Below are 72,089 nucleotides of genomic sequence, written 5' to 3'. Positions count from 1 at the left end.
GAAATGTGTAAACAATGGCACAAGAGGATTTTTTTAGGTAGCCACACTTGATAGTTGGCAGCATCCAAAAATTCGAAACTATTGTTTTTAATGAAGATGCACCACTCGGCCACTTCCAGCACTGCACAATTTTTCTAAGTGCCACGGCACAGCACAGGATTTTGCTATCATTGCATCATAATAAATCAATAACCAGACCATAGAAATCAATGGTAGATGACGTGGCTTGGAATTTACATTGATGAGAAATTAAGATAAACAGACAATATGGCAATTGTCTGTTACCTCTGCTAACATTACTAGCCAAGTCCTAACTTTTTAGCTTGAAAACAGCAAGTTTGTGAAGAGTAAGATAACTGATACCCAATGTGATAAATTCACTAAATGATGTTTGAAGTTTATTAAGTCTGTAGAATGTGAAATGAGTTTTAGCTCTATGTTCATCAGCACTGCAAAGCATTCTATGTGGTATAGCATTGCTTTGTACTATGTGGTCTCTGGTATGCGGTGACCATAGCCATGTAAATATATGTCCTTTGTGATGTTTAACTGGTAATGCAGTCTTCCACACTGTTTAATCCAGAACCAAGTTTCAAACGCAGAACATATGGAGTATCCAAATAACAAGTTACGTTCCCTATGCCCAACGCTGGGGCATACTGTACACTTCTGACTCTCTGACAGATGTGTCTTAATTACAGTTGCTACAATATGATTGGACAGTCTGTATTTAGGGAAAAGGGTGTTATTCACCTGACCTATTCTCAGTCTGCACACAAATGCATTCTTTCATCAGCAACTTTTGCTACACTTTCAGAATTAAAGGTACAAAACCGTCACTGGGGCAGTACCCCTTTAGTCATTGGGGTGATACCCTCAAGGCTACATCTCAGTACCTTTAGTCAGGGAACATAATTGTACCATAATAATTTTCTTTCTTTTATTGACTCCACACACCCCGTCTATATATCCTGCTGCAGGCTATATAAGGAAACTAGCCTGTTTTGAATCTATTGGTTTGTGATGTCACCAAAACCAACATATTTTCATGGCCTATTCAGCCTACAGAAGTTTAGTCCCATCCATTCACAGTGAAGTTATAAGGAGTGTTTTAGCCCACACTGGTTTTTGAAAGAGGCATAATACAAGGCAGCCAATCAGAACAGAGGTAATTTACATATATCAACCTTAAAGGCACAGTAACAGAAACAACTCCCAATTCTAAGAGAGGTTGGAAAATGGTACCGTGAAAATGATTTATGACTGTTTTTTATATATATAAAATAACACAAAAGTTGTAAGTGAACCTCAGGGAAAAATAAAACATAAGAAAAATGTAATATAAGGGCCTTTTAAATCATGATTCATGTCCTCCATAACCTTAGACATTGTACTCGTAATGATATGCAAGAGCGCTGCTGAGTCCGGATCAGGAGTTACAGGAGGAATGTGGGCCACTAATTGTGTTTAGTGAGTGAGGCAATGATGGACAATGTGTTAGCATGTGTTTGTGGCACTTCATGCCAGGAACATCTGTCATTAATATAGCATGGGCGAGCTCTGGGAGACTGAGATAATGATGCAGGCGCTGGCCTTTTTACCCTGGACACAAACTAATGTGTCTGCTGTTACATTTCCCCGGCTGGTTCAGCAGTAAAGGAGAGAGTGCTGAGGAGAGAGAGGTAGAGCGAGTAGAGGAAATCTGAGAGAGAGACTATTACATGACTAAGAGAAACAACTCTCCATTCAGAACGTGAGCTGAGAAGGCATGGGCTGGAGATTGTACGATTTCTGTATCTGAAAATTGCTTAAAAGGTCTTGGTGCATCAGCTCAGTCATATTTACAGTGTGTCTGTGGAAAAACATGCAGATAATACTTAAAGCACTGCGAAAATCTCCTGGCATTTCCCTCCTAATTTAAATATTACAGGCTATTCATGAGTCACATGACTGGCCTATGACTGACAACAGCATAAATTGTAAAAACTGCTACAGGACTTGTAAAGGCATTCAGTACACACTTAAAAAAAAAGATGGTTCTTCAAAGGTTCTTTAGTAAAGACAGTGGTCTTATATTGAACCATGAATACTCAGAGGACCATTTGTGTGATTAAATGGTTCTTTTCATCATGAACAGGATATTCAGATTGATGTAGAACATGCTGTATTATGTTCCATATGGAATCTTTTTGAACAGGGTTCTATATAGCACCAGAATGGGTTCTGCTATTGTTATAGTGTTAAGCTTGTAACTGTAGAAGAAACCTTTTTTGGTGCTATATAGAACATTCCCTGAAGAACCCTTTTATGATGTAAAGAACCCCTTAATCATGCAAATGGTTCTTTGAGTCTTCATCGTTCTATATAGAACCATGTTAGCTTAACTATCAGCCACGTTAGCTTCACTATCAGCATAGTTACACAGTAACAGAGGAATCAATCAAATTGATTTCCAATGCGTGAGACCAATTTCATAAGAAAAAAACATCAGGCTATGCTTTCTGGAAGTCCTCAATACGCCACTGACTCTGCATGGCACCTAATCGGTGAGTGGTTAGAAATGGAAAACAGCGGCAGCAGCTCTAAACCACAGCTCACTACAGAAAGACTCACTGAAACTTCTACCATAAACTATACACTAATTTGTCTTTCATGAGCTTAAAGAAATATGGAATGTCTTTTTAAAGCTTCAAATGTCTGTGCTTAATCTAATTTTCTGTCCCAACTTAAACACTGCAGCATTTACATTCGGGTGCCAACAAATTTTCTGTTCCACCTTAAATACTGCAGTTAGATTCATAACAGTGCATTATGTGCATTCATGATGTCAGAGAGTGTGAACCACTTTAGCCAGCTGGCTGATCAGCTCACCCCCTATTTACCACTCAGCACTAATGCTAACATCCTACTGACCAAAACCTTCTTACTGTAGAAAAACAGAAAAATATAGGTAAGATTCCTTTAATTTTTTAAGGAAGGTTAAATTAGAGAAAGGTTCCACATATGTGGCTAGCAACATGTTTATTTTTTCATTTTTAACCATTTAGCTCATTGACTCTCATTCATTAAGGACTCACTCTTGGGTGCCCTCTAGCCTTTGCAGTCATGTTATAGTATGATTATTAAATGCTGCAGTTACATTCCTAACAGGGCAATATGTACAATCATGATGTTAGCAAATGCAAACCGCTTTAGCCAGCTGACTAATCAGCTCACCACCTAATCAGCACCCAGTAGCACTAACATCTTGCTGCCTCAAATTGTCTTACGGTCATAAAATGGAAAAATACTGTTAGGTTTCCTTTTATTTTAAAGAAAATACATATTTCTGCTTTTTTTGTAAAAAAAAATGTTTTTTTCCTTTTTGGCCATTAGCTCAATTGACTACCATTCATTGAGGACTCAGTCTGCACCCTCTAGCCTTTTGCGGTCATGTTTTTAGTATAATGAGAGAAATAGGAAGGCCAGGCTCCTGATTCTGGCTACTGATCAAATTGGGTGAAAGAAGTTCCCATTTGTAGAAAACTACAGCTCAATTTGCACTTAATATCAGCATCACACGAAGGCCTGTCCCACATCTCAGCCGTACCTCAGTTTGACGAGACTACTTTTGCTGGCATTCCAGTGTGACTCAGAAATCAGTCAAAATTAATCTGGCACACTGCACTGAACCAATAGCACACAAGCCTTGTCTGTCTCATTAGCATACGTGAGAAAGAAATGCATAAATAAATAAATGCATAAATAAATAAACCATTTATATATTTATTTATGCATTTATGCATTTTTATCAGGTTTACTTATTCATTTTTGTTGTTTATACTGCACATATCCTTTTTTATTTATTTACAATTTTATGCATTTATTTTTCATGTTTTGTCCTCCATAACTTACTGCTCATTTTCCAAATGAATTAGTGCTTATGCACATCCAGTCTCAGTTCACTGTGGAAAGTGTCAGTCAAACGCATACAGTCATATGGGCTTCACTTTCTTCTTAATATGCAATAAGGGCAAATTCGTCTTACTGAAACCTTCCTTGTAGAGCTATTGACTTTTTGTTTTAATTTATGAAGGTACAGCACATCCTAGTGGATGGAGGAGCTCTCAGTTTGTAGATTGCTTCCGTTAGAGTGGCTAATGAGTCATTGCTGTATCTGGAGTGTAACCGTCTGGCATTAAGGCATTTAAAGGAAATGACACTTCAGTTTCAATTGCACAGCACTGAAAAATCTATGGAATATACCTAAAAATGTATGTTCAATACCTTTAATGTATAAAGTCTTCATACAGCAAATAAAAATACACAACGTGACACAAAAGAGAAGCACAAGTTAAATCCAAAAGCAGTAGAGTGGTTTGGTTTCAAATAAAACAAAAGATGAACATTAAAACAGTTACAAAAAAAAAAGAAAACTGAAACAAATATTATATTATGTACAGATGTGCCTAAGACTTATGCAATAGAGTTATGTAATAGTATAATAGAGTAAATACAGAGAAATATGGGTAACACTTTACTGTGGGGCAGTGCTCAAAAGGCTACATGACACCTACGTAAACCCTTCATGACAACTGACATAAAACTACAGAGTTTCATTCTACTGTTTATAAGATTTAACTACACTATGTGGCCAAATGTATGTGGACACCTTATTATTGAGTTCAGATGTTTCAGCCACATCCACTGCTACCAGGAGTATAAAATCAAGCACATCACCATGCAATCGCCATAGACAAAGGTTCTTAACATTTTTCATAGTTGGAATAACAAATATTTTGCTGCCTCCTATGAAGCATGTAGTACGAAAAACAGTTGTCTATCTTCAATCGCATCACTCACTAGAGAGATTCAAACTGCCTCTGGAAGCAGCATCAGCACAAGAACTGTGGATCAGGAGGTTCATGAAATAAGTTTTGATGGATGGCCAGTTGCACACAAGCCTAAGATCACTATGCGCAATACCAAGTGTCGGCTGAAGTGGTGTAAAGAATGCAGCCACTAGACTTACACTTCACTATCTGGCAGTCTGATGGATGAATCTAGGTTTGGCAGATGCCAGGTGAACACTACATACTGGAGCGCACAGTGTCAACAGTAAAGTTTGGTGGAGGAGGGATAATGGGCTGGGGCTGCTTTTCAGGGTTTGGGCCCTTTAGTTCCAGTGAAGAGTGATGTAAATGCTACATGGTTTGACAAGTTTGGTGTGGGGGAGCTCCAGTGGTCTGCATAACTCTGACCCCAAACCCACTGAACACCTTTGGAACGAACTGGAACATCAATTGCAAGCCAGAGGGTGTTTTCCAACATCAGCGCCTGACCTTATGAATGCTTTTTTGACTGAATGGCCACAAATTCCTTATTAATGACCTTGGTTTTGGAATAGGATGACCCAACAACCTCATATAGGTGTTATGGTCAGGTGTCCACATACTTTTGGCCATATACTGCATGCACCTAAGTCACTGTGATACACACTAAGCTCCAGTGTCAGTTGTTATAACGTGATATGTCACTTCACCCTAAAAAGTGTCCGAAAACAAATGTTACGTCAACTTGATATCAAAGTTGACAAAAGCAGCCTTTTGGATTTTAGATGATTCTTATTAGAATAAGCCCTTATAACTGTTTGTGTATGTTTATGCCAGGCGAGCTTATGTAGGGGCCATGCAACCTTATGAACACAGTAAGGTGTTACTGAAATCTGCTTTGCACTTTTTGGCAAAGAAAACACACCAGCAAACAAATTTCACATCATATACATAGTGATACTGGTACAGAAATATCAAAAAACTATACTCTCTATAGATTTGATTGTATAACAGACTGTTTCTCTAAAAATAGTAGGGCTATGATCTTCTTTCTTACATGCCATTTACTTTGGTCATACTAGAGTATAAAGCATATTTCATAGTAGTATATATGCATTTCAAATAAAAATAAATCAGTACATGTATGAATTCCATTTTTGCACTTTTGCTCTTTTTCAAAATAGAACAATGAAAAAGCAAGTTTGGGCCGAGCTCACATCTGGCCCGCACCACCACCTCTCCCAACCCCAATTCTGTCATTCGGTCAGTAAACAGATGGACAGGACATGGCATTGCACAGGACATTAAAATTACCACCTTTCTCAACGATTTGGACAGTTCACTGCACAGTGTGGCCCAAAGCACCCAAAGTAGCCAACTTTGACAGAATGGCTCAGCAACCTGCTGTTGACTAGATGTGTCCTGGACCTGCTGTGATCACCTTAAGACTTTTCTTATCAATCACAAACACATGATGAGCAAATCACGTTGGTTTATTTGCGGCTGTCACGTCTAGCTAAAAAAGCAGTCTATTCAGGAAAGTGCTTTTTAAGAGTTTTTCAATTTCAAAGGAAGTCAGCGGGGATTCTCCCTAATTTTGCACAGTCCGCTGCTTCATGAGCAAATGAAACAAGCAGCAGTGTAAACCTATTAGTGTGCATGCAACTCAGGATTGACAGTAGCTGCCCAAGAAAGCTAGAAGAAACCGTGATACCTAATTAACCCCCCTGAATTAACTGCAAATTTTCATTATTTCCCACAGTTTGCCTGCTAAAATCGAAAGAAGTGTATCATGTAACTGATTTTCCAGAACAATTGGACGTTGTCTACAATACCTGAGTCGATGAAGCAGGTAATCAAACTCATTTTACACATAATTTCTCATTACATGGCCCTCAGTTATCGTCTGCCGGCGCCACTCATTAAAGCAGGAAAACAGGATCCTGTTAAGCTGAGCAACAATACTGAAGAACGTCAGATGTTTTCAAAACAAACACACCCCGCACGCTGTGAACAAAAAGATGCACCCAATTCAACATACAAGGTAGCTGCCAAAAGAACAAAGACAAGTCAATGAAAGTGATGAAAGTGGAAACAAATATAAACAAAAAAAGTAGTTCAGGTGCAGAATCTTTCAGAATGGGAATAACAGGGCTTAAGTGGTTTATCCCCCTTTACTGATGCTGCACAGGATGAGATAAGACTGTCAGATATGAAACAGTGGAGAGGGGACGTCTGTTATCTGGTCTTCAGCTGGGTTGGACAAGCTTTACAGAGCACAAAAATCTCAGCCAAATGAGAAACTTTCAGACACATCTTAGTTTCTGTCAAGATGTGGGGGTGTTAAATTTTGTATGCATGTTAGGACAGATCAGTTTTTAAGCTTACGTTATCAGGGGTGTGTGATATGAATGATATCTTCTTATATTTAAAAATATGATAATACTTTTTATATTACATTTTCTCCTACAAATCACAATATTTCTTTTGTAACGCTTCACTTGAAGGGTGTCTACATAACACATTCAATATTCATAGCATCTTATATAAACACTTCATAACATGTTCACCAATTTTTAAATCAACATTTTTAAAGCGGACATGTTTACATGACATTAATATGAACTACTATGTCAGATGCCTTTTTCAAAATAAAAGTCCTCATTTTTTATTTTGAAAAACTATAGTTTTCAGTAAAATGCCTCATTTCTGGTCTGCCGGAAAAAAAATGACCTCACTTTATCCCTTTGGTCATTAAGTGCTTTCACACTCAAGCATGTGTCACATATACTTTCAACTTCTTTTTATCAGTTTTTTTCTTAAGCATTTGTTGATTTGCATGTTAGTTTATTATATGGACAGTAAATTACTCATAAATATGCTAGGAACAATCATTCGACTAAATCTTAGTGTGGGACTCAATTTTACAGCGCGATAATACTCATCCATTCCCTGTAGATGCTGGACAGCCACATGCATGTAAGTAGACTGCTTTGTATTGCAATTTCAAGATCCGCATAACATGCATTTCAGTCTGGTTAGCTTCCATCACTTTTGAGGTAAAGACAGAATTTATTAATACTTGGGATAACAGTGCAACATTTAGCCTCAAAGAGTGTCAATTAAACAGAATAAACAATGCACAATTATACTTGTGCCTTTTTTAATACCATAAGCGAGGAGGAACATCACTAACAGTGCTAACATTTAACCCCAAGAGAGTTAAATGTAGGATATTAACTTATAGAAGATATAGAGTAAAAATGAGAAGAATAAAAATGCAAAATACAAATGCTTAAGAAGAAACAAATAATTAAAAAGAAGCCAAATGTATAAGTAAACTGTGCCTAAGTGTCAAAGCACTTAATGATTTCAGGGGTAAAACAAGGTAATTTTCTTTTGGCTGTCCAGAAATGAGGCGTTACACTGAAAATAATATTTTTCCAAATAAAAAATGAGGACATTTATTTTGAAAAATGTCTATCAGCAAAATAACATAGTACTCCATATTTATATCATGTAAAATATGTATATTTATACTAAATGTTTATTTAAACCTTTATGCACATGGGTATGTAAGATGTTATGTAGACACCCTTCAAGTAAAGTGTTACCTTTTTTTTAGCCTTGATAATTGATTGTAAATAAACATGCAGTGTTCTGACTATAATAACAGTATCCACAATATGTTAAGAAAAGCATACTGTGATGTAATTTATCACAGTAACAATAAATATCATCATATTGCCCATCCCCACATTAGCATGGTGGCAAATTCGTTATTCTTACCAACCTGACTAGCTACAACATCGCAGTCCACTTTGAACTGGCAACTCAACATTATGTAGCAAATCTAAACTCAAACCCAAATTCATTAGATCAAATGGCTTTTTTGTCAACATTCTCTAAAGTTTGTCCAAACTTGCAACATTTGCTATGAAAGAACACATGTAGGCGGAGCTTGAATAAGCAAATTATGTATTTCTCTATAAATTGAAATCAGCTAAAGCAGAAAGTACTGCAGTGACAGTGCTTTGCAAAAACCAATGCAATTACCTCAGTAAACTCTGAAAGACATGGGCAGCTGTGGCACTGGTTTGGTAACTCATTCTTGGGGCTTTGATGCCATTTCCTCACCCTGGAGCAAATTTCCCAGTCCTGTTTTAATTGTATCGTTCCACTGGCTGTTATTGACTCCCGTGAGAGATCTCATTAAGGCCATCTGTTTCTTCCAGGCTTTCTCTTCAGCTCTAATGAAGAAGTCACTGGCATCACTATTGCCTAAGCTTATATCAAAGTATCAACAGCAGGTATAAAAGGCATGTAGATGTCTGCTGTACCTCTAGCTCGCTGAGGCCGCAGTCACAGAGTTCAGATGAGTGTGCTCCTATGAAAATTGGCCTGACATTTAATGCTTTGTTCCAGATCCAGTGTCATTATAAAAGAATTATGCCTCTGGCAGACTGTGTGCTTTCAGATTGGCTCCAAATAAATTGGTGTAATTCGCTGCTCTTATAGGATCAACTGTGCAGGGACCTCAGGCCACCTTAAAAATCTATTTTGGGACTGATTTACCAAAATACAGCTTAAGCATACAGCAAGTCAGGGTAAACACTAGGGCTGCATGATAGATTATTTGTCAGTCATTATCACGATAAGACTTCGCAATACTGATATCGTAGTGGGCTGAAATATACAAATGAGCCTAGTGACCAATCACATTGGGTGTTCTGATGAGTCAGGGCACTGATGTAATCCAACATAAGTCAACTGCAGTAAATGGACGCAGATTTTAGCAAAGCAATAACCACCTTTTTTAGTTGGTGATTAAACATTAACTGACAAACCTAAAATCCCGAACCCATGAAAATATCACTGGGCTTTATATAAAAAGGGTTTTTTAATGAAAAACGCAGCCATATACAAATATATATGGCCTAGCTTGGGGTTAGCTTGAAGTTCATGTGCATAATTGAAATAGAAATCAACATAAATTTGGTAGATCTTTTCATCTTTTTTTTTCCCGTGGCTAACGCAAAGGCCAGAAAGACAAAAAAGAATCTACCCAATTATATCCTACCTTAGCACTGTGTCATGTGGCCAAATATCCTAGTTATGATAGTGCTACAAACTAAATTTAGGATAGTTTAATCTCTGCAATATCCCTTTATTAACGGCTCTAGTGTTACTGGCTAAAATTAAGTGGAGACAAGGAGTTCAGTCCATCGACTCCAGACAACAGGAGTCAAGAGTCGGAGATGTGCATGATTCAGTCAGTTACTGGACCAAGTTGTGCTCTTGCGCCCTCATGCGTACAATTCAAAAATGATCCTCAAGACAAATGAAAAAAACACTTATTCAAATATCAATTATCAGAAATTAAATTAACTTCTTAATCAGAAGCACTGGTCAAACATTCATGTATCTGTGAGCTTTTTAACAGTTAATCGGTTCTTCATTAAAATCCCTACTAACAGTAATCGCAATACCAGCATGTTGTCCATATCATGCAGCCCTAGAAAACGCTTACAACAAGAGTCTGACAAGAACAGTATAAGCAAGGTGTAGAGAAGTTTCCTCTGTGATGAAGTCATCTCTTTGATTCACTCCAATCTCCTTCATGTGAACTTTTTGGGGAAGGGCAATTACTCCCCGGTGCGACTACTGCCCTCTGATGTGCTAATGGGCTTTCCATTAAGGCACTTTTACGCTATATGATCTGCTAACTCATACAGTCTGTGGCACCAATCACCATACACGTCATGTCATGCCGTTCTCAGAGGGAATCTGTCGGAAGGAAGGCTTTCATCATATGCATTTACCTCATGACGGACTGCTTCTCTAATGTTAACCCAGACAGCAAGGGTGGATCAATTGAGACACCCATGGCTATCCCATTCAAGCCTCAAACTTCCAGGTGAATGGACAGCTTCAATTGAATTGGGGGAAAAAGGCAGTGTGTCTCAAATACAAGTCAGTCACAGATGCTTCAAGTGAGTTTTGATGAGATGGGAATAACTGCCTTGTTCCATGTGAAGTGGGCACAATCAACCATTCTTCCCTCAATCTATCAGATTCAGGATAAATGACTCTGGATCCAGATGTCAGCGTGGACAGCTGGATTTGTCAAAACAAATAATCCAGCAAAGCAATCATCGTTTGCAAATTTCTGCCTTTTATCAGCATTACAAAGCAGTCACTGATCTCAGCAAGCAGTCAGTTTACTGTTTACGATGATGGGGGAGTCTCTGCTAAAGCATTCTCCTTGATATGCCACCAAACTCTCGATACGAGTCCTTTGAACACTGAGAGGCTGTACAAACAGCCAACGTCATGCAGCGTGAAAGTCTCTTCAGCTACAGAAAGGAAGGCATGCTTTCTGGGTCTGCTCGGCTAAATCTCCAGGTAAAAGAGTCCCTCGACATCCAGTAATGTTCAGTCCACTGGGGCGTGTGAGGACTACAGCAGTGCTCCCCAGGCTTCTGTTTCTGCTCGAGAAGATACTGTAATGCAAAAAAAAAATCGAATGCTGTAATCACATTAGAATACACATTAACTTTAAATGTCCTTTCTTTCGCTGAGTATACTCACGTACGCTACCCATCAAAAGTTTGGATACACTACATGTATCATTATTTATGTATTCAGTACCTTTTTGATCCAAACATATGCTTAAATCAGGTCTGCCTAAAGTGTGGCCCATTAGGAGGTTTGATTGGACCTGCCTGAAAGTTACCCAAGCTGTGCCCTTCCACCCAATGAGAGAACAAAGTTCTAAACTATACATAACTTATTAATTCTTACTTTGCAAGAAATTGTGTTTCTTGAAGTAGTTTAGTAAGAAAATATAGTGTGACAAACCAGATTTGAAACATTCATACCCTTTATGTCTGGATTTACATTATATTATATTATTTTATATTATATTATATTACTGTATAAAATGGTTTTAGGCATCTCCTGTGGTATTTCATGTTTTATTTTTATTTTATACATATATTTCAGTTCATTTCCCAGGCCAGGTCCCTTCTGTGTGTAGTTTGCATGTTCTCCCTGTGTCTTCCGAGTCTGGAAGTTTTCTCCCACAGTCCAAAGACATGCAGTCGGGCTAACTGGAGATACTAAATTGCCCCTAGGTGTGCATGACTGTATATGTCTGTGTGTCTGCCCTGAGATGGACTTGAAACCTGTCCAGGGTGTTTCCTGCCTTCGGCCCAAGGATCACTGGGATAGGCTCTAGTAGGAGTCAAGAGGATAAGGGTGTATGTATGTACATTATATTACTGTACAAAGTGGTTTTAGGCACCAATGGTTTTATATTATATTACATTACAGTATTGCAAAAGTACTATACCTATCCACCTTTCACTTAGTTAATTTCCAATCAAAACAGTCATTAAATAAAAGATATTTTTTTCAGAGGATATTTCTAATGAGATTAGATATAAGATACTCTACTTGCTTAAGGGAGGAAAAGTAAAATAAGTGTGTTTCCAAAACTGAAGTTTTAAAAATTATTTAAAGCTACACAGAAAATAAGATTCATAACAACTGTGCAAGACCTGGCACACCATCAGATAAACAGCACTTAAAGCTTTCATCTTTGAGAGAGAGGAGAAAATCAAGCTGCTTCAGATCTGAAAAAAACTCAGGTGTTTCTGTCCATCCTTCCACTGTGAGAAGACAACTCAGTGTTATGGGATGTGCAGCTGTCAAGAAACCTCGCTGAGAAAACGACACAGACAAAAAAGAAGAACATTTGCAAAACAAACAAAGAAGCTGCTGGTGTTCTCAGAACAATGGACTGACCACCCCAGAGTCCAGACCTCAACATCACTCAATGTGTTTGTGATTACTTGGATCATGAGAACATTTTTGGAGGTGTGAAAAAAGCATCAAATACTTAAAAAAAAATAGATTTTTTATATATATTATATTTTTATTATATTTTATATTTTGATTTTATATTAGGTTGTTGAGGCTTCTGTGTCATTTTCTGGTATATATATATGTATTTCAAGCTACTCTAAAAGCTTCCCAGGTGTCTCCTCATGAAGCTGCTTGAGAACACCAAGAGCAAGTAAAGTGGCATCAAAGCAAAGTTGGGCTACTTTGAAGAATCTAAAAAAGAATGTAGTCTTGAGTTGTTAAATGCTTTTCTTTGCTCACTGGATAACTCCACATGTGTTAATTCATAATTCTTCATTATTGTTCTAAAATGGAGAGAAGTCCTTTAATAAGATGTGCTATAAGTCATACTCACATTACATGTCATCTGCAAAGATAAGCAGCGTACATTTTAAATGTCCTTACTGTGGAAGCTCAGAATAGCACGGCGTCCGGCTCTGGGTCTGGGTAACACGTGGAGCCGTGCAGGATGTCCTGCGCCAGGGCAGTCTCTTCACAGCTGGGGACAACACTCACTGGCACAGAGCCCGCCAAACTGACTGAGGGGAAAAGACCTAGAGTCCATGCAAGACAAATGAAATAGAAAATGAGTTGGAAAGAATCTGATAAGAGTTTCTCCCTGCAAAGGGTGACAGATAATAAGCATCAGACAGATTGAAAAGGGATTATGAGTTTACGCTGCCACTGTTTCCATGCGATTATTTAATTTCCCTGCGGGTCTACTCTCTTACTGGAAGAGGATCTTTCAAGCATTGTCTGAATCACCAATTTCCTCCCACCTTTCTTCTCATCTTTGAAGCCCGGCCTGCTGTCGTCCACGGCATGACTCCTCTGCCTTCCCTCGCTCCGGATCTTTCTCTCCAGGCCGTCTGTGCTGACTGAAGCTTTCGGGTCCACGGGGTGCATGGAGACATAGTGAGAATCCCACTCGTAGTTTTCATCCACGGAGGCTCTCCTGGGGCTGAAGACGTGTACAGAGAGAAAATGTGGAGAGTCCAGGGACAGAAGGTGCACATGCAGTATTAAAAGGCATCGTGTTTAATTAATGACGAGGCACACATCCTCAAAGCCAACCTTTAACAACGAAATGCTGCGGAGCACATCTGAAGAGGTCACGAATTTCAAATATTACACTATTAAACTTTAAGCAATGGCATATGAACCTTTCTGCACTTGGAGCTAATGTATTTTGATTTTTGTATTTTGCTTCAAGCTGTATGTTTAACTTAATACTCTGAAACAAAATGGAATGTAACCCCTCTGTGTTGATATGCTGATACACACTACATCAGTGGAAATCAGCCACAGACCCCTGACCCACACAGTTTTGCGCTTTATCTTCTCTCCACCTCACTTGATTCAGTTCATAAGGGGTTTAATTATTAATTTGTGTGCAAGCTGAGGAAAATCTGAGCTTAAAATTAAAGTTTCAAAATGTACAGTTCCAGTTCAGAATTTTCCAGTTCATACAGTCTGTAAATGTAACCTAAGCCCAATTTAATAACCTCATGGTTTTGATGTCACCTTTTCATATGACAGCCCATTCAGGAAACACTGCAAAATTATATCTTGGCAAGTAAAATGATCTTGAATCTAGTCAAAATATCCTATGTTTCATATTTTGAGATTGTTATAAAACACTCAAATATATTTTAACCTATCTTTAGACCTTTTAAAATTATTATAAGCATTTTTATCTGGTAAAAAAGTGGTCTTATTCCACTCACCGATATTTTTTATGCTTTAAAAGGCCCATATCCCACATTTTGTCCACTTATGATGTTTGTTTTTATGTACCAGAAATGATCCTAATTCATTTTTATGGATGCTCTGTATTATGCCTCATTTAAAAGCACTTAGAGCTGAAACAATCCTTAGAACTTCAATATAAATGGATGGGGATAAACATCTGTAGGCTGAATAGATGGATATTTGTAAAGTTGGTTCTTGTGACATCACAGAAACAATTCATTCAAAATGGCTGTTTTTGGAGCATAGTTTCCGTATATGGACCGTACACAGTAGGTGAATGAGAATGATATGTTTAGAAACTCTACTAGCATTTACATACTACTTTCAGCCTCTTTTATTTAAAAAATGAAGAAAATTCGGTTTCCATGATATGAAAGCATTTTGCTTTGAAATATCTACATTATTTCCTGAAATAAATAAGACGAATTATTTTTCAGTGGAATAAGACAAACTTACCAAAAAACACTTAGAAATAAGTTAAACACTCTATATTATTCCTACAACAATCATCAAATGAGAAATATTGGTTATTTTGAGTGGATTTAAAGATGATTTCACAATTTTTTCCAGTGCAGGCTGAATGGGCAGTCACATGAAAATGTGTTCATGGTTGTAATATCATAACCATGAGGGCTAATCTGGGCTGCTTTTGCAGCTTATTTTCAATTTCTAGACTGTATGGTTTGAGTAGTGAACTGCACATTGTGAAACCTTAACAATTAACATGTAGTACGTCAAACTGTGTGTTTTGGTTTCCATAACATGGTTCTTTAAAGAACATTCATGAATAAACAGATCAGATAAAGTAAAGCAAGACAGAGAGTTTCAGCTCTTACCATTCCTTCAAAGCCTGCTTGTGCAGGGCTGTGTCGTCTCTGTCACTCTCCTCGGTGGTCTCTGGAGAGCTGGTGAGAGGGGGGCTGAGAGATAGGGACTGCCTGCTGCTGGGATGATCCAGGCTCCCCCTGCCGCTGCTCTGGCTAGCATAGCTCCTGCAGCTCCCTTCAGGTTCTGGCATGTCCCGGTACCCTCGGATCTCCACATCTACCTCTGGCCCGTCTTCTTCCTCCTCTTCCTCATGTCTCTGGCTCATTTGGTCTAGTCGAGAGTGGCAGTGGGACCAGCTGGAGCCCTCTAGTGGCAAGGTGGGTGGACTGTGATGCATGGAGTCTAGGTGCTGGTGGGGGTCTGAGGTAGAGGCACCGAGGGAGTTAGAGGCCGGCTGAGGATGAGAGTCTTGCTGCTCAATTTCTGAAGGCACCCATGAATCGGTTTCCTTGTTGGGAATGAAATGGTGCTTCTGTAGCTCTGAATTAGGACGACACGTAAAAGGAGAGGAGCTCAGTGAGTCGATCCAGGCATCGGGGGTCAGGAACTGCTCCTTGTACAATTTGGAGTCCAAACTAGGGGTACTCTTGTGATGATTATCATGCTGGGAACCTACGCTAAGACTTTTGTGAGGAGTCCGCCTTTGGGAAGGCAAGGTTTTGCTTGACTGACCACTCAGCTTCTCCAGATCCCTCCTTAAGCCTCTTCGAATAGTTTTGTAGCCTGAATCACTTTTCATCTGACTCTCTCTTTCTAGCTGATATAAACTGGGTCTGTGGTAATCTAGTGTATCACAACTGTAGTCTATCATTGCCCTTGCGAGTGGAGTCTGCTCTTCTGGCTCATCCACAGACATCTCCACATAATCACCAGCACGGCCAGCCTGCCCTCTGATCCTCTCCTGCTGCTTATCTAATGAGTTACTCACACTAGGGACAGTACGGTGTTCATTGTGACTGTAGGTCCCTGGAATCCTCGGGCTGCCCCCCGCAGTGTAATGAGCTCTTTCCAGTGTGGGATAAAAGGGTTCATCCTCAACACTTACAGGGATACCTTCAATCATGGTTCGTCTCCGCCTCCGGTCTTTAGTATGTGACTTCTGATGCTCCCCTCGTTCCAGACTTCTGGATCTCTGGTGAACTGATATCTGGCTCAAATGACAGTCCTCCAAGCGCTCGCCAGCTCTTCCATGGCAACTATGTTGTGGCACCAAGTCACTGGAAGACATCATAGGAGTAGCCTCCCACGGAATACAGGAAGAAGCTCTTACTCCTAGACTACTGGTGTCACTGGAAAGACAGTGCCCTCTGCTAGACAACTGTTTACTATGCAAGGATCCGGTTCCCCTACTTTTCCACAGTGTCCCCTCCTCGCCCTCGGCAGCCTTCTTTTGTTCAACCCTGAGTGACCCCCCTCTCTTGCTATAGCGGACGACGGTGTCCCGACTGAGACTGTACTTGCGCAGCTCACGCTCCAGTTCCTCTCTCTCTTGGGCCAATTTTAAACAACGGTTCAGGTTGCCCTGTTCCCTTTCATGTTCCATCTGCAGAACTAGGGTACTGGCAGTGGAATGTGTGCTGGCCTGTTTCAGGGACATATAGTTGTCTAACTGCGGGCTTAGCACAGAACCACTGCTTTCTGAGAAAAGGCTTGACTGGTCTAGAGCCCTGTTTGCAAATTCCTCTTCTTGAGAACAGCAGCCACGCAGGGAAAGGTGTTTGGCCATTGCTTGCACTCTACCAGATGGAAAGATGTCTGATCCACAAGCTGGCATGTCCACTGACAGGACGAAAGGAGGATGCCTTCTTTCATCCCTATACGATCGTAGTGACTGAGATTTGCGAATCATGGCATCCTCAGCTCCCGCTAATGATTGGGCAAGTTCTTGTCTTGGTTTTGTGTGTCTAGGGGGAGCCGAAGCGCTAACTTCTTCACAAGGTTCGACCACAAAGCGGCCATCTGGGCCACGGTGAATGAACTCCACAGAGGAGATTGGGGACTTGTGAAGATGACTCTCAGGTAGGGGGTGGGAGGGAGGGTGGGCACGGGGCAGAAGCTGCTGTCTCTGGCCAGGGTAGTCACTGTGGCTGAACTTGCCATAAGAGGAGTGGTCTGAAGAGGAGGAGGAGCTGGAGAGGGGGCGAGGTGGAAGGAGTTTCAGGACGCTGTCAGGGCTGCCAGGAGCCGAGCCAGCTCTAAAAGAGACAGGAAGTGCGGACCAAGGGATTAAAGCATGAATCACTCACTGAAGTAAGTATGAAAGTTACCCTCTGTGATTTCTGCAGTCAGTTTTGGCTTATGTCAGCTTAATCATGTATACACTTTTATACTTCTTTGTTTTTCGCATGTGGTATCAATTAAACATTTGGAATCCGCACAGAATTCTCAGCATTTTCAGTAGTTAAAAAACACTATGCTTTTTCATTTTACAACAGAAAATTCATTTTTTGTTCCCTGTTCAGTGGTCCTGGCTCTAAATGGCCTTATATAAAGTGTTTTAAGCAACCAACCAAACCAATGAGCTACAAGACAAATATGTATATATATATATATATATATATATATATATATATATATATATATCCATAGCAAATAAGTTATGTAAAAATGGACAAAAGGCAAGGGAAATTAATTACTTATCACTTTCCCTCCATGTCAAACAGTTTTCATCCAATTACATATTTTCTCTCTTCTTTTTTATATTAGTGATTCTCATTTATAGTATATATTATAGTTTTGTGTATATTTACGGTTAGCATTTTACAGCTCTGGTTTCGTATGTCATGTGTTCTAATCAGACTGACATATGGCCCCAATAGGAGTGTATGCCATCATCTTGACCAGATAAACTATTATGGCTAAAAATGATATTCCCATTGGCGATTATGAATGTGTTTTGCTGCAGGAACCAAACTGTCCAGCTACTTTCACAGAGAGTACCTTTAACATTGTGGGCAAGAGCAAGTGAGCTGAATTATGAATGCTGATGAAGTACACTTACTTCACAGATGGGCTCTTATGCATAGCAGGAGGAAGGTCTGAAATGAGGGAAGGCACGAGACAATGCAAATGAATGAGGTAAAATGATGCTAATTGGGGAGATGATTATTTTTCATTTTCTGCAGTTCTAAGTGCCTTTCATTGAGCTGGGTAGACCACAGCTCAGTCCCTAAGATGTTTCTATTTCTGAGAATGTATCAAAGCGCGGTCTCTTTACCCTCCATCCTCTTTCTGCGTCGCTGGCGTCTCCTGTGGCCAATCACACATACCGTGGCTAAAGCCAACAGGAGTGCGAGGCACAGGAATCCCATTCCGCCCATTAATCCAGCCAGGAGCGGTTGGGGAACGAACTCCAGGAGGCGAGAACTAGTCGGACCCAAGCCTGTAACATCAAAGGAGTCTTGTCTACATTTCCCTTCAAACAGGTTCCTCCCTCCTCGCCAAGAAGCTTAACAAGTAAATACTGTATATACAAATGTATTTATAAGGCACTAAAACACATGACAATGTAACTGCACTGTATTTCATGCATCTTCATGTGCAATTGCTTGTAAATCTTTCCTTGCATGCTAAGGTGACAAAACCTAAAGTGGCTACAGCTCACAATTGCGCTATAAACAAAAACAAAACAATTCATGGATGATTAAAGAGAATAACCCGTGTCCATCTCAGCCTAAATCGATTACAGAGAGCACCAGGATGACAAGTTAAATGAGGCACAGGCACTGACCCACAGTGGACACGTTGATGGACCGACTGGGCAAGCTCAGCTGCTCCGCACGGCGAGACAGAAGTCTTAGCTCATAGTTAGAGTTCTACAGACAGAGAGAGAAAGAGCAGGGCAATGGAGTTGCATCTATCAGGTCAGGAGAAATGTCAAGCTACTGAATTGTAAATACTGAGGTAGGAAACTCTAATTGACCTTGATCCGCCCACAATGAGCCATGATCTACCAGAAGCTTTCACAGCTACTCTTGCGAAGGTAGACAAGCTTTACTGTGCGTTGCCAACAATTCCATTCACTCTAATGAGAAACTGTAGCCCACAGCTCAGTTTTTGTATGTATACAAAATGTATACATGTAAAGTGCATAATTTATTTAGCTTCCACTTTATTTTGATAGCCTTTAATGGATTATCTACAGAAGGTAATCTAGTGAAACTGAGTTGATTGTCATTTGCATTAGGGTAAGGGTCAGAATTTGAAGGTTTAGGTTAGGTTTAGGTTTTGAATTAAGGTTAAGGTTAGGTTTAGGTCTAGGGTCAGACTGAGTTCAAACTGTGGTGAATTTAATAGATATTTAGCTGATTTAAAGTAATTGCAAAGTATGCATCTACAAGGGGCAGTTCAAATAAAATGTTACCTTAATTTATGGTAATTCGTAGTGGTTTATCCACAACAGACATTCCCTATAACTTTGGCTTGAGAACAGAGAGGAATTAAAAGCTCTTCTCTGGGTGCCATATGTCAGATATACAGGTCCCCTTTTCAGCACATTGCACAGGGTACATGTAACTTGATTACACAACCTAAAAGGCTACACCTGAACAGGCCTGTCGCTGGGGATGGGTCACAGCTATGCTATGTTAAAGTGCTAAGTCTGTCCAGAAATGGCTGGCATATACAGTTTATACAGAGTAAATTATTTTTATTTTGCACAAAAAATGAAATACTACTCAGAAACACTTTTTATGAATACCACATCTAAAAGAATCTACAAGCATCATTATGTTATAATACATTCATAAATCATTAGAATTATGGCTATAACAAAAATGCCATTACATATTATAGCAATGTTTTTGTGTGTTATAAATTGTTAGCATAATGCATTATGAGTCATGTTTATAATAAGTTACAATGTCAGTTTATAAAAAGTTATGGTAACACTTTACTGTAGCACCCAACAGTTCTAAAGGCTATATGACACCTACATAAGCTTGTCATGACAACTGACATAATCCTACATAAATGTGTATAAATGCTTTTTCCAACAGATGTCATCTGTCATAAAGGCTACTTTAGCTAGCTTTGATCAAAATTAGTGTATATAACCTTTATAGCAAAAGACATCTACTGGAATAAGCATTTATAAACATTTACGCAGGGTTATATCAGTTGTCATGACAAGCTTATGCAGTCCTATGAACACTATGATTTCTTTTAATAACTTATGAATAAAACCTATAGAATGGAAAGAAAGCTTATTGCTATTGCTGTATTGCAACTTTTTTTTCTTTTCATTGCATTATTAGTAATGACATTACAACCCCTCTAAAAACTAAAAAGTTGTATTTGTAAAAGTTTAATTAAATTTTGCATTTTGACAAAATTGAGTTCTACAGTATCTCATTTAATCGAGTGTGATTTTTGCCAATGTTCTGTAAAGCCTGTCCAACTAGCAACAGTAGCTATGAAAGAAGACATTTGTGGGCGGAGCTCAACTAGCCCTTACCTTCTGTAAACCCAGAACGAGCATTTCACTCTGATTGACACTGATGTCCTCATCTAAGTTTAGCCACTCCCCCTCTTCGAGACGTGACTGGAGGATGAAGTTGTCGATTGGCGGCTGCTGAGCTGACGGTGCTGCCCACCACAGATAAACGCCCTCAGAGCTTTGATTGAAGGACAGCAGTGTCGGCGGCTCCAGCCCGGACACCATAGGAAGTGCATCTGAATGGGAAGCAAAATGAAAAATAATTATCACTAATTCCACAAGCTGCTGAGATGAGTCGGCAGCAGGAAGAGATTCAATTACTCTCAGCGTGCACAACACAGACAGACAGATGGTCTAACACTGGGTCAGGCCAGCGTGGGGGAGAGGCAGATCCAGAGGCTGAGTGCTATCAAGCTGTTAAATGAGTGCTGGTTCTTACTCAGAGTTCTGGCGGTGGTGATTTCACTGAACGGGCCACTGCCTAGCTTGTTTTGAGCCAGAACACTGAACTGGTACTCTGTGGATGGAAGGAGACCACTGACGAGCAGGCTGGTGCCAGAGGATGGACCCGGGACTGACTGCCACTCCTGCTGATCCCCTTCTGAGCACGCACACTTCAGCCTGGAGAGAAAGAAATAAAGACTGTATGAGGCCCTGTTCATGCCTCGTTTGTGAACAAGTGGACAACATGACATTTAGCCACCTGGTATTTTCTTTTTTTCTTTATTTATTTAAACAGACAGACACTTACAGAGACATTAATAATGATAATAATAATAATAATAATAATAATAATAATAATAACTAGAATTTTGCCCAAACTTTAACTAGGCTTGGCAAAGCTAGATAAAACGCTTGAAAATTTAAATCAGTTGTGCTGTTGATTGTTTTTGATATGTTAATTTGGTTTATAAAGTAATCCCAGGTGGTTGCTAGGTGGTTCTTATGGTAGTCCAGGTAGTGGAAATGGTGTTGCTATACAGTTGTTATGGGGTTTGAGCTGGTTGTTAGGGTATTGCTTGGCATTTGTTAGATGGTTGTTAGGTCACTTCTGTGGTTGATTATGGTTGACAGCTGGTTGCTAAGGTGTTTCTAAGTGGTTGCTAAGGTATCCAAAGTGGTTGCTAGAGTGTAGTTGCTCTGTCATCACAGGTGGTTGTTAGGGTGTTGCTAGGTTATTGCTATGGCATCTTAGGGGGTTGCCAGGGTGGCACTATATGGTTGCTATGGTACAGGAGGTGGTTGCTAGGGCATTGTTAAGTGGGTGCCATGGTATAACTTGTCATTGCTAGAGCCTTGCTATGGGGTTGCTGGGGTGTTTCAGGTGGTTGCCATGGTATTGGAGGTGATTGCTAGAGTGTTGTTAGGTGGTTAATATGGTGTCTCTAAATGTTGCTAATTGATTGTTAAGGTGTTCCTAGTGATTGCCAGGTGGATGCTGTGGTATCTGTGGTGGTTGTTAGGGGATTGCTATGAGGTTCCTTGAATAAGTTACTAGTGGCTACTTATGATTTACATGAGTTCTTTCTCATGTAAATGTGTCGGCTGTTACAAACATACAGATCCTATGAAGCAGCTTGTAAACAAACAGGAGAAAATATAAAGAAAGAAGCTACACAGCTTTCTCATCGTTTTGATGATAGTTTTAAGCAGTTCCTTGTTGTTGGGACCCCTAATTGCACCCCTAGTGATTTAGATATAATTTATATAATATTATTTTGCAAACTGATGGACTGGCAGCCTGTGCAGGGTGTATCCTGCCTTCCGCCCACTGGGATAGGCTCCAGCACCCCCATGTGACCCAGAAGGATAAACGGTTTAGAAAATGTGTGCATAAGTGTGTATTTTGTAAACCACTCATCCTATGGAACCTAATGTCTGACTAAACTTATGTTCAAACAGATCAGCATGTGGAATTGGAAGACAATGACCCCAATGCTATGAGCCTGAAATGATGTGTAGCTGTCAAGAAGCCCTTACTGAGAAAATGAAATGGACATAAAAGAAGAACATTTGCACTAGAACCTCAACATCTGAGACACAGACTAAGATTTTATGGGCTGATGAATCTAAATTTTGCAACCAACTTCTTAGACTGAGAAATATCCCTGCAGATTTCTTTGAAAAGAATGCAAGCTGTAATAAATGTAAATGATATATTTAGTTGTCAAGGCTTTTGGTTAATTTTCAGCTTTTTTCCTGACACTACCTTGTACTTAATGGCTGTTTTTACTGGAAATTAAATAAATGAAAGGGTTGTCTCTGACTTTTATACAGTACTTCAGTTTGAGACAAAGCGACTTCTATAAATGAATGCAATATCATATTGAGACATCACATTATTAAAAGAGCAAAATAGACCTTTGTGTAGGGATTAAATAGTTAAAATATGAGCAAACCATGTTTAAAAATGGATCTGACAGCTGAAAGTGATTTTGTGAATCATACTCTTGCCCTCTAACCTTAATGTGATTCTATTAGCTCACTTGGCTCGCATTGCTGCATACATCATAGCGATTAGCTCAGCAGTTTAGCTGAAGTTGTGCTGTGTTCACCGAACCACTTTATATAAGAATATAAAAATGGCAATGCAAGCATACACATTGGACATAGAATATGAACATGCTACACACACACACACACACACACACACGCACGCACACACACACACACACACACACACACACACATATAGGGCAGTGATGATGATCTTGTAGACACTGACCAGATGGAAAATGTCTGTGTAAAACCTCCATCAAATCCAGGCTCCCAGGAGATGTTGGCCTGATTCACTCTGACTTCTACAGACACTGAGGAAACAGCATGTGGACTGGTGCCTGTCACACAAATCAACATGCACACGCACAAGAGAGCAGAATACAGTATAAAGGCCCAGTGAAGAGAAAGAAAAATCAATCTTCTTTACTTCCAGAACTGAAACCACAGCACTGAATATTTTCCCTTCAAATACTTAAGCTGTATAAGATCGTATGTGAACTAAAGCATTCCTGAGTTAAAGAAAGACAGTATTATGAGTTTGTATTGAATCCTTTTTTAACTCCTTAGCTGTTTTTCACACTAGCCATAAAATGCAACTTCCATCTGTTCTGGAGCTCCTCCTGCTGGTCTGTTCATTTGTTCATCAATTTTGATGGAATTTATTTCAATGGAAATATGTTTGTTTTACAAAACTAGAAGACAAATATAAAAGCGTTTTTAATCAAGTGGTGCTCAACAGTGTTGGCCAGTGTTCAATTCCCAGCATTATTAATGCAATTATTAACATAAGTAGGTCAACCGGTAATTAACATTTTTAGGTGTTCGGAATATGAACTATGTATATACAGCTGTTCTGACTGCTATGTCTTCAGGCAGCTGGGCTGAACTGAGAAATAAGCATGTCCAGTATGGTGGTTAGTATTACTCACCCAGCACTAAGACTGTGGTTCTGGCTGTGGCGGTGGCCACACGGTTTGCCACGCTGCACTCCCACTGACCATAGTGCTCTTTACTGAGAGGCTGCAGCAGCAGAGAGCCATTCACTGCTACAGAGTACAGAGAACGAGTGGAGGAACCGATCTGGAGGAGAGAGAGAAGCAACAAAGAGAAAGATAGAGAGATGGATAAAGAAAGAATGAAAGTGGAAGAGGGAGGGAAGTAAAGAATGGAAAAGAGAAAAAGATGTAGATTGAGAGGCAAAAAACAGAAAGAAAGAAAGAAAAAAGAAAGAAAAGGAAGACAAGTGCAAAGAAGAGAGAAAAGAAGAAAGATGGATTTTGAAAGAAAGAAAAAAGCAGAGAAAGAAAAGGTGAATATGTGACTGTCAGTAAAGTGGACTACGTGTCTAATAAAGCTGTAGAACGTAAATGTCCAGGATGCTCACTTTGGTCCAGGTGACTTTAGGTGGGGGGTCTCCATCAGCCTGGCAGGGAATAAGGAGGGTCCTGCCCACCTCCTGCCGGTACTCCTCACGGGGAGAGAGCCGCAGAGACGGAGGATCCTGTTCACACAGTGCAGCTCAGTGTCAGTGCAGCTGCTCTACAGTGCTGTTCACTGTCTCTCTGCTCTAAAACACCACATTCAGCTCATAAAGAGCTCATTAACTAACAGACCAGGCATCTTTCAGCAGAGCATATGCTAAGCTACGACATTAACAACAGATGCATAACAGGCAATCTGAGTGTGCTTCCTCGTCACAGTCGCGCTGCCAGTTATACATCTGTTCTAAACGTGCCAGAAATGCTGTGATTTTATATGAATTTTTTACTTGTAGCTCTTTGAAACAAGCAGAGAAAATACATGGAAACTGCGGATTCTAAACTTTCAATCCATACAATGTTTGTTTTTGTATGTAGAATAGAAGATATTATTTTAATGTTTGAAAGTGAGAAAGAGAGAACAACATTTTTGCCAGATTTTTACCATTTTTTCTGTTTTTTACATCAAAACAAATCAAAAGTGCAGACTAAAATCTGTCAATACAGAATCTAAAGTGAATGTAACTGTAATTGCATTGCTACAGTGACCATATGCAATCACCTAATTACATAATCAACTGACAGTAGTAGTGTGGTCACTATTTGTAATTAGTTCTGTAATTATTTCAACTGTCTTAAAATAAAACCAGCAGTAATAACACTAGACTTGTAAGTGTTAAACTCTGACCTGTAAGATGACTGTGGTTGGCTTAGACTGGCCCATCGTTCCATAGCTGTTGTAAGGTGTGCAGGTGTAAACACCAGCAGCATCGTCATTAGCTGTTGCTATCACGATGGAACCCTTTGAGGTCAGTGTCCATCCAGGATACTAGAGAGAGAGAGAAATTTGATTTGTCACCATATGTTTAATAATACATTTACCATATTTAACTCTCTAAATTTCAATCCCACACTACAAGGCATCGTAAATTGCATGCCTTAAAAATTTAAAATCAGGTTCTAATAATAGCCAAAAACATGGTCTCCTGTCCTCTGATCTCAGAAAACTGAGAAAGCAGTAAAGAAAGAAAAGTGGACAAACTGACAATATACAATATTGTACCTGAAATGGCACTAGATACCAATAGAATAATAAAATTACAATAAAAACAGTAGTAAAATAGGACCTGGACAGAATGCTTTGAAAAAGCAGGGATGGCTGAATACTAAATGCTCTGTCCTAAATGTATTCAGTAATGTGTGTAACACAATATATAAAAAAGTAACACATTTAGAATACAGTACAATACATCTGAACAAAGCACATAGGAAAAAGTGCTGTTTTAATTTTTACTTCATTCACACTGTATCTCACTGTTACTTGTTGGCAGAATTTCATGAAATTCCTCTGGTAACATGGTTTACTCCTCACTGCTGGTCTCATAAGCTCCCACACATGAGTCCAGTACAACACCAATGCACAACACTTTTGAATATGTCCACTAGTGGGGAGACTGTTCAGTTCAAACGTGCCTCAAAACAGTTCAGCAACACTGAGATGAATTATCTCATTGATTTATCAGTCTACTCAGGCTTAAGCAGAGCTCAGTAACATGGTGATTAATAACTGATTATCTCATTGATTTATCAGTCTACTCAGGCTTTAGCAGAGCTCAGTAACATGGTGATTAATAACTGATTATCTCATTAATTTATCAGTCTACTCAGCCTTAAGCAGAGCTCAGTAACATGGTGATTAATAACTGATTATCTCATTAATTTATCAGTATACTCAGCCTTAAGCAGAGCTCAGTAACATGGTGATTAATAACTGATTATCTCATTGATTTATCAGTCTACTCAGGCTTTAGCAGAGTTTAGTAACATTAAGATTAATAACTGATAACTGAATTGATTTTTCAGCAGAGCTCAGTTACGTGTGATCCATGTGCTGAATTTAAAATAGTTAATAAACAACCAAACATGTATATGAGAAGGAATAAAAACCTACTTAATTTGTCAATGTAAACAGATTAAAATAATAAGCCAGTGCTATATTTATTAAGTATTTGTTGATTTATTGTGTGTGGTCACCTGTCTGTATGTGTATTTTGTAGCACTGATGTATGATAAACAGGTTTAAGTGCTTTGGCAACACTGTAACAGCCTTAAATTATGGGCTTATTATTCTTAATTTATAAGACTTTTTGGTAACTACTATAAATTAATACAAACTAATGTGTAAGTTCTGTTATTAGAGTGAAGAATTGAACTGCAGGCCAAATACAGGCCTTCAGAGTTTAAGGGGTTTGTATGGTCTTGCCAATAAAGCTTCATTGAGTTGAGTTAAGTCAGCAGGGAGAAGCAGCAGTGTGATCAGGTGTTCAGTAGTAATACACAGGAGTGGACTCTTACAGATCCTAGGTCCAGCATTTTCCCATCTTTAGTCCAGTCCACTCTGAGCAGCGGGGGTTCAGCGGCCAGTGGGCAGGAGATCACCCCCCTCATCCCGGTCGGGAGGAAGGTCTGATCAGGCATTTGAGTCACCAGCGCAGGGTCTGTTAGAGGGGCAAAGTAACACAGTGAGGAACCTCAAATGGGTTTGCTTATGTGGTCTTTCTGTAGACGCTGCTCAAATAAGAAAGGATTTCTCTATGGGAAAAATAAATGGCATTTTCGACAATCGCCACTGTCACATCCTGTAGTAAACAATAATGTTCCAAACCTGATACATTTTGCTGATTTTTCTGCCAAACGCAACTGAATCCTCTGAATTACTAAGTTGATAAGGTGTGTAAATACGGATGTTTCTCCATGTAAGCTAATACTGTAGCACACTTTTCCGACACCACACAACTGAAAACCTCACCAAAATACCCCACACAAACCAGCAAGCTTTACTGAATGTGGTACTTTGGTGGCTTTGCAGTTTGAGTAGCTGATGTTGGTATATAACAGTGTTGAAATTTGCTAGTAGACTTACTTTTGCATTTCAGTGTGCAGGTTAGCTTGCATGTAGCATTATTCATATTTCAACCATTAAACAACCTCAAAATTTAAAAGATCCTTTGACAATATGGAACAAAAAAATGTTTGGAACATTTTTGTTACCACAGGGCCCAGTGGTGATTTTTGTAAACGGCATTAATTCTCAGGGAGAAACCTCAACACTTGGAATACTTGGAATAATATGGTCATGATGCCGACTACAGACTTCAGAGACTTATTACATATTTATTTGCTTCAGGATTATGTTGTTAAGCACTCACAAACAGACTAATCTATGTAACATAGTATAGTTTATTAGAGATTATTTAACAACTCGACACAGTTTGAGGGAAGTGTGTGATGATTTTGGCATGCTGTTTGCCTGATGCCAAGGTGATGTGTTAGCTTCCATTACTTGTCAGTTAAATTAGCCTCCAGTGCAAAACTAAAGTAAACTTCAGACATCAACGTATCTTGGCTGACAGACTACATTTGGGATAAGGAGAAAATTAAGTAAATTTGATCTTAAGATAAAATTTATATTAATAAATATATTATATTAATAAATTAGAACAGACTATTATATAACTGACAGTTTTCATAAGTTATCCAGTTGGATTTAGACTTCTTAACAGAGCAGACGCCTCAAACCAGTTAAGTTAATTGCCAGTTACAGAAATGAGATCCACTCCCTAAAATCCCAAATGCTTCAGGAGAAATTCTGGACTGAAAACTTGACCTAAATGGACTGAGACTGAATTTAATCTGCAATGCTCCAATCAAACATGTACACTCAAACATACGTTGCACGGTAAGGATGGCTGATGCAGAGGGTGGAGCTGGAAGGCCGTTAGTGGGCATGCAGGTGTAGTTCCCAGAATCCCCAGGGATTAGACTGGATATAAGAAGAGTGCCGTCCACCATCACCTTCACACGAGACTTTAGAGATCTGACAAAACACACAAACACAAAAAATTATCCGTGCGAATCAGTAAAGTTTCTTGGCCATTGCGTCACTGAAGGCTGTCTGGTTTTTTAGGGTCCTTTGAATGCAGCCAATAAATGTTTAGTTCAATTCCATGGTTACCAAATAAGTAAACACAGTGCATATGTTTCAAGCCCTCGTTCAATAAATGCCAAACCATCTACAATCTACTATTGCTAAGTAATAAACAGTGCTGCTAACTAGGAGATGGTTAGCCTAAGAGCTGGTTAACATTAGCTTAGCTACAATGATAACAACTGTGCTCACCACAGTACAACAGAACAGGTTTGCTTCTGGCTAACTAAAGCACTGACACCAAAGTTACTTGACTGATTCTGACTAACTGCTGCTCTGCTGGGACAACTGTAAACTAATATCTGAAAGAGTAAAAGTCAAGAAGTGACAGAAAGCCTCTTCTGTGGTGTTTGAGGCTGTAGAGTTTTGGCTAAGCTAACGATAGTTTAGTCAGCAGGCCAATTGTTCCACACAACACTGCAACTATTGCTAAAATGAGACCCATTTAGAGGTTATCTGAAAGTGCAAAGTTAAATGACTGGCGTTAGATCAGTGAGATCTAAATAAAAATGAGTGAACTGTGTTTATCTCGCAGCCAGAAGGCAGGGCCCGAACATTGAGCGGCGACGAACCCCGGCGAGGACAGCAAGGAGAGAGCCATGAGTGGGTGGGGGGCGGAGCGCAAAGCCTGAGCTCCGCCGAGGGACGCGTACCCGGGCCCCGATCCCTGTTCCGCAGCTAGGCCGCTTCACTACACCTCACGTTTGACCCGGGCGGCCGAGCTGCGAGCTGGGGATGGTGACGAGGAGGTGAAGCAGCGAGCTCTGGTTCCTTCTCGGCTCGGGTGCTCACGCTGCCCTTAATGAGAGCCAGCTGATGCTGATCTGGCTGGCAGCGTGAGTGCCTTTTTAAAGAGCTGAGAGGGAACAGAGCGAGAGAGAGGAACGAGCAGCAATAAAAGACTGAGGACCGAGCTGAAACTTACTTTAAAAAAGATAGAAAGGTCTAGATAGTTGAAAGCCACTGAAAAGCGTTGGTTTTGTTGTTTATTTTGTGTAAGTGTGGATATTAAATGAATGGCTGCTGCAAATGTTTTTCCTGCCTCCAGTGTCCTTTTTGAGCATGGTAGTGCATGACGTGCTACAATCTTATTACCCTTATATCAGTTAACCCTGAGATATTTCCTTGGTTAAATATAATACAATTATCTGTGATGTATTTATATATTTACTTGAGTTAAAGTACAGAAGTGTCTAATTTACACATACTTCATCATCAAAAGCAAACGTATTGTGAGATAACAATCCATTGTTTCTCCTCTTGTGTCTTCAGGCGTCAGGAAATGGATAAAATTTTACTTCCCATCCAAATTGCTGGTATATCCTGAATCTGATATTTAAAACATTACAGCATTTTCTTTAATCCTGAAAGGCTGTCATAGGTGCCTGAGTCTAGGAACAGCTGCCAAACTATGATTGGACATTCAGTATTTAGAAAAGGGAGTTAGTTGCAAAGATGTATAGTGATTGGTTAGATTGAACTGTGAAGGTGCATCATATTGTTCTGTATATTATGGAAATAATATTCCTCTGTATATTATGGAAATCTATTTTTTTTTATTTCTTAGTGCCCTGCAGGAAGAAGTGAAGGAAAAGGTACAACATTTTACTGCGAAATGTAGTGGAAAGGAAGTAAGTCTCAAAAACTGGAAATACTTTTAAAAAATACAGAAAAAGTACTTGCATGCTGTCCACCACTGTGTGTTTGTAACGAAGGGTGGTGAAGTGTAACTCACTCGATATGGTACACGTTTTCTTCCTCTCTCATCCACACATACGTCATGTTCGGAGGGTCTGCCTCTGCCTGACACTGCAGCAAAGCATTCTGGGACATGTTCAGGACCATGTCCTTTGGGGGGGTTATGATAACAGGAGGACCTGTATTGAGCCAGAAAAAAAGGAACAACAAACTTCTAAATATTTCTTGTATTTTACCCTGAGATTTGATCACCTCTTTTCAAATACTCATTCTGGACTTTATAATAACTTTATTATCTGCATTTTACAGCTTTTCTCATTTTTTAGAAACTTTTATAGCTCTGTTTATCATTCTGGACACATATAAACATTTTGCAGCATTTTTTTAAATGATTTAAAACTTTGGACTTTGCACAGTACTAGCATCGTAGTGGAATCATTTTGTACATTTATCTAAAAGATTTTTAAATTACATATTAAATTTTATATTATTTATTCAACTTATAATCTACTCAAATACCTTCCCATACAGGCACTGCAATGCATCATGGAGTATTTATTTATTTACCTTCTTAATACTTAAGCATTTTCTCACATTATTGCAGTGCAACTCCAGTAGATTCCTCAAACTCACCACTAGATGGCAGGATTTGCTTAGTCAATTTAACTGGGACAAAAAACTACAATGTATCTCAGATAACGATACTGTATTTACATCAGGATCAGGATTCTGCATCTCTTGTCTTATATTATTGCACTGTACAGTTCATGCTTTCCCTTCTCTAAAAACTCACCTCATTCAGCTCCATTTATTCGTAATTTAATCATAATTAAGAGCTCGGCTCGAGGGGGTGGTTAATTAGCTGATGAGCTGAGTCAGGTGTGTTAGACGAGGGAAATTAGGGTTAGATTTGAGAAGCAGTGCATTCAAAATTGCTTCCTATTAGAGAAATAGAGCTTTATACAGTGTGGTAGCTGTTCTGTAGTGCTGCTTGAATCCTTATTAATAAATCTGTTGTATGTTTCATAGTCACCCACAGTCGGTTCACTATAGAGCAAATTGTACACAGTGAATAGTGAATGAGTGAACAAGGTAATCACTCCGAACTCTTATCAACAGTTCTGGATAGTTGTGGTCTGAACGAGTGAGAGAAGAGAGGGGCATGAGGGCACTGACCTTTGACCCTGAGCTGTATGGTGCGGGTATCATTTCCCTCACTGTTTGAGGCCTGGCACTGATATCGTCCTGCAGTCTGTCTGCTCACTGAGCCAACAGACAGACTTCCATTCACAATCTGTTAGAGAGAGAGAACGAGAGAGAAAGAGGGGTGAGAAAGAGATAGAGAGGGCAGAGAGAAAGCCAGAGTGAGAGAAAAAGAACAAAAAAACGGAGTGAGAGAAAGAGAGAGAGAGAGGGGGGGGGACAAAGAGAAATACCGAGAGAAAGACAGAAAGAGAGGGTGGAGAAAGAAAGAAAAAGATAGAGACGGAGAGGTCAGGGAACAGAGAAAGCGTGAAAAGAGAGGGAAAAAGAATTAGAAAGATAGGGAGAGAGAAAGAAAGAGGTAGCGAGCAAGGGAAAGAGAGAGTGAGAGAAAAATACAGAGAGTCAGAAAGAAAGAAAGACAGAGAGGATGGAATGAGTGAAAAGAAAGAGTGAGTGAAAAATAAAGAAAAAAGAGAGAGACACAGAGAGAATGTGCAAGAGTGAGTGGGTAGAGATAGAGAATGTAGAAGAGAGAGAAAGAGAAGACACAGCAAAAGAAAGAAAGAGGAAGTGGGTGAGCAAGGGAGAGAGAGTGAAAGGAAAATAAAGAGAGTGAGAAAGAGAGAGAAAAAGAATGCGGGAGACAGAGAGAAGATGGATGGAGAAAAAGAAAGAGTGTGAGAAAGAAAAAAGAAACAGAGAGAGAGAGAGAACATGCAAGAGCGAGTGGGGATGCAGAGAGAGAGGAGGGGAAGGAAAAAGAGTAAAAAGAGAGAGAGAAAGAAAAGCAAAAATGAGAATAAAAAAGAAAGAGTGACAGTGAGGGAAAAGAATGGGAGAGACAGGTGAGGAAAGGGAGAGGCAGGAGAGAAAGAGAGAACAGAGAGAGTGAGGGGGGGAAGTACAGACATAAAAGCAGACAGGAAGGGTGGAGCAGATTCATGGAAATTTTGGTGGAGTGGAAAATGGAAGAGATGATGAAAGACACAAATGTTCCCAAGTCATCAACACACAGTGTAATTTCAACCTAAAAAAATCTTCTGTCATTATTTATTAATAAAGAACTTCTATTTATTAATGATTCACAATTTAATGAGAGCATGTTTCTACCACTTGCTGTATTAATAATTTTAATATTATAAAAATAATTTATGTTTATAATAATATGTATTTTTGACATCTCAAGTTTTCTGTCTTGGGAGTTGATATGCACTGTTGAATTCTGGAAAGTGTGTAATATTAACTTAATTCTTGATGTTCTACAGGTTTCTTGGTCATATTTCAAATCTTCTACAGCTCTGTTCATCATTCTAGACCTGTCTAACATTTCTTTCTTTATATTTACAGCTTTCTCATGTCCTTCTAGTTATCTAAAATCTGTGAAGTACACAGAGAAACATTTTATAAATTTATCTGCAAAAAAAAAATAGTTTTCTATTATTGAAAACAGTGATTCTAAACGTTTGACAAGCAATTCCAAACTTGTGTTTTATCAAAAATAAATCATTGCTGTGTGAAGAACAGTTTCTTCTACTCCAACAGGTGTTACAACCCTTAGAAGTTTCTCACCTTTACATTGGCCTTCTGTTTCATTAGAACTCCATCCTTATGCCATTTGATAGACGGTGGAGGGTTGCCACGGGCGACACACTTCAGCGTGAATGGCCTACCCAGGAAGGCTTCTGTGACTGGAGGCGGGGCTTCAACGAACACAGGCGGAGCTAAACACAGAAGTAAACATACAGCATATATCAAAGAGCAACATGAGATGGTGATTATTAACACATTATACACATTATTTAAACAGATTACTGGTTTTATTGACAGGGGGCTGAAATGCTTCAAGGACTAGTGGTTAACATTACAAATAAATCTTATGTTCATAGATCACTGCTGCTCTACCAGAGTAATTACTAAAGCCCCTGTCGGAAATAGTGGAACAAGCTCAAGTACCTATATACTGCACATTTATTTTAGTGCAGCCTTTATTATTCAGAAGTCTTTCTTGTTGTGCTGAAAATTGTCCTGCTGGTTTGTCCTGTGAAGGCGTGAAGTGCAGGTTAACCTAGCCCAATGGTTCATACCCTTTCAGTTAAGCTAACCTAGCCTATGGGATATACTTATACACCAGGGGTAACCTGGCCTATGGGACATATCTTTTAGAGCTCGGGTAACCTAACCTATGGGCTACTCTTTACAGCAGAAGTGGCCTGCCCTTTACAACTAGGGTAACCCAGTCTTTGGAGCACACCCTTTACAGCTGGGGTGATCAAGTCTTGGGGGAATACCTTTTACAGCTGTGGTGATCATGTTTTGCAGGAATACCCTTTACAACTGGGGTAATCAAGTCTTTCAAGTATACACCTTGCAGCTGGGGTGATTTAAGTCTTGGGTGAATACCCTTTACAGCTGGGGTAATCAATCTTGCAAGAATACACTTCACAGAGCTGGGGTGATCAAGTCTTGGGGGAATACCCTTTACAGCTGGGGTGATCAAGTCTTTCAAGAATACACCTTACAGCTGGGGTGATCAAGTCTTGGGGGAATACACTTTACAGCTGGGGTGATCAAGTCTTGGGGCCAAACCCTTTACAGCTGGGGTGATCAAGTCTTGGGGGTATACCCTTTACAGCTTAGATGATCAAGTCTTTGGGACATACTCTTTACAGCTGGGACAACCAAGTCCTGGGGCATACCCTTTACAGCTGCGGTGGCCAAATCTTGGGGCCATACTCTTTACCGCTGGAGTAACCAAACCTTTGAGGCATATCCTTATCGCCTGGGGTAACCTAGCGTATTGGTCATACTCTTTACAGTTGGGGTAGCCAAGTCTTTGGGGCACACCTTTTTCAGTTGAGTTAAGCAAGTCCTTTATAGCTTGGGTAACCTGGCCTATAAGGCATACCATTTAAAGCTGCAGTAACCTAGCCTTTAACGCATACCTTTTACAGATGAGGCAACCTGCCCTATGAGGCATATCTTTTACAGTTGAAGTAACCTGGCCTGTGGGGTATATTCCATGTAGCTTGAGTAGCAAGGCTGTGGGGCATACTTTATACAACAGAGGTAACCAAATCTATGGGGCATACCTTTTATTGCAGTGGTAGCCTAGCCTATGGGGCATACCCTTTATAGGCAGGGTAACCTAGCTTATTGGGCATGCCCTTTACAGCTGGGATGACCCAGCTTATGTGGACATACACTTTACAGTTGGGGCAACCTGGGTTATACAGTATACCCTGTACAGCTTGGGTAACCGGGGCATGCCTCTACAGCTGGGGTAACCTGTAACCTAACCTATTTTTTGCAGATAGGGTAGTCTGGCCTATTGGGCAAGTCTAATGTAGCTTAGTAACCTAATACATGATACAGGCATTTTACAAGAGGGATAACATCTGAGTAATGTGCGCTCTCTTCCTCATAACAGGCTTACTCATTCAGCCAGCTTTGGCAAGCATTGTTTCTTGAACATGCTTGCGTTTTCCAGTCCATTAACCATGTTTGTGTACCCTTAATCTCAAATCTGCTTTTGTTGTTCGCTTTGAGGAAGCCAAAGCTTGTTTCAAAGTTAGCTGACAACTACTTGTTCCACACAGCTGGCTCTAGGCCAGGTCAGGAATAGCTGCTGTAACCTGGCCTTTGCTGTGGTTCAGTGAGGCTGGTGCTCCAGGGCGTGGCTAAATGAGCTGAGGCAGCCTTCCATGACAGGTGTAGCACAGCCAGGTAACAGGTGCAGAGTGTGAAGAACTGCATGGGCATTCATTTTTTAGCATGAGAGTGTTGTGTGCAATGAGCTTGGGTCGACGGGATGAATGCAATGCTTTTGTGTCTAGACTGAGTAGCTTCAACAGCTGTGGGGCACAGAGGCACTGATTCTTGTTAATGCTGGTTCCTTACTTCACATTTACATTTGTTCTCATTCAGAGATCCTCACAGATGTCTGTTTTTTTACTCAAAGGAGCATTTCCAGTAGAGGATGTCTTTCACTATCTAACTTATAGGTCCAGCTACTATGAAAATATCAGCATGCTAAGCTGTTTTTCTGTTAATTAGCTCCTTTTTCACATTTTCAAACATATAAATGTTAGTGTCCAGAATGTTCTAAGGTATCACCGCCAAAGAAAGTTTTAATTTTAGATATAAACACCACTATCAAACAATCATAAAAACATATAAAACTTGTGTAGGTTTACTGGTCAATCACTGGTGGATAGTAAATAAAATGGCTATATTTTTTGTGTAGACATTGTGACATCTGGTTCCTATTAATTACCACTGCTGTAAGGAAATATCAGTAAATCTGTCTACAGTGAACAATTTCACACCATGTAATTCTGCAGATTTTTTTTAATAGGTGGATTTAAGTCCTTTAAGATTGGATGCATCTACATGTTTATTCGAACCATGATGGTGGTTTGCAATTCAGTCTATATTGCTATAGTGAAAAAGAGCAACTGGATACTACCAACTGAGAAGCCTTTGTAAATGTTGGCAACAGAGCATCAAAATCTCCAAAAAGAACCAAATTCTCTTATGTGTATTAAATGAAATGTTTTATTAAACTGCAAGATAATATTGCATATTGTTGTTTTCTTGTATGACATTTGAACATTTGAACAATATCAGTACTATATCAATATAGTATATATCACCTATACTGATAAATTCGTGAACCTAAAAATCAGTTGATTTCATCACTTCAGTGATACATCCGTTAGGCCCAGTTCACTTTTATAAGACAGGGTGGCTCACCTGTGACCGACAGCAGTGTCCAGCTCCCATTCCGTGTCTCATCAGATGGTTTGTCCAGCAGAAGAATGCGACACTCGTACCAGCCCTCATCTTCCAGCACCAGGCCCTTCACCCTTAGAGCTGTTCCATCTGAGAGAGACACTCGACCTGGGGAACAATCAGGGGGGATAGAGGGTCAGAGAACCAGGTCTCCAGAACTTAGCAAAGCTTTCCATTATAATTTGTTGTTATAAAATATATATTGATTATTTACAAAGCTTTAAACCCATTTTAACTGTAGGTTAATATTAAGACACAAAGTATGAATTATTCCCTAAACTTACATTGTTATAAGCATATAAGAAATGCACTGGGAGTCTACATGTGAGACCCTGCAGTTTAAGGTTAATTAATCAATTTAGCACTTATATAACAAGGTATGTCTCTTGAGATACAGGATTTCATTCAGTTCAGGCCTCCATGACAGATCATGTGTAAATCACATAAGACGCAGAAGCACCGGACACGCACAGTCAAATTATGCTTATTATTTTACTATTTTTTTTTCAATATGTTAAAATCAGCAAATAAATATGAACTAAAATTTGCAGAAATTAATATTTTATTTTTTTGGTTCCTGTAGAGGATGTGTTATTTACACTGAGTAGGGGTGTACGCTTTTGCACACAGCTGTATTTATTACATGAAAGTGTCAGCATTACCACTTTTTCTTAATCCCTACATAAAAAAGAAAACAAATAAACTTCATATCCAAGTTTCATATTTCAAAACACTTAAACACAGCCTCTCTCCACCAATCAAAAGTAAACACAGCGAGGGCTTCTGCAGGCTTTGAAACTCTATCTCTCAGTTGCCAGGTGACTACACCCTGGGGTGACAGCGCACACTGACTCACCCCTCCTCTCCTTCCCCCTCTCTCTCTCTCTCTCTCTCTCTCTCTCTCTCTCTCTCAAAAAAACTTTTCAAAGACTGCTTTATTCTCTGTGTCTTGGAGGAGTCATTTAAACTGTCCTGGGCTTTAAACTGTAATACAGCAGTAAAAGCTAAAACTCTTCTCCTCTCCATTCACTTCAGTAGGTGTCACACTACACCTGCTCTACCACACCTGACTAAGCTAACGAAGGGCTTAATGATCAGGTCAATCAGGTGTTTTGGTGCTTTTGACACAGATAACAGGTTTCAAATATGTAGATAATAAATGATAGAAACCCTAATCAATTAAACCCTATCAATTAGCATAGTTTATGCCTAAATAATCACAAACGTGTCTCAAACCATTTTGAGTTGTTAAGTAACCTCTAATACTTACATGGTTTCTGAAACTGTATGACGTACTGTTGTCTATAAACACGAGCAAGAGTATGCAGCATAGCTAAAAACAGTAGCAGTGTCTTGAAGCCTCAATTCTGTCCATACTCTTGTAGGTTTTTATAAATAAAAGTACACTATATATATATCATATTTACAGTCAATAGTTCACTCCAATAGAGCTCCACTTTACTGCTTCTGTTGCTTTTGTTAGTTTGCTGCTTGTTGATTTACTTATAGTTCTCCCGTGAGCACTGTCCAGTGTTGTCTGCTGAAGGGGCTTAAGTTGCTGCTTTAAAAGACATTTAAAAGCTGTATTTGAGTGAAAGGCCTACAGTTGCAGACTCATGGCAACATACAGTTTTCTGTAGATGAGCTTCAGTCTGCACTTCTATGAATTGTTTACAAGGAAATTGCATTAACAGCATTTAAAAAACACAACGTTTATTATTTATGATGCACTAACTTTAACAGCACTCTTAATGTTATTACATTTATTAAAGGGCACAAATCATGGAAAACTGAATTTTACTCATTAATAGTTTAATGTAGTGTGTAAACACTGTTAAAGTTTCAAAATGTACCATTCACTCCCCAGTCCATACAGTCTCTGTATGCAAATTAAGGCATGAAAACAGCCTGTTTTGAATTCAGTGTTTTCATGATGTCACAAAAACCAACACCTTTACATACATCCACCTATTCAGCCTACAGACATTTTGTCTCACCCTTTCATGATGAAGTTATAAGGAGTGTTTCAGCCTGGGCTGCTTTGCTTTTTGAACAAAGCACAATACCAGCCAGATTTTGGTACATAAAACCAGACAAACATTCTATGTGGACCTCAAGGGAAAATAAAATACAAGAAAAATGTAGAAAATGGGCCCTTTAATATTCTTCTTCTTATTATAACTGAATTCAATATAACAACCCATCTATATTAAATCTCTGGAAGCATAATAAAGCCATATGTGGAAAAAAAGGCTATAGGACAGTATCTGCATACGTGTAGCTGCAGGACAGCACTGTTCTGTTTAGAACTGCACATGTGCTCTGCTGAAGCGTGTCTCGTGCTGTGATGTTTGTGAGAGCGGGTGGTGAGGGTAATCATTAACCCCGTCCCAGAGGAGAGGAGGCACTGTGGAATTCAGCCTGCCATAACAGCAGCAACACATGAGCTGTGGTTTACTCCCCTCCACACTACAGCACAGTGTTAAACCCAGCAGGAAATCAGAGCTTAAACAGGCTGATCTAACTGGCCCGTCCACACACACAGATACAGATTTAGGTCATATAACGTCTCTCTGAGTGTCCAACACTGTGAGAATCATCATCTGCTAAAGTGTTGCCATAGTACCTAGTGCCAGTGGTTTGGATTTGAATTTAGTTGCCGTGGTGACAAGGATTAAAATCAGCCGAGGGAGGTGGAGGCTTAAAGAGGAGGCAAAATGCTCAGGTTACGCACATCAGTGTGTGAAAATGAGACTGGGAGAAAAAAGAGTACAGCTAGAAATGTCAAAGAACAAACCACTGCTCTCATAAGAGAACCTCTTATGAATGGACCAATAGAAATAATTCAAAATTACGTTTTTTTTCTATTACATGAATGAACCTTTAATCCTCAGAAAGCAAAGCACTGATTTTGTTGATGTATTTCATTTTTTAAGCTATCAACTGTTTTTAGAAAGCAACTGATGATAGAAAGTTTTTTTTTTTTTATATATATGTTGCTTTAGTATTCAGATCTTAGATATATTCAAAGATTATCAATTTAAATCCAGTGCATTCATTAAGAAAGTAATTAGCTGAATATATTTTTAAAAAATGATCATTTATAAGGTACTTTGTATTGGGAGATGTCTGTCCCAAACCCTAACCACTAAATTTACACTGGTAAAAATAAAACTTAGATTTTTTCACAGTGTTTTTTTAAAGATCTTTTTATTTATTTTCAAAGTAACACTGAAAGATTTAGATTTATCATGAGTTTGAGTTTTAAATAATGGAAAACTTGCTATCCCACATTTTCAATTTACTACCAAAATAAAAAGAGTTTTAGTCCATAGGCAGAGCCTGATTTTGCATTTTAGAGCAGGAAGTGTGACAGCATCCCTGCCCCTAACGGCCACATAGTGAGTAGCTGGTTCCCACTGTTTTGAAGTAAATGTGTCCCACAGTCTGAAAATCAGTGTAGAACATTAAGAATCGTCATTACCGAAACACATAATTTCTGCAATTAAACTTTTTTTGTGTTTTAATGAAAAATATGATGATATGATGATCAAAGCTGTGTTTGTGTTTGTAGTCATGTACTGGCTAACTGGCTAATTTTTAATTTGCTTAATATTGTCACTACTGAAACAATCAGTACTGAAACATTTGGTAAAGTTTTCGGTAGTGTTAAGATTATTTTGTTAGTGACAACATGGAACGTTCAATCATTTTAATAAAATCACTCAAAGCAAAATGATTTTAGTCTAAAGTTTAGAGCCAGTTAAATGTCCAACATGCGTTTTGATCTCTGAACCAAATCGGTAGGAAGATTGATTTAAACAGAAACTTAATGTTTTACATTCTGGTATTATTTTGTATGCAAAATATACAATAAGGTGAAAACCAAGCGGTTACATGTATTCACAGCCACAACAAAACATTGGATTCAATGTTGGACACTCATTATTTACCTGATGAGCTGAATCGTGTGTCTTGGGGTGGGGAATAGTAGAATCGGTAAAGGACTGAAGTTTGACCCACTGATGATAAGGCAGTAAAGGGGGGACACTGTGTGAACTGAACTGGCTCAAATTTGTGTAAATGACTTATTTGGGCCTATATGTCTAAATATTAAATTTTTTTCATCATGATTGATGCTATGATACAGTTCAGAGTGTGGGCTGTTGGGAAATGAAGCTTCTTTCATACAGTGATAGGAAGCACAGTAGCACACAGAAAGCTCCAGTTCCACATGCTGATCCATTCTAGTTGCCAAAGTGGACATGCACGCTCAGTAATTACTCTGAGGGATAAATTTTAATCAGTTGAAAGAGACAAACAGAAATACTTAACGCATAACCGATGACAATTCAGTTTAGTTTAGTCAACAAAGACTGCTAACAATGAATGAAAGTGAATAGCCACCAATTAGCATCATGCAAATGACATCATGTTAAACAGGGGCTATTAGCTTCCATACATTGTTAGCCACAGTAGCAGACCTGGTCGAGCTATTCCTTTAGCAACAAAATCTGTGTGAGAGTGAGGGAGAGAAATAGAGGGAACAGAGATGGAGAAAAAGAAGGGAAGTGTTGGAATAACAATAAGGGCTGAACACTTTGTGTTTTTCCCCTGAGGTTACTAGCCAGCAGAAAAGATGAACACAAACGATGAATATCTACACATCTCCATGGAGATAAAAGTTCAGAGAAGGATGAGCAAAGGTTAAAACAACTGAGTACATTTTTTTAACGCAGGGAAAGTAAACAGGCACCAAAGCATCAAAAACATCATCTGTGTGTGCACCTGTTTCCTGATTCACTAGAGAGCCACTTCAAAAGAGTCTAAGCTCGCACATGTTCTCGCCCTGTACATGTGAAGAAACTCTATACTTTTCCTGGACTTTTTTAACTTTTGATGTTCAGTTTTCTGTCTATTTTGATTCATTTAAAGGAAATCCCATCATTTTTTTCAACATTTCTGCATAAATTTAACAAGTAAAAAGTAAATAAAGTCATTGAGAGTGGTTTGGTGTGAAATGGTTTCATTGTGGAGAAATCGAAAGACTCAGATTTTTTTGCAGTGGAGGTGATAGGAACCAGGCGTTGTGACATTTATAACTCAAATATATCAATTTATTTATAGTCCAAAACAACCAGTGAATTTACATATGTCTTCTGAATTATATGTAATGGTGATGATGGTAAAATACATTGTGTAATGCAGCTTTTAGGGATATTAAACTCTTCAGACATCTGGTCCCCATCACCACCACTGTGACCAATTCACACTCAACATTTCTATGCTTTTTTACCACATTGTGTTGACAGACATCTAGCAAACCTCTCTTAAGAAAAAATTCACAATTATGTAAAGCGCAAAATAACATTCATGAAATACTAATTGCATCTTACATCACAATTCGCAACTGTAATGCAGGTTTTTTCTATAGGACTACAATAATAAAATATATATTTCCTCCTTTAAAAGCTGCCTATGGTGGTGCATGTTTGTTGTGACAGTAGCAAATAGTGCTTCACACATTTTTTACACATGCCACATTCTTGTTTATCTTTCTCCAATAAAGTATTCTGGAAAGTTTAAAAGTGCCATTTTAATTAATTATTTCATGCATTCATTTATTTATTTATTTTGTATTTGTGCAGCTTACTGCATTCACATTGTCTGACCTTTTAACAACTTTGACTACTACAAGCCCTGCTACAAAAAACAGCACTGACCAGCAAGCATTTTATGCTGGTCTAGTTGGTCTATGCTGGTCTAAACTGGTTGTGGTATGCCAGTCTAGTGCTGGTCTGGTTCTAGTTTAGCTGGTCACACCGGCATGGTCATGCTGGTTGACAAGCATACCAGTATCCAAAACACAACATGTGCTTGTTTTGGTGGTGATCAGCATATCAACTTCCACTGCTGCTGACCAACATACCAGTCTCCAAAACACAGCATATGCTGGTTTTGCTGGTTTCTAGTAGGGAAATAATCACTAGATTGATTGATTACTACTATGATCACTAGTGATGGCACTAATGTCCAGTTCTGAACATAAATGCTTTTGAATTCCATACTTTTGTCCTAACATCCCCCCCGACACACACACACACACTCCCCCCCTTCCCACACATACACACTGTTGCCGAGTGATCAAGCGTGCTTCACCGCACACAGCAAACTCAGGATGCACAAACACACATTAGCCTGTTGCTAAGTCATCGCATACTGAAATCTCTAAACAGCTGTACAGGAGCCCCCAGTGGGAAACATACAGTATTGAGAAATAAGGATTAGAGTCAGTAAACAGGTCAAATTTGCTAGTACAGAACCTTTTTAATCAGAGAAGCTGCACTTAGAATATACTCTCATTTATAGACACCCCATGGGGGGAGGGGAGTTGGGTTGCCCCCACTGAGTAATTTAGGGTTGCTCATGGGACAGCAGTGCTTCTCATTTGGCTTAGCAGCTGCAGTCCAGTGGCTGCTGACTGATGAACATGTGGTATATTGAGTTTTGCATCACATAATTAGTCTAAATTGGTTTATTCAAGTACATTAATGGTAGTTTAAAGTGATAGTTTGGCAAAAATCTATATTCACACAATTTTGCTCTAACCTCAGATGTAGCTGATCAGCCAAGACAGGTCTGGAGTCTGGAGTTTGGATCTTTTACACTGGAGCTATGAGGCTAATGTCGCTAAAAAGCAATAGAAGCTCATGCATCTGACTGACCACATGCATCTGACTGACCACATCTGGGATAACGGGTAACCTTTGTAAGTCTGGTTTGTCATCAAACTAACACTTTAATAATTCCAACAAATGATCTGATGTAAAGTTTTGTGCTAACTGCAAGCATCACATAATCACCGCAAACCGTTTAGAGTTGTTAAGTAATCTCAAATAGACTTGCTTAAGTGGTTTCTGACACACTGACAAAATTACGTAGCATGGCTAAAAAAAGTAGTAGAAGCCATGCTACTACTACACATAATCAAAAGTCTATCAGACATTACTTAAAGATGAACCCTAGCGTCAAATTTCTATCTATCAATCTATATGGTGAAATGACATTCTGTAAGACTGATTAAAAAACTGCTTAACAAATTAAGTATCGCAACTCATTAAGTTATTAGTAAATTTGACCACAATGTCTGCATTTGATAACTTCTGCTTTAAAGCTTTTATTTTGGCGAGATGTTCTGGTGCCACACCGTATCATGGCATGAAAAAGCTGCTGAAATCCTTGTCTATAAAATGCAACCAAATGAAGAGCTCCCAGTTGAACATCACTAGTTGCTGTTGCAGGTTTACATTTTATGTTCTGTGTAACTGAAGTAGCCAGCAGGGAGCTAATAGGCTAACAGACTGCTTTAGTAATATTGAGAAGCAGGCTTCAATTTCAAACCTTTACAGAAAGATACACAGGAAAACTGCATATCATTGCTGTCAAAACAAAACCTTATATCCTCATTTTGATCTTTTTTTTTTTTGACATAATTTGAAAATACCAGCTGCTATTTAGATCATTATTTCATTGAAAACAGGCAAACAGAAATGACCCAAAATGATGTAGAATAAAACCTTGTTACATTAACTTCCATTCCAAGTTAATTCAAAGTTACTTCTCTTGTAGAGTTCTGTTTTGTTCTTACAGCAACCATACATACAGTTAAGAATGTTACATGTCTGCCTGTTACAAGCTTCACATGCTCGTGTTTAAGCTAGAATCGACATCAAATGCGATTATGTAACATTGCCAGCTTGGTGCTGACAGCAGTACAAATTCCTCAGGATGCTAATGTAAATTCGCATTGTGCCAGCATCTAATTGGACAATGAATGGCAACTTATAAACTGAATTTTTGATACATAGCAAACTATAGAACTGTCCACAGCACATTCTCCATCAATCTGAAGAAGATTTACATGATGCAAAGTACCCTTTAATCATGCAAAGGGTTCTTTGAGTGTTCATTGTTCAATATAGAAACTTTTTCTTTTCTAAAAACCCTTGAAAAACAACCTTTTTCAGAGTGTAAAGCAGGAGAACCAAGTCAGGAAGATCTTCCACTCTACTGTGACTCCCGCTTTCTTCATCTCTACATGTGGTGGCAATTTCTCCAGGGTTATGACATGGAAAATATAAAATTCCAATAATGTCGGCTGAAAATTTCAATGATGTCATCTATCATTCAAGTATCTGCCACAGGAGTGCATCTTTAACAATGCTAATTATAACCTTCCATTAAAGGTTTGGTTCATTAGCTTAGTAACTCTAAAACTAAAGAAGTAAACACAGGAGACCAAGCATGACTCATCTGACCGACCACATCTGGGATAACCGGTAACCTTTGTAAGTCTGGTTTGTCATCAAACTAACACTTTAATAATTCCAACAAATGATCTGATGTAAAGTTTTTTCTTTTTTTTTAGGGAAAAGCCTAAACGTCCTCTTAGAAAGAATGATCAAAGAAGGGTAACCTAGAAAGGCTGCGGTCACTGGCAGTATTTCACCATGTTTTCCTTCTTGCATTCAAACAGGATGGATAGTCACGGTTTCACGGCTAATCTTGCGTGTCAGGCTGATTGGTGCCCCCCCAAACCCCAGCTAACTGACCCCCATACATTACTGCATGCCTTCTGTCACTAACGTCTTCTAGCCTGAGGCCGTGAAACCTGGACCCTGTGGAGCCCCCCTCTCTATTCTGACCCACAGACTCTGAGTCACTGCTTGGCAAACATTTCCCATGCACGGTCTCTCCGGTTTCAGTGAGGAAGAGCGGAGGTCGGGTTTCAACCTATGCCACACTATCCATCAGCTTTCTTGCCATTGTGCTTTAAAGGCCTTGTTTTCGTTTGAAATTTGAATCATTGGCTCAAAAAAGGGTCGAAACTACAGTGGCAGGTTCTGAATGAGGGAAGATCTGAAAAGGAGACAGACAAGAACAAGACACAGGAGTTAGTGGTGGTCACTCTAGACGTGGGGGTGGAGTCGGAAACTGTTGACAATGGAGGTGGCGGTTTCTTACGCACAAACTACAATCATCTAACCACATAAACAGAGTCAATTAAAATACATTCAAATTGTACATACTAAGTATTCATTAACAGACATGTACCTTCATATGTTACAGTGTTAAAAATAAAGGGTTTTTTGGAGCCTTAGAAGAACCACTTTTGGTTCCCTAAAGAACCTTTCAACTGAGTGATTTCAACGGGATTTTAAAAGAGCCATGAACTTGAATGGTTCTTTAGGGAACCAAAGGAGGTTCTCCAACATTTTTCCTTTACAGAACCCTTTTTGGCACTTTAATTCATAGGAGTGTAGTTTTAGACTGCTGGATGAGTCAAATAATTTTAAATAACTACTATCTATTATTCAGTATCTACTATCAAACTAATGTCCAAGTTCTGTAGTCATGAGAACTAATAATTAAAGATATACTCTCTCGTAGGCTTTAAAGAAGAATTTCTGCATAATTCAGTCATTAAAATGTTAATAAAGGCAGAGTGATTTGATGTGAAGTGTTCTTTGTAGAGAAACTGACTCAGATTTCTTTCCATTGTGATAATAGGAACAAAGGCTCACGACATCTACGATGCAAATATATCCATTTTATTTACGTTTTTTGGGCACTATTTTGCCTTTCAACATGGCATGTACATCTTCTTCCAAAATGTATTTAAAAAAAATTAAGGCCGAAAGGCATTAAACTCATCAGACGTCTGGTTCCTATCACCACCACTGAACAATTGTGACTCTGTAAGTTTCTCTAAAATAGAGCATTTCACACCAAACCACTCTGAACGACTTTTGTTTACATTCTAACCATTCCATTATCCAGACATTTAGAAAAATCATTGGGTTTCACCTTTAAGACTTTAATGTGCTTCAGGGATTTGGAAACAAATTCCCAACAAATTTACCTCAGATAAACTATAATTTAAGGTTTCTTAGCTCAGACTTGTCTGTAACAGTGAGGACTGTCAGATCAAACAGTTTAATACAAAACTGTTTTACACTCAGCCACTGGCCCTTATTTAATACCCCCATCCAGTCTGTGTACTAAACAGAGCCTTTAAATATTTCTCTTAATATAGACTGCATGACTAAGCAGTAGAACAGTCATTCTTGTTTTGCCGACTCCTTGTCTGTGTCAAATGGTGGGTTAAGTAAAAACACTCAGGTGTCCTTCACGGCCAGCTTGAATATTTACTGTTTAATGCATATTTTTTTGGAGAAAGCATGTGCTAGCTTTCATCCTCCCAGCTGGGTAGCCCTTAGCCCTCTATTTTGCACATTCACGCCTAGGGGTAGGATGCCCCAATTTTTGTTGAGATATAGGGGTAGGGTGAAGTGTTAGGGCTACATGGATCTTCAAACTGAGGCACACTCCAAATGACTAAAAACTCCAAAGAGAATTTTCTTGTCACATTGTATTGTGGTCCTTTTCTTCATAACAAGCATAAAAAATAATGATAGTAGTTCTTATTAATAGTATGCTAATGTCTCGATGGTTAGCTAGCTAAATTTCCTGTTCCACCTTAAATAGTCAAGCAGTTCTGATGCCTGAAGCACCAGAATACAACTGCTGCTCCCTTACTGCTCCTCCACTATCACTGCAGACTGGCAGTGTCGCCTACGGAGCACCGCTAGTAGTCTGTTAATGAAGTAATGGTCTTCTTTATTTGAGGATTGTCTCAGTGCGTAGGGGAAGATTTCAAACACTACTCCTTGTAACTCAGTTCCAAGGGGCAAGGTGACACTCAGAAACAATGGGGAGGGGTAAAATAAGAAATGAGATTGGGCCTTAGCCTACAGCAGTTTGGCCCTGTCCATTCACTAAACTGTCTACAGCAGTTTAGTCCTGCCCATTCATGCTGAAGTTACAAGGAGTGTTTCAGCCTGGACTGTTTTTTAAATGGTCAGCCACTCAGAACCAGGATCATACATAAGTCTTAAAAGCTCATGGACGGATTGGAAAATGAACTATGACTGAATGTGGATAATTGAATAGCAAAAATTGTTAAAATGCTAATCTCTACTATAAATATAATCAAAAAATTGAGAAACGTTTCCCTAGACAACTCCGATAAGGCCATATTGACCCCCTGCTGACCTGAAAAACTCTAAACTGTTAGTTGAACTGACTCCAGTCTTATAAGTCTGTTGTAACATTAAGACTCTGGCCAGTAAGCGTGAGTAACGCCGCATTGTGTGTAAGGTGACACCTGAGCTGAGGTAAAGCCTGAGGAGGTGAAATTCACACCCTGCCCCCCGTCCCGTACTGCCCTCGCCCCTCCCTCCTGTAACTACCACAGAAGAAGAAGAATCTGCACCTGACCAAAAAGTCCCTCCAAACCTTTAGTTGTTGTCTAAACAGAATGCGATCCTGTTGTTATAGGAGACGCTAAATCCTCCCAGACATTCTCTCATATTTGTTCTGCTCTTGTTTTACATTGACGAAGTGTTCTGTTTCCCTGTTGTATGTTGAAAGCTTCCTTGGAATGTTAAAAATACGTTATCAAATGTAAATGAAACTCAGAGAACAGAGAAGTTTCCCACACGTTCAAAAAAGATGGTTCCTCAAGGGTTCTTTAGCAAAAAAAAATGGTTTTATATAGCACTTTTCAAAATGTTCTATATAGAACCACCTACAGCACGTTCTACATCAATCTGAAGAACGCTTTCACGATGCAAAGAACCATTTAATCACGCAAAGTGTTCTTTGAGTGTTCATGGTTCTATATAGAATTATTTTCTTTACTACAGAACCCATGAAGAACCATCTTTTTCAAGTGTGGATGAAGAGGAGAGAACACTGTCTTTAACGCATAGATGTTGCAGTTACATAATAGCTTAGAATGGCAAGCGTAAGCTTGTATAGTTTGTTATAAGTACTTAGAGGTACATGCATAACACTTTATAAAGTAAGAGTATGTAACTTTCTAATGTCAGATTTCACAATAGAGCATAATATCTGTTTATAAGAACACTGTAAGCATGATATTTTACAACAATTCGAATCTGATACAACATCATTGTTGTGTGCACAGTCTTGTTCTGCAGAGACATCCTTTACTTTTCTGCTATGTTTTGCTTTATTGTTAACATTAAAACACATAGAAGGGGGCAAATTCAAACCTGTCAAAAGACTAGTTATATATATAACTACATATATATACATAACTACGTTATAATGTATTTGTATTATTTTTGCCATTGGTTTTTAGTAAAATAAAAGTGGCAGTTTCAGCCCACAATTCAGTTCTACTAGAGAATCTAGATTGACTACCTTAAAATCTGAGATTTCTTTTTATACCAGCATTACAACCCATAACACAACCCACACTGAAAAAATGGCTCATGATTCAAATGTGTCAAGTGGTGGGAAATGAAGGACAATTTTTGAAATTTGATATCAACAAAATTGCTGTGTTTCAGTTTACATCTTTTTGCAAGGATTGAAATCCAGATCTTGAATCCAGTGTCTGGTAGCAGTGAATGGTATACAGGTTCATCTGTAATGTCAGTCAAAATTCTTCCTCTGGTAAGTTTTGTCAGAATGGTTATACCAGTAAAACACAAATAAGTGCAGATAACACAAAGATAAAACTTTGTTTTTGTGGAAGCGGACATTAAGGAATTGCGGGTCTTTTGAGGTTGGCCTTAGCCTAACAGTGACAAGGCCTATCTGAAGAGCCTCAGTCTCAGTCTCCGCCAAGGACCATCTGGTACTGATAGCATGAATGACTGTAATTGGCTTCTGAGTGGGGCAGTGGGCAGCACTGTCACCTCACAGCAAGAAGGGCCTGGGTTCAATTCTGTGGCTGGGTGACCAGGGTCCTGTCTGTGTGGAGAGGTGAAGTAGAGATGTTAAATTGCCCCTAGGGGTGTGTGTGTGTCTGCCTGCCCTGTGATGGAGTTGTGACCTGTACAGAGTGTTTCTTGCCTGCTACCTAATGAGCAGTGGGGGATTTTAAAGCCACACAATGTTGCAGCCCTGACTGTACTGATGTAACCCATTTTCTTCATGTGTAACCACTTGACACATTTAAATAATGCAAACTCAAAGTGCCTTGTACCACCAGTGTACGCCCTTTGCTTTAATTCATTCACTGTTTTCAGTTCTCTGCTCTTCCCAACTTGTACGTGTTTGTTGAGCTCGCTCTGTGCTGGGTGCCAAATTTGTCTAAGTCTCCTACTTTAAATACACTGAATCAACCTGCTATGAATGTTTAAACAGGGCTTCAGCGTGCTGAGAAAGAATGGCTGTTTAAAAGAGTACTTGCCCCAGCAAACCACACTCCTCTGTATGCACTATGAAGTAACAATGAGTGAAGGTGGTCTAATAAAGTTACTAGAGAATAAACTGTACAGGATGAGTCAACAATATATTTACATACAACCTTTTTTATAATAAATGTATATACTATCCACAGGGGCAAAAACCCAGAGTGCATACACATGAGTATAAAGAATGTGAAACAAATCTTTTAAAATGAACACTTAAATACACTTAAATTTCAAAAAGGAAGGGGGTGGCACTTCAAATCAGGGTGGTCTAATGGCTAATCCCAAGCTATTCTAAGGTCAGGACGACATCTGTCACCTCAAAGCCTCTGCTGGAGGGTCACACTGCACACTTTATTATTGTTCCTGCTCTAACAAACCTCATTCAACTGATGACGGCTTGATAATTAGCTGATGGATTGAAGCAGGTGTACAGCTCAGTTAGACTCCAGGACTGAATACGTGTAAATAGTTGGTTATTATTTTTTATTTTATATATATATATTTGGGAAGGGATCATTTATTTCAAATTCCATGCCAGAATCTAGTCAGATCTTTTTAATAGACCTATTTAATAGACTATTTAACCCTCTATTAGCTTTATTAACCTTCAATCTCCAAAACTAAAATCCTTTGGCTGAATTAAACAGTACACATGAAATGAAAATGTCTCCAAACATGCTTAAGTCAAACAATGCTAATAAGAGAGAATGAAAGCTAGCTTCTCAATTAGCATGACATCATACAATCTTTAAAAAAATAAAGTGTTAGCCACTTTAGCATTGCTGACACTATCAAGTTTTAGTAAAAAGAATACTTCTGTTAAGAGTTAGCATTGTTTAAACTATAGAGTTTAAGTAAAAAATACCTTAAATTAGGTGTTAGCCACTTAAGCATTGTTTGAACTATAGAGTTTAAGTAAAAAATACCTTAAATTAAGTGTTAGCCACTTAAGCATTGTTTAAACTATAGAGTTTAAGTAAAAAATACCTTAAATTAAGTGTTAGCCACTTAAGCATTGTTTAAACTATAGAGTTTAAGTAAAAAATACCTTAAATTAAGTGTTAGCCACTTAAGCATTGTTTAAACTATAGAGTTTAAGTAAAAAATACCTTAAATTAAGTGTTAGCCACTTAAGCATTGTTTAAACTATAGAGTTTAAGTAAAAAATACCTTAAATTAGGTGTTAGCCACTTAAGCATTGTTTGAACTATAGAGTTTAAGTAAAAAATACCTTAAATTAGGTGTTAGCCACTTAAGCATTGTTTAAACTATAGAGTTTAAGTAAAAAATACCTTAAATTAAGTGTTAGCCACTTAAGCATTGTTTAAACTATAGAGTTTAAGTAAAAAATACCTTAAATTAAGTGTTAGCCACTTAAGCATTGTTTAAACTATAGAGTTTAAGTAAAAAATACCTTAAATTAAGTGTTAGCCACTTAAGCATTGGTTAAACTATAGAGTTTAAGGACAAAATAGCTTCTGTTAAGTGTTAGCCACTTTAGCACTGGTTAAATTATGGAGTTAAAGTGTACTCCAAGACTTTAAACTCAACAGAATTAATTATATATATTTTCAAATAATTATACATACATAGTCATACGCAAAAGTTTAATTGATTTTCTAGTGAAAATAAGTTAACACGACTTATACAGAAAATACATGAATTTCTGAACATTTTAATGCACAATTGCTTAACAAACCAATTTTACACATCGCCAGAAAATAAAACATGAAATGTGACCTGTGCAAAAGTTGTGATACATTATTTAATATATTATTTATTATATGTTTATGATCGCTGTTGGAACAAAACCTCCTATCTTCATTTTTGTCTTTTTTTCACATAATTTGAAAAGATCTCCTCTTTCTGTTGCGTTAAAATTTCATGACTGATACACCAATAATGTGTAGGTGTGTGTGTGTGTTTCATGATAGATTCTTTAAAATGATTACCAGATAGTTACGTTAGACTACTTGACCCTCATTTAGTATCATCTGTCCAGCAAAGAAGGTTATAACCTTCTGAATGGATTAGACAGTAAACTGTTGTTTTGTGCAGGATTAAAAGGAAATCAAATGAAAATGACTCCAATCATCTTAAACGGTCAGGCAATACACATCCCACTGGCCGTTAAAATTACATTTAAATCAAACAACGCTTAAGTTAATAATGCTAATGCATTGCAACTTTCATACATACTGGCATTTCTGTCACTATCGTCATGGCTACAGAGTGACGGACAGATGCATAGCATCACCCTGCTAAGTCTGCAGAGTACACAACGTCGAGAAGTCTCGAAACTCTAACGAAAGGTTGTGGGGTCGAATCACACTAAACATAGCAGCCTCCCATGTTACCACGGCAGCCATTCCACCCCTTCCACATTAGAGCCATTGTCTGGGCCTTTTTCAGGACAGCGGGAAAGAATAAGGTAGTCCCAGCCTATTGAGCGACTCCTTTCCCAATAGACAGCCTTTGTGCTGCAGCCCCGGAGCAGACAATAGGGAATGATGCAATGAGATGGAAGAAAAGAGAGCAGGTCCCGCTGGACCCTGACGAGCTTACGGCAAGCGCATACAACCTGCTGCTGACACGCTGGTGAGGTGTAGAGGTTATGAAGGAAGCTACAGAGGCGATATGAAGTTTTAGAGCCAGTTACTACATGGTTATGATACCACATGGTGAAGAAAAGCCTTAGCCAAAATGCTTTCATTTATTTGCATTACAATGAATGATGTTTTTTGTGTATAATAAACTAATTATTAACTTATAGAGTCAAACTAGTTTCCTCCCCTTTTGTGGATATTACTGTTTAATCTATACATATTACTGCTGCTTTGCCCACAGAACTTAGTCATGGACAAAATGTGCTTCTAGGCAGTTGGGAACCCTCAGGCCATTCTAGGCCTTCAAATAAGGTCTAATGATTTTTGGGAATCAAAACGTTTTCAGTTCATATTAGTAATAGAATCATCATGCTTGTTGCATTGTATTGTACTATTGTTTTGCATTAAAAAACAAAACATCTTGAAATGCCAACTAAAAATGCTTCTATCACTATTTTCTCCCACTGTAGTATCTACAAAGATACAGCCAAGCAAGCTCTCCCTTTGGTCAGGACTTCAGGATCTGAACTGATGGCCTTTCACATCAGATTAACTACTAACATAATTAGGAAGTGACAGAGGACTCAACCAATCATGTCTGATTTCCAACGGGCGGGACCAATTTTGTGAGAACTGGAAGTTCATTGACTGAATATGAGCCATAGTCTAACCAGATTTCAGTCATAAATGGAAAAGCAAAGAAACGTTACACAGCGGCGACAATATTATGTCAGCGCTATTTATTGTAAGACACAATGTTAAACTGTTATATACAAGATAAAACATATGTTAAGGTCTGCTACAGACCTCAACTTTCTGTGCTTAACCTGGGACAGACAAAAATTGTGCGTACCAGCATTAGCTTATGCTAACATACCAGTAGAAATCCCGTAGGGGCGCTAGCAGAAATTAGAATTATTGTGAAGGCATAATTTTTCTTGGTTTTTGATTGAGTTTTGATGTTTATGGCTTCAATTGAAGACCTAGCTCTAAAAGTCATAGATTGTTACTACCTGTAGGAATCCTCAAAGCCCTTTGAAGATGGAGAGATTAGCAAAGAAAATCAGCACCAACAAAAATAAACAATATAAACTACAGATCCCTGAATTTAGCCCAACTAAGTTAACCTGAATCCAGTACAATTTAGCTGGATCTAATTAGCCCCTTATACTCTCAGAACCTGTCAGCAGGTCCACATTTCAGCTCTTCACTCCAGTGACACCATCTTTTGCATACTTATTTCATAGTAGTTACTGGATTATATGCCTTAAATACTCCAACACTTTTCAAATTGTCACAGCTGTAGGATACAACGACAACAACTTTGACAGAAAAGAAAAGATAACCTGCTAACTCAAAACACACCATAGTGGAAGGCAATGGGCAGATGACTCAGCACCAGCCCACTGACATCTGTTACAAATCATTTAGTCAATAGGCAATAGACTTCAGGAAAACACCTTTAAAGTATTGTCTGACCGTGTCCTGCAGATGCAAAGATAGAAATCAGGTTTAAAAACGCTGTAGTATTCTTTTAAGCTTTAAGCTCAGTAACTGCACAATTACTTTATTTTAACTGGTTAAAACACTGGCATAGGGGACTCACCTTCATAGTTGGGGTGCACTCGTGGTGCGTATGATCCGAATTTGATGAGGACTGGTATGTCGTAGCCCTGGCGGACCCACTCCACCACATGCAGAGGGGCTGAAGAGCCTTCAGCTGGAGCCAGGCTGCACTTCAGTAAAGCTGAACCACCTTGCTTCCCCCACACCGTTGGACCCACACAATCAGCTACACCTAACACAGCCAAGAGAGGGGATTAGTGAGGCGACCCTTAGGAGTTGCTCTAGCCAGAGCACGGTGTAATTTTATATTGCTTAATTTTCACTGCTTTCGAAAAAAAAGCAAAAGAGAGAAACTGCATTGAAAGTGCAGATTCTAAACTGTAAACTCATACCGAATTTATCTGTTTGTAAGTAGAAATGGAGATACTTTATTATGAATTGAACTGTTTTGCAGAAAGAAAAACATGCTTAAAATGTTTACAATGTTTTCTCATTTCTTTGCATCAAAACAAACAGAAAAAATCTGAAGGGCAGACTTGAAACTGTCAATATACTTTACAGTGTAAATCAAATGTTAATGTTCATTCATTATAAAACTAAGTCACTAATTACGTCGGTACTTATATATAATAAAATACCTAATTTTATCTAAAAAAATTACATAATGACATTTAAATTTAAGTACACTTAAATACTAAACTATCACTGGGGTGGTACCCTCAAAGGAACATCTTCAGTACCTTTGTCTAGGTAACATAGTTGTACCATACTCTTTTGCAATCATATTTATTTAAGCTGCTTTGACTGCATACACTCTGTTTGTACTCCAGGCTTCTACTTTAAAAAGTTTATGAAAAGGTTACAAAACAGTACAAATATGCCCCTTGTCAATGTAGTGCACCTTTAAAACTCATTCAAAGTACACAATTGGACCTTAAGACCACTGTTGTATGTTTGAGGGTGGATTTATATTGTTTGTAACTTCAAAAACAAAAATGTACCTCTACTGTACCCTTTAACCCAGTAACTTCTATGACTTCTAAGTATTACTTGATACACTATCGATCAAAACAGTCAAAAAATCAATGTGGTGATATAAAGAGGAGACAATATAGTATTCTAAAGACTACTGATATCTGGACATGTCCATGTGTTACTGGACTGTATTCATTTTACTGCATCTGTAATACTATAAAAATATCTTCTATATTTCTCTGTAATACTAATCAAGGTAAATTTCTACATTTCTACATTTTATAAATGTTTATGAATCAGCATTGGCAGATATGTATATGCAAAATACCAGCCCACAGTCCCCATATTGGTGCATCCCTAGTGCATATGTGCTGTTTTGTGTATGCTATTAACCCAGTTTATATGAGCTGTATATATGTGTTTGTATATTTACCAAATATGAAGACCACAGCAGTAATGATGAGTTCAGGTAGAGGAAGCCTCTTCATTGCCATGGCAGACATTCAGACAGCCTCACACAGCTCCATACCTGCAAAACACATCATTCAAGTCAAACACTCAAATGTTTTTCATCACACACTCAATGGCCAATACCCATTATACCTTCTTCTCCAACAGAAATGATCAGAAGATGGTAGAGTCAGGCAGTACAATGAAAGCCACAGCTTGTTGATAAATTAAGTTCATATATCTTTTGCCTATATCACAAATATAGAGAATTAGTCAAGACATGTTTGGTGTCTGAAGTTTGCTTCTTTAGTTTTGCACTGGAGTTATGAGGCTAACGTAGCTAACATGTAATGGAAACCTCCACCCGGGAACCAGCACGCAAGCATAATTTTCAAGGTAAAAAGGTCATCTTGGGCTTCAGTTGAAGCTTATGAACTTCAGGCATTTTCTAGATGCAAATGACAAAAATGTTTATTTTTACGATAATATGTGCTAATACATATACATTTTTGATGACAACTACTGCATTTGAAGTGGACAATGAGTTTTTTTTTGCCAATTTGGAAATGCTGTAGGTAATCTTCTGGAAGAAAATGACAGTAAGCCCCTTAATCTTATTTTCTCAGCTTTCTGTTTGTGTCAGGATTCTTCCCACCAAGTTTCATGCCTGGACTCCCAGCCTATAATAACAACTTTAATTGAAGTCTGAAATATTTACCAATTTTTTCTGAGTAAAGCCAATGACTCACCAGCTCAAAACTTCCAGAAACAAACCTGAACACTGTACCTGTGCGGAGTTGCTCGAAGGTCTTTATTATGATGCAATTGTTCGAATGACCCCCGCCTAAACACCCCTCCACCCCTCCACCCCTCTTCACTGGCAGAGTTTCATTCAGCTTGTTAGTTCCCTTTTCTGAAAGCCAACCACCCAGCATCACCACTGTTCCCTTCTTTCTTTCTCCCTCTGTTCTCTGTCCAGTGTAGGACTTCTGTGTACATAGATACAATTACAAGGCTTATGGTATCTGATTTGAAGGCAATAATCTCAATAAAGGTCCACGTTAAGCCCATTTGCATATCCAAACTCACCGGCTAAGTCTATAATGCAGTTTAAAAGGAAGGACTGTAAAGTGAACACCATAAGCTGCTAAGAATCAGCAGGTCAAAGTAGAGATCAGCACGTGATGCCCAATGACTCAGTGCTGTTTAAGCTTATACTACAGCTCCTATTCAGCCAGCCACAGAAAAGCAAATGCAAACACAGTGTGGGTATATACTGGGTTTCATATGATATCAGATGTTTATGTCTGACATGAATGCAGAATTAAAATAGTCTGATAAAAATAAACTGTTCTGATATAATATCTTTTATCTCTCATATAGATTACAATCCAGTTAGGTAAACAGATTCTGTTCTTGTTCTTATTGTACAGCATGCAATCAAAAAAGTGGTGCATTTCATTTCACTCATTCAACTATGCACATTATTTCTGCATTACATCAACACAATAATTGCCAGAAGTATATGAAGTGGAAGACAAAAGTGAAGTGAGATGTTTCATTAATGCAAAAATCAACTTTTGTCCATATGCATAAAATAGCACCATATTTTCAACAACTAACTGATATATACATATTTAAAGTGGCCATTTTCACTTTGTCAACTCATGTCACTGGTCATATAAAGCATAATTCATCACATCATGCAACTTTTTGATTGAAAAACCTCCCCCCCACCACAATCCTCTACCTACCGTCAAAAGTAAATGCTCAGCTAGCTCAGAGACCCTCCCTGAGACCGTCATTCACTCGCAAATACGTCATGGTACCGAAGGAAAATGCTCAGTTCAGGTCTTACAATAGCAAACAGCTCTTAAAAGCAATACCTCATCACCTTTTTCTTGACTCTAGTTCTTATGGCTTGTGTCTTGGACAAGTTTAACATGCGGCTAACACTGTTTTTAGCTCTCTAAACACATCCCTGAGCCTGAGTCCTGTCTCACTGCATGACACTAATGCCAGCTTACCGCTTTCAGAGATTACTCCAGAGCACTGAGTGAAAAGGTTATTCTTAACTGTTCCTGAAATGGACTCATTGGATAAATCTAGGCTGCAGGTACATTTCTGACAAAGAAAAAGTAAAAATCAACAAATACATGTAGAAATATCAGAGCTCTGAAATATACAGTACTGTGCAAAAGTCAGAGACTGCTCTTCATTTATTTAATTTCCAGTCAAAACAGCCATTAAGTACATGCTATTTATTTTTCAGGAGGTATTTCTGAGAAGATTAGATATAAGATAATCCACTTGCATAAAGAAGGGAAAGCCCCCAAAAATGGAGCTCAAAAATAATTAAAAAGCTACAACCACCTGGAAGACCTGGCAGAGACCAAAACTGACTCCATCAGATAAACAGTACGTGAAGCTTTCATCTTTGAGAGAGAGGAGAAACTCAAGCTGCTTCAGATCTGAAAACATCCACAGGTGTTTCTGTCCATCCTTCCACTGTGAGAAGACAACTCAGCGCTATGGGTCTGAAAGGATGTGTAGCTGTCAAGAAGCCTCAGTGAGAAAAGTCATGCGGTCTCTGACTTTTGTACAGTACCGAATATAAGACAGGAGACATTCTGCCCAGGCTAATCTGCTCATTAGCTTAAACCAGCAAGTAGAATAATTAATGAATTCAACTGGGTAAGGAAAAATATAATGGCAGGGATGTCTACTTTTCTTACACAGACACATACATTCACAAATGAAAAGTGTTTATAATGTGGAGAGTTATTAATCTGTACCGTGGTTTACTGGAAGTACTGATGTCACTGGACTAACAGCTACGTGTTGAGTCATATAGTTAACACCACCATTTAAGGCCAAAGTCCTACAAGCAAATACAGTTTGATGACTGTGTACTGTGCGAGATCAAGCAAAAGCCCATAAGCTACCTAACAAGCTTCAGGAACAAAGGTTGCAGTATGTTTGACAGGTTTATATGGCAACTTGGTTCCTCTCAGAAAAAAGTACATGCTTCTGTACTGAAAAGTGTTTGATAACTAAAAATGGACCATTACAGGACTTCTTCATTGAAAAAGTTGATAATTTAGAAAGACCTGGAATAACATGATTAGATGAGTTTCCGTAGTTTTCAGTTATTAATCATAAAATATATTTTCCACTATTATGAATTATCTAGTAACTACCGAGAACTGTTATGTAACTACTATTAATTATTTAGTAACTGCTATGAATTATTCAGTGACTTCTGTGAATTATTATTCACATTATTATATAGAGCATTTGTGAGGTCAGACACTGATGCTGGGTGAGAGGGTCTGGCTCACAATCTCTGTTCTAGTTCATCCCAAAGGTGTTTGATGGTGTTGATGTCAGGGCTTTGTGTGGGCCAGTCAAGTTCTTCCACACCAAACTCACCCAGCCATGCCTTTATGGAGCTGCTTTGTGCACTGGGTCTCAGTCATGCTGGAACAGAAAAGTGTCTTCTCCAAACTGTTCCCAAAAAGTTGGAAGAATAGAATTGTCCAAAACGTCTTGGTCTGCTAAAGCATTAAGATTTCTAGGCCAACCCCTTAGAAAAAACCCCACAGCATTATCCCTCCTCCACCAAACATTACAGTTGGCACAATGCAGTCAGGCATGTAAAGGTCTCCTGGCATTTGCCAAAACCAGACTCGTCTATCAGACTGCCAGAAAGAGAAGGGTGATTCATCATGCCACAGAATGCGTATGCACGACTCCAGAGTCCAGTGACAGCGTGCTTGACACCACTTCCCCACCATTTAGCATTGTGCATTTTGATCTTGGGCTTGTGTGTAGCTGCTCAGCCATGGAAACCCATTTTGTAAAGCTCCTGAAGAACAGTTCTTTTGCTGATGTTGCTTCCAGAGGCAAATTGGAACTTGTTGCTCCAAGGTGCTTCCATTTCACAATAATAGCACTTACAATTGACGGGGCAGATCTAGCAGGACAGAAATTTCACAAACTGATTTGTGGCAGAAGTGGCATCCTATGGCAGTGCCATGTTTAAAGTCACTAAGCTAATGAGTACGACCCATTCTACTGCCAGTGTTTGTCCTTCAAGACTGCAAAGCTATGAGCTTAATTTTATCCACCTGTTAGCAATGAGTGTGGCTGAAACACCTGAACTCAATAACTAGGAGGGGTGTCCCAATATTTTTGTCCATACAGTGTATGTAGTTATAAGTGGTTACATTGTTATAACTATATGGGAATATAAGTAAACTTGCAGCACGGGACAGATGATTAAATTTGTGTCAATTTGTGTTGATCTGCTCAGAAGACTGTAGACATGCTGGGGTACTACAGTAGAATGTCTGTATGTTATTAGCTTTCTTGCAGTTGTAAGCCTATAGAAATCATTTCTACATTTTTTCTCATCATTTCTACCTCTAATAGATCTGTATATATCAGCATTAGTATCGACAGGTACGTAGCCTACATGAAAAACACCAGCATTGGCCCAGCATTCCTGTATCAGTACATTCCTACTAACAATGAACGAAATCTAGCAGCTATTGTTAGCCACTTCTAAGAATCAGTAAAAACTAGCAGCCATTGCATTCATACGCATTAAATGGCTGCTAGCCTTTGTGGTCAAGCTTTTCTTTTCTTTTACTTTCTACTGTATGCTAATATGAAAATGGCTGCTGTGAATGAAGACAGTGTTGGGCCTAGCATCTGATTGTGCAACTGAAGGATGTGATTAGCAAAACTTGTGGTGCTAATTGATAAGCATTTGTTTAGGAAGAGGGTCAATCATTAATAACAGTGTTTTGTGTGTCTGGAAGGAGGTAATTTTGACCTCAGAAGTGGCCTTGGGCCCCCATCAGGAAGATATCTGTGAGAAAACACAGGGGAGTGCTGTGAGAAGTAGCAAAGCCATAAAGCAATAAACGACAGCTAGGTACGAGGGACACTTGAAAGAGGCTGCACGAGACGCAGAAAAAGACAAAGCAAACACCAGCATGCTTTTTCTAGGCCACCTGAAGCTGGTCTCTCCATGGTAACCTGCAGGTTTTCGTGTTTACCCGTAAACATTACAAACACAGAACCCATGTTCAGCATGTTCGCGTTAGCTGCCAGCCGCATGTGTCTGCAGAAAGGAGGAAACAGACGGGTGAGTGGTGGCAGTGAGTCCCCACTAAGTTCAAAAACAGATTCACTGCTGACGTTACCATAGATTTAATCAGCCAAATGGGCAAACCAATGATTTGCAGAGGCCAGGGACGCTAACCCATTTACCTTCTTTGCAGTGCCAGGAAGATTTGCCCTTTCATGGCCCAAACAGATGCTACAGCCAGATGTACATAAGAAACGTCTAGTAAAAACCTCTCACGTAACTGAGATTACTGGATAGAGATTACTTATTGTCCATTCTCTGTAACAGAGATTTGAACATAGATTTGATACGGATTTGCACAATCAGAAATTTTAACGCAAGGTTTCCCCAAGGGTGCAATACTGACACGCTAAAGAGATTCCACATAACATTTCCAATCAGAACTGATGAGATTCATAGATTTCCCCCTTGCATCATGAAGAGGAAGGTTTCATCAACCTACAGACACAGTGGCATGGGGAGTCTACAACCACATGCAAATTCAGCCAGTGGATGGGAGGAGATTCCAAACACAAACAAGTCAGCGATGACAGAGAGAGGTCAAACAAATCTGTTTGGACTGCCAACAATGACCCCCCCCCCCAAAAAAACAAATCTAGATCCTCTGTGCAAACAGCTTGTCATTTGTCACCTTTGGTTGCATAAATAAACATTTAGTGTCTAGGGATGTATAAAAAACTGAAATTAGTTATTTAAATGCATTGATTATTGTCAATATAATGATAATCTTTCTTGGTCAGAATAAAACATTGCTTATTTTCAAGCATAAAAATTCCCCGCTTCTGTGAAACAGCTTCTCCAGTCACATTTGTGTATTCAAATACAAAATAATCAAATTGATTCAGAGTGCAATGTATCTCCTTATACACTGAATCATTTCACTTCTTAACATCCCAGTCTTACTATATACTAAGGCTTCTTATTGAGCAACTACAGGGCCTTCAGAGCAAACTGGTTGAGCTATTTTTAGGTCATAGAAATGTGTAATAAAACTTTGGGCCCTCTGGTGGGCTCTGGCCATGTAAAGGGTTAATTAAAGAATCATAATCGAACAGAATCGTTCACACCATGATTAGGGTCACTCAAAACAATGCAGGTGACTGTAGGCTGTTATCATTTCAAGGAAGTGACTGGTCTGTGAGCGTTTGTGTACCAAGGTGTGTTTAGTTATTAAAGGAATGTGAGATGTGGACAGTTAATCATGAGTCACTTTACTAGCACAATCTAGCTGAAGTGAATGGATGAACCCTGGAGAAAGGGACTATTCACCACTGCTGAAAAACACGCTGAAATTCAACTTGCTCCCCAGTCTATTCAGTCTTCAATGGATTTTAAGCAGCAAAAACAGCTTGTTTATGAATTCACTGTTTTTGTAATGTCACAGAAGACATTACATATATATATAGTAAAAAAGACATATATATATATATATATATAGTAATGGCATGGACCACAATGCATACTGCCTTCTTAAAGGGAAACTCTACCAATTTATCAAGAATTATACATAATTAAATGGTTGAGATGTAAACAGTCATTCAATAAAATCAGTGCTGCCTGGCTGCCACACTGTTGTGTGACAAAGTTTAAGCTTAATCAATTTATTTTAACCTATTCATAGTGGGTGGAGAGGTACATGCAGGGTGTTGTAAGGCAAAATAGTTCTCAAAGAAACCCTATTTTGCCATCATCAACATTATATATAAAAACTCAGAAGACACGTGTGGGTTCACTGGTGCTTTTGAATTAGCACATAAACTGGCTGTATTTGTGTTGGTTCCTATCACATGTGTGTAGGTTGTTCTGCAATTAACCAATTCAAAAGAGTGAATTATTTAGAAATTTTGAAAAACTGGTGGAATTCCTCTTTAAGTAATTTAAGGGTGCAATAGCTACATAGCATTAGCATTAGCAATGAGTTACTGCAGGTTTTGAATGAGCAGTTTTAGCTATCGATACACCTGCATCTGCAAAGCAAAGGCAAAAGCTAATGGCATGCAGTCACCAGATCCAATGCACCCACAATAGCAAAGAGAAAGTGTTGAAAAGTATGTGTTTCATTAATTACACAGCCTGAAAACATAACTAACTGAACAGTCAATCAAGAATAACCTATTAGAACTAAAAAAAAACAACACATCTTTCTGATACTGAGCATGACATCGGTCATCCAGGCCCCACTGGATGCTACCCTGAGAGAAATAAAGACTGATATAAGCTGCTTTATAATGTTCTAGCGCACTGGAATGATCCTGGCTTTCCCAGGAGTGTTTAAAGTCCCCCAGTATTGATTGGGCTTTGGACCAGATGGAGTTTTCCTTTTCTCGCATGTGCAACAGTATCAGCAACACTTCACAGCCCCCTTAATACAACCTATAAAAAAACGTACTATCTATGCAGCATCACTAATTTTGTCTCTCTTTCCCACAAAACCATTTTGGCCATAATCTACTTTTCCACATTTTAACTGGCACTGCCTGCTATAATCGTTTTTTTGGGGTGAGGCCCATGCAGTTGAGAAGATCCAGTTTTGGCAGATGAAGATGAATCCATAAATGTTACATAAATGCGATTTTCCACATTTTGAGGACAAGCTGCAGGTTAAAGTCCCCAGACACTATCTATCACCTTACCCCATGCAGCCTTTGCTAAATAATTTTTTAAAGTGCTGTAACAGGACACATTCTTTTAAGTAACATATCGCTGCTGTCGGAACAAAACCTCCATCTCCAAAATAATAACTTCACAGGAGAAGCAAAAAAAATACTTTTTTTACTTTTAATGTAAGTCAATGGAACCAGATTTTTTTTCAAGTGATTTTGGGTCGTTTCCTTTAGTCAGTTTATCACGGAATTTATACATGATGTAAAGGGCAACAGGCAATTTCAAATGATGTCAAAAACTGAAAAATGAGAAAAATGATCATTGGAGGTTTTGTTTCACAGCAGCGATATACATGATATATATATATATATATATATATATATATATATATATATATATATATATATTTCATGATATGTTTTTTGATAATTCTTTGCATAAAAGTTTCCATAAGCTTAACTGTTTTGAACTCATATGGGGAGATATAGACGTCTCTCATTGTTCACTGTAGGAAGCTTATTTGTAGCACTGTGTTAAAACTAACCCCCCCATATGGAGGCTGCATTTTAGCCTGGCTAGCTTTCACTGTGAATTGTTTATATGCTTCAAAATGGTCACCAAGAAAGAATTCAAATAATAAAGCTGCGAGTTCTGTGACATTTTAACACAACTCTGTAATCAAAAATGCTTAAGATCAATAAATCAAATCAATCAATAACAAAAATAGTCTTACAGTCACATTTTGCATATGATGTTGCTATGGGAATAAGAAGATGAGCAAAAGCATGTTCTACTAGCACCTGTTTAACTCGTTACCAGTCCACCGGCAGGCCCAAAGTTTTTTAGACACTTCTATAACCTAAGAAAAGTTCCATTAGTTTTCACTGGCTGTTACATTTCACGCAGAGCTACTGCCACACTCCCTGTTTTCAAGGTTAGACCTTCTAGTATCTGTTTTCAGCAGTAAATAACACAACTTTGTGAATATGGCAAAAAAACATTTTTTAAAACTTTCTATTCTGTCTTTCTGTGTGATGTGTCAGACATTTGCCAGCTTTTGAACTTAAAGACTCAAATGACATCACTTCCTCTTTAGCATGTCACTTAATTTGACACTACATTACTTTTATGACTGAATGATTTGATGTGATGGGGAAGCAAAACTCAAGCACACAGATAAAATATAATTTTTTTCTTAACATTAATATACCTTCACTGTCCAAATAAATAAATAAACAAACAAACATGCTTCTCTAAAAATACTAATTTCACAGGAGAGGGAAAAAATGTTTGTGACTTACTGCACATTAAAGTAAAGAGATTTTAGTCAGAGTGATTTTGGAGCATTTCTATTGGTCCATTTATGAAATTGTTACATGAAGAAAAGCACAGCTGCCATGTTCAAATGAAATGTAGAGCAATAAATAAAAAAAAATATGTGAGTTGAGGTGGAAACCTCATTCACCTTTTATTTTGTCATTTTTAAGATTTTCATACATTGCGTTAATGATGAACTTCGATTTAAATGGCTAGAGCCCGTCGGCAGGCCCAAAGTTTTAATACACAGTTCTATTACCTAAGAATAGCTCAACCAGTTTGCATTGAAGTCCCTGTAGTTACTGAATAATAAGCCTTCGTATGAATATATAATAAGCCTGGGAATTTAAGGGGTTAATACATTGAAGCTGGAAAGACACTTATTAGCAAACCTTATCTCTTTAGTCAAATTGCACTTTTAATAGAAGGATACCATCATTTCATGAGTTGTAGTTTTCTCTAACAGGGCATGTCAATGATTAAACTAAAATGAGAAAGTCAGAAAGCTGCAGGTATAGTAAGAGGGGGCAATATAGCAAAAAAGTATTCACTAAATAGTACATATATCACAATATTAATATTTATGAGATGAAACCTATAAGTTGCACAAACACAACAGTAGTGACAAATTCAAAAACGTTATGGAAAACTATGAGTACAAGCAAACAAATGCCAAAAATAATTGGATTAAATATGTTAATTGACATCCGATCAGCTATTTGTTACTGTAGTTTAAGATATACCAGTTGTTGTTGTTGTTGTTTACAGACTCTTTATAATTGATCTAAATCTGTCTTTTTATGTCCCTGCAGTTGTTCAATACTCTAGAAGTCCTACTAATTATCATTTGCAGACGTGGTAATTTATCACGATATGTCTAACACATTGTTATACCGCCCAGCCTAAGAGTACTTACTCATTCAGCTAAAGGCTGCATGTGAATAATCACCATTTAAAGAGGATATTTCTCTACGGTAGGAGATTTTAGAGAGGAATGTTGCTCTTTTACTCACGGGCGCATGAGACCGACACTCAGAACATCCTCGAGGTGTGGAAACGAAGCCCAGTGATCATCTGTTACTCCAGCAGTGCTGATGACTCCAGGAGCTGAGCTGATATCCTCATCACACGGAGCTCCAGAGAAGGTTTCTCCACACAGCGGCACATGTAAAAAACCCAGATTAACTCTTTAAACCGAGTTTCTCCTGTAGAAATCCTACAGATAAGCTCTTTTAAACCGAGTTTCTCCTGTAGAAATCCTACAGATAAGCTCTTTTAAACCGAGTTTCTCCTGCTGCGAGCACATCAGCTGCGTCGGAAACACAAACTTTCAGCACTTCCAGCAACTCGACTCCTCAGCAGCCGGTGCGCTCTCTCTCTCTCTCTCTCTCTCTTCTCTCTCTCTCTCTCTCTCTCGCTCTGTCTCTCTCTCTCATTCGCTCCCTCTCTCTTCATTCGACGCGAACGCGCACGCGTACACGCGCATGCAAGTACACATATATATATACACACACACACACACACAGACACAGGGATTTGTTTTTATACAATGTCGGGACGTGATGTCATGCATAAGTCCTATGTATATTCTATATACGTGAGTATCTATATACAACAAGGTAGGAACTGTATTAAGTGTCAGTAGTATTTCATAGTATAAGACGCTCCTTGCATATTATATGTATTGAATATACTTTTGTACGCAATTATAAGATAGCTGTTTTATATGTTATCCTATAATATGTAAGTAGCTATGTAAAAATAAAATGTCCCATATGTGTGTGTGTGTTTGTGTTATATATGTTGTTGCTGTCAGTAGAAAACCATGTATGTCCATTTTTTATTTTATATAAAAATGCCAGCTGTTCTTTACATTGTATTAATATGTCATGTGTCATATGATGAACGGATCAATAGAAATGATCCCAAAGCACTTGGAAAAATATATTGGTCCATTGACTCCTATTCAAAGTTGAAAAGTTGCTATTGTAAAGTAAACTACTACTGTAAACTGTAAAATTACAATTTTAGAGCATTTATACATATATGTAATAATGATATATATATATATTTCATTGTCCTAAAGGTGTACAAAAACAAGTGCACGCACACACACACAAACACACACTCCTTCAGGGTCAGTGAGCGACTAGAAACTGCTTCCTGAATTCAGAGCAGCAGAAAGACAAACAGGTAAGTAAATAAATAAAAGGATCTTATCTGCACAGACAATACGTGGAAAAAAATCTTCTGCATTAAACGTCTGTAATGAAGACCACTTGTCCAGAGAAAAAAGAGAAACACTGATTACAAAGAGCTCAAGGAAAAGAGTTTGGGAGAAGTTTATCTTTCCCTAATTACCAGAAAGAAAGCTGCATTTCTGATACTGTATGTATACAGTACTGTAAAAAGGTCTTAGTCAGTCATAAAAATAGTTTATCTTAATTGTGTTTCTGCCAGTAAAATCACTATAAAATGTTACAATAAACACACAAATACACAGAAATACTGTAAAACATTACAAAAAAAGTTAAATATGTTGGTTTTTCATTTCATTCAATGAAGGATTTACTAGCTAAACTAATCAATCCTCCATTAAAAGTATTGGCTGGTAACTGTAAACACTGGAGAGCTTTGGACGGACAGACGTTCAGTCATGTTTCGCCTCTCCTCACAATGCAAAGCAGGTGTGTTTGTCTCTCATGCATGTTTATGGCCTGTTGCTCACTCTGTACTTTGTCCTCGATTTCTCTGTTGTTTGTGAACCAGGCCGTGTAAATCACAGCAAGGATTAAGGGCAGATGGCAAACTATCAAATAAAATTAATAATATCAGAGTGATTTGGGTGGGGCTGTAAAAGTCACCGGCAGTACAATGACTCATGGAGGCAATGCTTTCTAGGACATGTACCAATTCTACTCTCCACTAATGCCAAGAAATGTCTGAATGAGCTGTAGACTGCAAAAATTATGGTTCTTCAAGGGTTCTTTAGTAAAGAAAATAGTTCTATATTGAACCATTTTGAAAAGGATTCTATATATCAACAAAAATTTTCTTCTATTGTTACATGCTTGACATTGAAACAACAGAAGGCCATCCTCAAAATGGTCCTATATAGAACTATCAACAGCACATTCTCCAGCAATTTGAAGAACCATTTCACAGTGCAAATAACCCTTAAAACATGCAGTTTAAAGTGCAGACTCTTAAAAGAATAGTTCAGTTAAAAATAGTTAATTTAATACACACCACCCCAGTCAAATATTTTTTTTTCTTTTGATAAGTTAATACATCCTTTACATGACATTGACAAGTTAATACATCCTCTACATTACATTTTTTAGGCAAGTTTCTATTTATTTGCTAAATTTATCATGTTTGGGGGGGGGGGTTGTTCTCAATATGTTAAATACAGCAAATAAACAGTAATTGTGCATTAAAGTGTGGTCTCTGTAAAGGATGTTTAAACTTACTTTTACTCAGGAAACCAACAAAAAACTTTGCAGGGGTGCCCAAACTTTTGTGTATGCCTATACATGCTAATATATACATTTGTATTATTTTTTTTTATTTTCCATTTGATATGAGTATATGAGGGGGGACTGTGATGCATTTCCCAACTGACCTCTGATGTTCTGTCATCATTCTGTAGTCTCTGTGATGCCCATAATAAGAAATTTGAATGAATTGTGTTTGTGAAAATCGCTGCTGTTGCATCCTGTAAAAAACTAAAAGGTTTCAAAGCTCAAAGTTGCATTGTCATTAAGGACCTAACATACAACTATTGTTACACACAAGCTAGGTTAACAGTTCTGCTCACTTAACTGACATTATGAGACTGGAATCTTCACCAAAACACCACATAAACCAGCACACTTTGTCAAATGTGGTAGTTTAGAGGCAGTTTGGCAGTTTTAGGCTGCAGTTTGAGTGTTGGTATATTATAGTGCTGAAGTTTAATAGCAGATTTTGTGTGATGTCATTTCAGTGCACAGGAGCGTTAGCTTGCTCGTAGCATGCGTGCAGCTGTATTCATACTCTGATTACTAAATAACCTTGCATTTCAGAGAATCCAGTGACAATCGGGGGAAAAATGTACACAGACCAAATCTATCAACTTTGGAACATTTGTGTTCACCACAGGGCACATTAGTGATAAAATGGCATTTATTTTTGCCATAGAGAAAAAAAGAAAAACAGCTAAACCTGGAGCTCCTAATATGGGCATGACACCGACTACAGAACGATGTAGGACCAGAGCTGGTTTAAGGGGAGCGTGGCCTCTTCCTATTTACCCAAAATATATAAAACATGACTGCAAAATGCCAGAGGGCGCCCACGAGCGACACTTCAGTCAATGGGGGTGAATGGAGCTAAAAGGCTAAAAACGAAGTTTTTTCCAATCACTCGCCCAGAAACTTCCTTTGATTTTAAAACAGTAGGAACCGTATTTTACTAAAAAAATCAAAGAACACGCTAGTATTACTGCTACTGAGTGCTGATTGGCTGGCGAGCGGAGCAGCTCATTGGCTGTTTGTGGTCACTGACGTCATGAACGTACATGAGACACCATTTTGAACAGAGTTAAAAAGAGCTTAAAAATATAACATATGTGTGAAAATGTTTTATGCTGTTCTGTGGTCGTGTTATGAATGTATTCCTTTACATTAAAAATATTTAAGCATTTATAAACTGTGGTTTTTCTGAAATGCGCCCTCTTAACCCATTCGTTTTGGACTCGGGAGCTCCATCTAGCGTTTGAGAAACCCAGAAGGCATTACAGGGCGGTAATTCTCCTCTCTACAAGTTCTCTGGTACGACTTCTGAGGTCTATGAATGTATTACCGTCTTTCTGGTTTATACATAAAGTATATCTGAGGCAATAATGCTAATATTGTTAATGAATGAAATGGAACAGCCGCAATTAACAATAGCCAAACACATTCATGCTAATTGCTGGCTACTAGCTTTCATTCACTGCTAGCTCCATTAGCCTGTTTGGTTGCCAGGCAAATACATACAAGGTTAGCAGAAGAATGTAACTAGATCCACATAAACTACAAGAGCAAAAAGTTACACATTCTGTGGAAGTGCAGTGGCTCTGCAGGTTCTTGGTTTCCCTGCCTGGTGAAACCTGATTCAGCTCAGAAAAGGTTTTATGAAAAGCTGATGATTTTGACCAAAGTGTGTCTGAGTAAACTGTAAACTATTCAAAGCTGTGGGTTTGCTGCATTCAGACTGAAAAGCTCTGCTTATCCCCATCAACACTTATTGGTGGTAATAAATATGTACACGTTCTCATATTAAAGCAATATAACTATAGTTTTATCTGGAAATCAAGCATAACTCTGAGTGGTCACAGGCATCTCATGGCTGCTAATTGCCACTAGAGGGCAGTACAGCATTGCTTTTTTATGCCTCTGAACTTCGTTGTCCCTCATAACACTATTAACTGAATTAGCACTGTCACTAACTGATTTGACAATAAATCGAGTACTTATAAGATATGTGATGCAAACTGACTTAACTGAATGTTAACAAACCACGTACAGCCTTTCAACGACTCCAAAATGCTTTATTGAGAACAAAAAAATAACTGATACAGCCTTCAAATAGATATGATTAAAAAATATAAGAATACTATGATGCCAAAAAATGTATATAAATGGATGTGTCCATTAGGCTTACTGTAACAGAGGACAGTAGGAGATCTTTAAAGGTGCATTATAAATAGATATACACGATATCAGAATCATATTGGTATCGGCAGATATATACTTAAAAAATTGACAGATTTGGCTGATATGTCAAATCAGTATTTGATATATTTTTGTACTCCTGAAGAGCAGAATGTTAGGTGATGCTGGGTTAATACACTAAAACATCTGTATTTCTAACCCAGTAGAAATTAATGTTATATTTCTCTGTAATGCTAATCTTGGTGGATCTAATCCCAAATGTATAAATCTGATAAATGTTAATCTATCTACCTCAACATCAGCAGATATATACATATCAGATACCAGCTCACAATTCCCATATCAGTGCATCTATCATTATATAATTACGCAAACCGCCAATAACGATCACCAGTTCAATGAAAAGATACATTTTAATTAAACATGACAGCCCTACTCTTAATCAAACAAGCATTACTAACCTAAAAATAATTAATTATGCATGTTTCTATTCTGAAAGTACCCATAAACAGACCATTGGCGCTCTCAGAAATGCTGAATGGTGAATAAATTCTCAAAACCCTAAAATCAACCACAACTATTATGTTGCTTCTTCATTTTTCAAACCACTGACAAAGTACAACACTGGTTCTCGCAGCTCAATACACATCATCACATAAACTCCTCATAGGAGCAAATAGAGCAAATGGATAAGATGATGTCCACTATTTCTTTTTGGCTTTTCATACATAGTGCTAAAATAAATACTCTGTTTTGTATAACACAGAGGTACATTCAGACTTTGGTACAAGAACTAAAGGAAGCACATACACTCCTGTGCTCATGCTGTACCTCAGATATTCTAAAGCTGGCTGCGGGTTCCCTGCTGGAGGAAAACTAAAGATTCACACAGGGAGAAAATACAAAGGCATGTCATGCAGCTTTGGCCATAAGGACACAAAGGAAACAGCAGGTGTCCAGAGATTTCAGATGGCTGGTCAGCATGCTGGCCATCTTTGCCTGCAGTAGGGTCAATCATCAAAGTCTGGAATGTCATCATATGAGTAACCACGGTAACCCTTGGAGGCGTAATAGGCGATCCTCAAGTGATAGAAACCAGGCAGAAATATAAGGATTCCGATGATGAGGACGGGAATCGTGCGATCCCGATGCTGATGAAAAAAAGGAAAATATTCAGATAATATATACCCATTTCGAATGTCTAATATGCTTAAAGATATGCTGAAATGAATGGGCTGCCGTATGAGAAAATTCTAATATAAGTTTTTATAGTGAATTAAATTAAATCAGACAGACATCTAAATAAATCTCCCTAAGTCAGATGTGATTTACTTAATTGAACATGGAAAGGATGCAGAGAATCCAGTTATCAGCATTGGGAAGGCTGAGACAAGCTACTGGCTGATCTTCAGCTCAGTTAAGCTGATTATCACAATGGAAGCCAATAGAAATTTTGATCTTACAACTGCAGAATTACCTTAGAATGTTTGTGGGGACAGGAAGGTGACCGAGTGCAAAAGGTGCTGAAATTTGTTTTGTTAACTCACTGTAACTTCAATGGAGCCAGCCAAAAGCAAAGACCCGATAATAATCAGTAAAGACCCAACCAGGAACAGGAACATTGCCAGTGCGATGGCTTTGTATGGAACTTTGGGTGGACTTCTCTTGAACTGTTAAACAATGAACAGTCATAATTATGAGAGCCAGTAATAGTAACCCATAGGCAGTTACTGTCAGTAATAACAAATTCGTATCATTTTAAATAAATTATTTCTCACTCTCAGCTCATTGAAAGAAGCAAAAAAGTTGTTTCAAAAATGCAGATGGTAAATTTTTAATTGATGCGTTGTGTGTTTATGAGAGAGGAAATTTATTATGATTTGAAATTGATGAAAAGTTATTGTGTGTACAGTCGTTTTGCAGAAAGAAAACCCAAACTCAACATTTTTGCCATGTTTTTGCCTGTTTTTTGCCAACAAAATAAACAGTAAAAATGCAAATGCAAAACTTAAACAGAATCAAGTAC

The 72,089-nt window shown here is 38.5% G+C and overlaps 2 protein-coding genes across 7 annotated transcripts in view; both read right to left on the bottom strand.

Moving 5' to 3' along the window:
* Window positions 1-18,383: 18,383 nt before the first annotated feature.
* igsf9a (immunoglobulin superfamily, member 9a) lies at window positions 18,384-65,774 on the bottom strand. Its single transcript, XM_036594888.1, has 17 exons — window positions 65,378-65,774; window positions 55,269-55,364; window positions 53,901-54,092; window positions 36,358-36,504; window positions 33,175-33,326; window positions 31,576-31,693; window positions 30,437-30,578; window positions 28,445-28,590; window positions 27,069-27,211; window positions 25,402-25,542; window positions 24,620-24,736; window positions 24,165-24,315; window positions 23,462-23,573; window positions 21,176-21,357; window positions 20,755-20,972; window positions 19,030-19,114; window positions 18,384-18,681 (listed from the first exon to the last, which is right to left on the bottom strand). The coding sequence occupies exons 2-17, from the start codon at window positions 55,336-55,338 to the stop codon at window positions 18,497-18,499; spliced, it is 2,301 nt and encodes a 766-aa protein (XP_036450781.1). The 5' UTR covers window positions 55,339-55,364; window positions 65,378-65,774; the 3' UTR covers window positions 18,384-18,496.
* A 4,683-nt stretch (window positions 65,775-70,457) lies between these two features.
* Window positions 70,458-72,089, bottom strand: part of tmem230a (transmembrane protein 230a) — a 4,265-nt gene continuing 2,633 nt past the window's right edge. For all 6 annotated transcript variants that reach the window (XM_036595122.1, XM_036595121.1, XM_036595123.1 and 3 more), the window contains exons 3-4: window positions 71,611-71,733; window positions 70,458-71,214 (exon numbers count right to left, since the gene is read on the bottom strand). In XM_036595122.1, the coding sequence (XP_036451015.1) occupies window positions 71,074-71,214; window positions 71,611-71,733 (264 nt within the window). In that variant the 3' untranslated portion in view covers window positions 70,458-71,073. The remainder of the gene's footprint in view (window positions 71,215-71,610; window positions 71,734-72,089) is intronic.

This window comes from Colossoma macropomum, unplaced genomic scaffold (genome assembly GCF_904425465.1).
Source record: "Colossoma macropomum unplaced genomic scaffold, Colossoma_macropomum, whole genome shotgun sequence".
Lineage (NCBI taxonomy): Eukaryota > Metazoa > Chordata > Actinopteri > Characiformes > Serrasalmidae > Colossoma > Colossoma macropomum.
Note: the sequence above shows the minus strand (reverse complement) of the source record. Positions and strands in the feature narration are given on the sequence as shown.

What these genes read in the sequence shown, in the direction of transcription:
- igsf9a (XM_036594888.1), bottom strand. Translation starts at nt 55,338, where the DNA reads ATGTCTGCCATGGCAATGAAGAGGCTTCCTCTACCTGAACTCATCATT. An exon ending in AGTGCACCCCAACTATGAAG is followed by an intron (nt 36,505 to 53,900) that starts GTGAGTCCCCTA and finishes ATTGTTCCCCAG; the next exon opens with GTCGAGTGTCTCTCTCAGAT. An exon ending in CTAAAGTCACCTGGACCAAA is followed by an intron (nt 24,316 to 24,619) that starts GTGAGCATCCTG and finishes TCTCTCCTCCAG; the next exon opens with ATCGGTTCCTCCACTCGTTC.